The sequence below is a fragment of the Podarcis raffonei genome, chromosome 8, assembly GCF_027172205.1.
Source record: "Podarcis raffonei isolate rPodRaf1 chromosome 8, rPodRaf1.pri, whole genome shotgun sequence".
Taxonomy (NCBI): domain Eukaryota; kingdom Metazoa; phylum Chordata; class Lepidosauria; order Squamata; family Lacertidae; genus Podarcis; species Podarcis raffonei.
The window spans coordinates 18,846,193-18,915,763 of NC_070609.1; the positions used below are offsets into that span (position 1 = coordinate 18,846,193).

Sequence of the window (69,571 nt, forward strand, 5' to 3'; positions counted from 1 at the left end):
GCTAACAAGCACCTGGTCTGGGGCCTCTGATCTTTATAATACGGATAAACACCCACCTTTTTTTTCTGTCCTCCATCTAAACAAGCACAAGGTGTTATGAAAGCATGAGGATGCTTTAGCTGAGATTTCTGCATTGCAAGGCGTTGGACTAGAAGACCCTTGGGTCACTTCCAACTCTAAGTTCATGGACACATTCTAGCCAGGCAAGAACACTCAAGGAGAGGGTGCACAACAGGGCTGGTGAGGGGTGAGGCTTGGAGAGAGTTCCAAGGGAGGGAGAGAGAGAGAGAGAGAGAGAGAGAGAGAGCGCGCGCTAAAGGGCTGAATTTGGCCCCTTGTGTCTGAGGTTTCCCACCTGTGCTTTGGGACTTCCCCTCCCTTCATGGCACTCTGCTTCTCATTCCATGTCTCTTCTTTCCTGAGCAGGCTTTGACTGCCCTGCCAATAGCCACTACGAGCTCTGTGGGCCTCCCTGCCAGGACGTCTGCTTCAGTGCTTGGATTAAGCCCCACTGCCTTCCTATGTGCATTGAAGGGTGTTTCTGTGACAGAGGGTACCTGCGCAGCGGAGACAGATGCATCCCAGAAGAGCAGTGTGGCTGTGTGCACAAAGGGCTGCATTATAAGGTGAGGGTCCACACCCCTGCTTTCCAGTGTATGTAGCCACAACAGGCTTTTTCTCTCCCTGCTGCCCTTAATCCTCAAATGGCTCCCATTTACCTACAGTGCTCTGGAGTGATGCTTAGATCTGGGATATTGTAGTAAATTAAAATGGCAGTTGCCTGGTACTGATTGGAGGAGAACTGGTGCTTCATTAGTCCACTGGGAGGACACCAGCATAAACAAGGAAGCCCACCAGAGGGCATTCTGCTGAGCGCCCCCTCAACCATGGAGCAGGCCCTGTGCTCCTCACTGAGTAGACACAGCTTGACAGTGGCCATATTTTGTTAAGTACAAGTGTTTAATTGATACTGAAATTGAGAATGCCTGTGTGTGTTGCTGAAAAGTTTCAACGCACGGGAAATTCCATTGGAGTTTACTAAGTTCTCTGGGCTCTTTAATGGGTTGATAATTAAGTTTTGTTGTTCTCTCTAGCTAACATGGGAGTGTTTAACTTTAGATCACATGGGAGGCTATTGAATTGCAAATCTGCCATCTTGGAAGGGTGATGGCTCTAGTCCTTTGTTTCCAGGCTTAGTGGGAATAGAAATGTGTGAAAGAGTCTCCTGAAGGGAAAGAAAACAGCTCCAGGCAAAATAGAGGCTTTAGGAAAGAGAATGACCTGTGCTTCTAGGTCTGTTTGGAATTAGCTTTTATTTCTAGGATGCTGAACCTGTGCTAGACAGCACAAGATACAGTGGTATCTTAGTTCTCAAATGTTATGTACTGAGTTGAATAGGATCCAAACTGCAGCAGTCTGATTGGTCCTAGAACAATAGGATCCAAAATGCAGCAGTCTGATTGGTCCTAGAACAATAGGATTCAGAATGCAGCAGTCTGATTGGTCCTAGAACAATGCAGCAGTATGATTGGTCGGCAGGAGCCACCCAATCCAGCTCCAGATAGAAGTGAATCCACAACCTGATTGGCCTACAGGAGAATTCCGGAATTAGCCAATCACGTGCAGCCCATTGTGTAAATAATGTATATAAAGCAGATACTTTGAGGGGACTTTCATTCCCTCCTCACCACTATGAGCTGAATAAAGAGCATGAAATCACTTTGCGACTCTGAGTATGTTTCATCAAATTTAATCTGTTCTGGAAGTCCATTCCAAAACCAAAGTGTTCCAAAACCAAGGCACGCTTTCCCATAGAAAGTAATAAAAAATGGATTAATCCGTTCCAGACTTTTAAAAACAACCCCTAAAACAGCAATTTAACATGAATTTTACTATCTAACGAGACCATTGATCCATAATATGAAAGCAATAATCAATGTACTGTACTATAAAATAAATAAGATAGTATTGTAGATGATAAAAATAAAAAAATATTTTTTTTCTTACCTGCACTGATGATAGTCATTGTTGGGGGGGGGGCTTTTATCCATTTCCGCAGTCACACAATCAATCAGTAGCTAAACTGGGTTTCACACAGTCACAAAAACAAATTAACCGAAAAAACCTCAAAAACAAAAACACAAAAAATTAGCAAAAACAAAAGTGCCAAAGCTAATCCGTTCCAGAAGTCTGTTTGACTTCTGAAATGTTCAAAAACCAAGGCACAGCTTCTGAATGGTGCTGGCGCCCCAGAAACATTAGCTGACAGCCGCATTGGACATTCGGCTTCCAAAAAACGTTTGAAAACCGGAACACTTACGTCCGGGTTTTTGGTGTTGGGAACCAAGGCATTTGAGTACCAAGGTACCACTGTATCATATGGAATGACTTGGGTGTGTCTTTAATGTTTTTGTTATGTTTTGAAGAAAGTTCTGCAAGTAAAGTTTTGAATCAAACAAAAGGGTTCAATGTTTATTCTAAAAGGAATCAGGGTTGCGTTTTGTGTTTTTGTTTTTGCATCCAGTCACTTCAAGCTGTGCACCATTAATATCTGTAGCAAATCTTTTAGCTCACAACCTTCCATTATGCTTGTAGATTGGGGAGCGGTTCTGGCTCCCTGGTTGCCGTGAGAGGTGCATCTGCGACGGCCCTTCCGACTTCCGCTGTGTCCCAGCCAGCTGTAACCTCGGCCAGAAGTGTGCTGCGAAGAATGGGAAGCTAGGCTGCCATACACGGTGGGGAACCTGCACAGTCACTGGGGACCCTCACTACTTCACCTTTGATGGGGCTGTGGCGCATTTCCAGGGCACTTGCGCCTATGAGATCTCCAGGACTTGCCACCCCTCCCCTCCCTTCTTCTACCGGGTTGTTGCAGAGAACAGGCACCAGGGAAACCCGCAGGTGTCTTTTGTGAGCCGAGTGGAAGTCTGGCTGAAGAATGAAACGCTGAGCTTTCATATAATCCTAGGGAGTGGCCAAACAGCAGAGGTACGTGAAAGATTTCTGGATATGGTGCATAGGTTTTTTTGGGGGGTGGTGGAAATGCTTTTATCCTGCTTTATATTCTCCACGCGGGACGCGGGTGGCGCTGTGGGTAAAAGCCTCAGCGCCTAGGGCTTGCCGATTGAAAGGTCGGCAGTTCGAATCCCCGCGGCGGGGTGCGCTCCCATTGCTCGATCCCAGCGCCTGCCAACCTAGCAGTTCGAAAGCACCCCCAGGTGCAAGTAGATAAATAGGGACCGCTTACTGGCGGGAAGGTAAATGGTGTTTCCGTGTGCTGCGCTGGCTCGCCAGATGCAGCTTTGTCACGCTGGCCACGTGACCCGGAAGTGTCTCCGGACAGCGCTGGCCCCCGGCCTCTTAAGTGAGATGGGCGCACAACCCCAGAGTCTGTCAAGACTGGCCCGTACGGGCAGGGGTACCTTTACCTTTTACCTTATATTCTCCACAGGCTCTCAAAACTGCTTACAGAAAATGCAATAAAAATGATGTCAGAGTTTGGTATCGGGAACAGCAATTGCCCAATGGTGACAGAATTACTTAGGTGGCATTTCCTGCCCATCTCACCCTTGTTGGTTTTCCACCACCTCCTTAAGGCTACTTTATGCTGGCACCATTTTATTTATCTGCTTAGTCAGATTTGGTATTTTATTTAGTGCCCCGCTTGAATTTCGTTTTAGCTGCCTTTGCAATTGCATTTTTTGTCGGTTTTTTTTAATTAAAAAATTCACATTGTTACGGGTTAGTTTTCCTTTTAGACACACTCCTATCATCAGCTCCCTTAGGCATTTATCAGATGGAGAGCTGGGAAAGAAGCTTGCTTCAATAAATCACAATTACAATGAGGTCCTGGGAAACAATTTCAGTGAAATTACACTGGATGACGAAATCTGTACTCTGTTGTGAAATGATCACAGGTGGCCACAAACCTTTCTCTAACACATCTGATATGCTTACTGCTTCAATTACAGGTCAACCAAGAAAGAGTGCAACTACCCCACAGCCTGGGAGCCCTGGGTGCTATTTCCAAGGTCAAAAACATTGTGACAATAAAAACAGTAGCCGGTGTGGAGATCCAATACAACGGCCGCCACACACTCTTTATCCATGCAGGACCAGAACACCAGGGGAAACTCTGTGGAATGTGTGGGAATTTCAACGGCATCCGTAGAGACGATAAAGTCCTGCCTGATGGAAGCAGAGCCCAGAATGACTTGCAGTTTGGGAATGCCTGGAAAACAGATAAAAGCCCAATGGGGTAAGAGGGGTCAATATTGCAATGTTTAACACTTTGTTGGTCTTTTTGTGGCATCATCTTTACAGTCCTATGAATGCTGGTGCCTTGGTGCGAGGGGAGCAATGTACAGAATATCTCTTCCCATCAATTTTCTCTCTCTCTGCTCAGCCAGGGGCGGTGTGGCATAAGGCACAGGCAATAAGAGTGTTCAGCTGAGCTGCACTGAGCACGTCCTCAGCATTCAGCTCAAGCCACCAAATGGTTCAGTACAGCCAGCGTTTCTCAAGTCAGTTTCAAAGCAAGCTAACTTCAAATCACATGTAGCAGAGATGGCTTATTTAGCTAGAGTCTGTTTTAAACCATGACCTCTGAACAAGATTAGTAGGAAATAAAATGAGTGCTAACAAAGCTTTTCTCTTGGTCACACTGAAGTAAAGATGTCTGAGAATTCCAGTGGAAATGGAAACATAAGTGGAAATGGCCAGTGTTTGCTTAGTTGTCCAAAGTGCAAAATGAAAAAATGAAAATCTACCTGGCGAATATATGGTGGTAGTAGTAGTAGTAGTAGTAGTAGTAGTAGTAGTAGTAATAATAATAATAATAATAATAATAATAATAATAATAATAATAATTTATTTATACTCCACTCTGGGCGGCTTCCAACAAAGATTAAAAATAAATTAAAACTGCTGCTTTAAGTCAAGTAATACGTAATTGATTACATCACCCCTATTTGCATTGTATTCCCTTTGCACTGAAATGAACAGAACAACATAATTTATGTTGGGGCAAGAGAGAGAGAGAGAGAGAGAGAGAGAGAGAGAGAGAGAGAGAGAGAGAGAGATTCCTGGTTGTCAAGATCCAAGTTTGGGGCAAGTACTTTTTGGGGAGAAGACTCCAGCAGGGATTTAAAATCACAAAATATCCAGCAAAATAAAACATAGAAAATGTGCATTTTAAAATTCCCTTCAAAGTTTTCCACTTCCTCCAGCATAGGAAAGGACCATGGTTTGGTAAGTTAAAAATGGCTTACAGTACTTACAAACTCTCCAAAGGTCAGATTCATGTGCTTTTGTATACAGCATTCAGAAAAAGTTTCATAGGCAGTAAAACTTAGCTTAGTTCCAAAATGGTGAAAGTTCCTAAATTATAGGAAACTCAAGAGCGGCTAGTGTGAGCCATGTGGCTGAGCTGGAGCAACTAACTCAAACCTCTTCACACACTGAGCTGGATTACCAGTTTCCTCCCAAAGGGAAGTGACATGGCTAAGCCTGGAAGGACAGCTTCCTCTATAGTGTTAAACCCTTCGTGCATTAATTAAACTTAACCAGCCTCATAGAACCAACATGCTTGTCCCACAATGCCAATGTAATTTACATGCAAGCCCAAGGTTTGCCCAGGCTCTTTCCTTTTCATGCCCAACTCTGGCCGATGACCTCAGAAAGGCGTCTGCTGGGACTAAGACCTCCTGTCTTTACTTTTCAGGTGCTTGGATGACACTGCAGCACTAGAGCCATGCAAAGATCCCCAGGAATATGAAGAGGTCTGTGGGGCCCTGGTTAACCAATCAGGACCATTTGCTGAGTGCCACTGGCATGTGGACCCTTCTCCTTTTTATTTGTCCTGCTTATATGACTTGTGCCACTATGGGGTGGCTAATGGCATGTTGTGTGTGGCCCTCAGCGCTTACGAGGAACTGTGTCTTCTTCATGGGGTCCACGTCAGTGGCTGGAGAGCAGCTGCCCGGTGTCGTGAGTTCCAATTTCATCAGTTGTCTGTCCATCTTGGGGGCAACTGGGGTTAAAGGGGCTTCCAGATTCTCACTCTTTTCGTGTGGGATTCAGTTACAAACTGGCAAATTCAGGTTGTGAAATTATAGCAGATCGGGAGGTCTTATCCACTTTCCAAATGTTCAGACTTTTTGCAACAAGAAAAGTGACGGGAAAATACACTGGAAAGTCTGGGGTAATACTAGCTTTGATGCAACTTCATCTAACCTATCTGATCTCCCTTCAAACAAAACAAGACCAATACTTCTTAGAGAGGTTTTTTGGAAGTACCCTAAGTCTATTAACTAGAAAGGGATGGAAAACCAACCTTTGTGACTACACAGGGTAATTAAATGTAGGTAAAAAACAATCCTCGGAAAGTCTGCTGTGCTGGTGCGAGGCTCATAATTTCTTCAGTTAGTGCTGCCGCTGACAGACTTCCCCTACTTTCTGTGTCCCTGAACTTTCAGACTTCCTCAGAGCAGGGGTTGACTAACCATTGTCAGATGGAGGGCTGCATTCTAATCCTTGGGCCCTATTGAGATTTCCCCTACAGCCAAACTGGCTTTCACTTCCACCCCAGAGGCTGGAATGTTTATCAGCATTCTGTGACTTGCCTTGCCTTTCTCCCTCAGCAATCACAAAAGATAATGAACATCATGATATTTAAATCACTGGCCAGAGGTGTGTGTGTGTAACTCTCTGTGTGTGGTATCTTTAAAAACTGCAAACATTTGAAATGTTCCTCTCTGTAGCTTGCGTATTTTCAACACCCCCATCCCCCTGCTTCTTCAATACACACAAGCTCACAGGAATAGAGGGGGTTCCTCAGGATGTGGAACCATCAGGAGAAGACTTTGGAGCAAAGGTAGAAGGCCCCATTCAGCAATATAAGCAAGTCCCGCCCCCCCCCACATCCACCCAGGTCTGGCTTACCACTTTGTGAAGCAAGGAAAGTAATGCATACTATGATCCCAAAAGACCCCTCTGTGTGAAGTTCAGAGTCTGCAATTACCTAAGACCACCACTGATTCCTGCAGCTAAACCTGTTCCTCTTTCTCTAGCCGCAACGGACCCCTGCCTTGACTTGGCATGCGGAGACAATGAATGGTGCGGCGATAAGAACGGGAAATGGGGCTGCTTCTGCCACAGAGATTATAGCCCTGCCAAACGGGCTTCTTATGGTAAACAAGGACCATAGCTTTTCCCTTTTTGTCTTTGCATTTGCCTTTGAAACATGGACTCGCTTCGTGTTACATAATGTCGGTATTCACACATTCCCCCGGTGCCGTGCCGTCAAACCGAGGGCCGCATGTGTGGGTCCCGACCATCCCAGAGCGGCCCTCGTCTTGCCACACGCTGGGGGGCTCCAGCTCCAGCAACAATATCGTCAGCTGTCACCTGCAACAACCCAGCTGTCAGAAACAGGGCCAGGCTGCCAAATTCCTTTTCTCCCTCCAGATTACCGGTTGACATGCGGTGGCAGCAACAGTGCCGTGTCTCTCTCCCGCTGCCTGCTCTTCGCCGATGGATTCTCCGCTGAGGAACTGCATTTGGCAGATCCCACCTGCGCTGGCACGCTTGTCGGAGACAGGCTTCTCTTCTACTTTGATACTGTGCAGAAGACCTGTGGGACCACAATGGAGGTGGGGAGAATTATCCAGCATAAAGCCTCCCCTCTCCCCACCCCGCTCATGAAGAAACACTTGACAGATATCCCAACGTGCAGCTGCTGCTCCAGTAAAAAAAAGCCTCTCTGCTGAAATAGGTAGCAGCAAGGTTATGCAAAATATCTCTGCCTGACTGAGATGCTAGAAAGCTGCTTGCCATCAGAATAGACGAGATGAGCAAATAATATAAGCAGAAGTCAGTTTCCTATGTCTGTACCAGGGATGTCCAACCAGTAGATCGTGATCTACTGGTAGATCCCTGACTGAACCTGGTAGATCGCGGGATCCTTATTGTGTACAAAAAGTTACCGGGGGGGGGGAGCTAAAAAAAACCTGTGCAATCCTTTCCCCAAAAATTTTAACAACTCTGGGCACTTCACTCCTAAAAAAAGCTCAGCAACTCTGGGCAATACACCCACCCCACACACGCTCCTCCTCCCTCCAATCACAATGCGTAGATCACTGCCAGTTTTTTTATATACTGGGAGTAGATCACAGTCTCTTTGGAGACTGTCTATACCATCTCCTGCTATCTGATCCTTTTAACCAGAGATGTTATGACCCTAGTACTTTCTGCATGTACCAATGAGCTATGACCCCACCTCAAATAGACCTCCTAAAAAGCAAGATTCTGGTGGGTAGCACTGTGGTCTAAACTACTGAGCCTAGGACTTGCCAATCAGAAGGTCGGCGGTTCGAATCCCCCCGACAGGGTGAGCTGCCGTTGCTCAGTCCCAGCTCCTGCCAACCCAGCAGCTCGAAAGCACGTCAAAGTGCAAGTAGATAAATGGCGGGAAGGTAAATGGTGTTTCCGTGTGCTGCTCTGGTTTCACCAGAAGCTGTTTAGTCATGCTGGCCACATGACCCGGAAAAACTGTCTGTGGACAAAAGTCAGCTCCCTCGGCCAGTAAAGCGAGATGAGCGCCACAACCCCAGAGTCGTTCGCGACTGGACTTAACTGTCAGGGGTCCTTTGCCTGTACCTTTAGCCTCTGATACCTAACTGGCTTACACTAAGGGAGATGTCGGTATTATTTCCAGACTCCTGGAGACTGGGAGGAGGGACACTGCCAAAGCAAGAAAGGAAAATCTGCCCTCTGTGTCCGCTTACGTTGCAGTGGGCCTCACAAAGTTCTTTCCTTGCATTATTTCCAGATCAACACAACCCATGCCATCTACTTCAACACGGTGGAGGGCCGTGTGGAGAACACCTACGGAGGGGTGATCAGCAGGGATCGCTTTCTCTTCCTGCGCTTCTCCTGCGCCTACCCGCTGAACATCAACCTTTCAATGGCATCTGCCATCCATCCCATCCAGGAGTGAGTTCGGCCGGAAGGACAGGACAGAGAAGCCAAACGCCCCACAAATATTCACATCCTCGTAATATTTGCATCTTTCCAGTGTTGGCTCCAGCAGCACCTGGTCCCCTGCAGAGAGCGGTCTTTGTATCCTCTCGCTGTGCTCCTTTCCATCTTTCCTTGCATGCATCTTTCAATTGTGGAAGACTTTCTGTGTCTCTTCCACTCACATGGCTTCAAATAGTCCAGGCCTTTTACCTAGGTTCACCATATTGGCTCCAAAGTTCTTTGTTCCTTTGCTCTTATTCGCTTCAAATTTAGGTACCTTTGCATTCCTCTATCATAAGAATCTACTTTCTGGACCAGACTGAAGGCCTCCCAATTCAGTACTCTTGACTCCAACAAAGGCCAAGCAGAGTTTTCCCACCCTCAAAACATTGCTCTTGTGTCCTTCCAACGTCCTGCTTTTCAAATTATCCTTCTTCCTCACTCTTCATCTCCCATCAGTCCTCTTCCTGAGCCCAAGAAAGTGCAGTGCTGCCCTGTTGCTTGCTCCAAAACAAAAGCATTGTAACTCTCTTGTGTTTTACCCCTTTGATAGCATCATTAACACCACTCTCACCTCCGGCCAAGGGAGCTACCAGACCACCATGACTTTGTACCAAGACCCTCAGTACAGCCGGCCCTTCACCCAGAGCCCTATCCTACTCACTGTCAATCACAGGGCCTATGTGGGCATCAGCATTTCGGGGGCAGACGCCACCCGCTTTGTACTGACCTTGTCGTCGTGCTGGGCCACACCGGACAAAGACGCCTCCTCCAGCATTCGGTGGGATATCATCACCAACCAGTAAGCTGCTTGCCTCTTCCTGTTTGCGTGGTCTGCTCGAAAGGGAACAGGGCTTACTAACTGAAGGAGACAGGCAGGGAGAAGAGAGAATTCATAGCACTGGAGAACAGGGGTTGAGAATCGGGAGGACACTTGGGTTTGGCTGTTGATGCCTTTTAGACATTGACCATGGACTGAGGGCCAGGACACCTGGCATGAAAGGGCAGCTAGAGAAGAAAGCCACAGCATTCAAGCTGAATATGTATGAAGAAGGGGAGAAGTAGAGGGACTGCAGTGTAGTGAGAGAAGAACCTAACTTGCATATTCTCTTAACTGAGGATCAAACTAGAAATGATGCACAGGTACATAGTTTATTACGGTCAAAGACCAGCTCACATAACACAATAAAAACAGTGTTCATAAAGATAAAATATACAATCGGAGCAGATTGCAGCAATAGCTCATGAGTTAAAATTAAGATATATACATACACCCGTACAACTGAGATTTGGGCCACCATAAAAAATTGACCCTGAGGTGCCCCAAAGGGCAACTTCAGCATTTCCCTAGTAAGCTATTTTATTCTAGAGGATGATCTGTGCCTACAAATCTGGGCGCAGAATCTGGCTACCAGCCAGGTCGTCTTATGATCTTTGCCTAAGAGGAGAGAATTAAGTTTAGACTTGTCTGAAAGATCGGCGAGCCTCTTCAGCGAAGGATCAATGGTGTCTCAACATAAAAAGGACATCTAAAAAATATATGTTCGAGGCTTCCTATTTCTCCTAATGGGCAGGCGCAAAGTCACTGTGTATAGAAATGTTGTTATTCATATATTTAGTCCCTGCATGTATGTTTTTCTTAAAACAAAACATATAAGTAGTTGATATAGAGACCTCAAACTGGGTGGATAACATGCTGGGCAGGGAGAGGGGAGTCTTAAACTCTTGTCCCCACTATAATCCTGATCAGAAACTGAGCCCTCCACACTTACACACCCGATGTCTTCAATGCAGAGAGTTCCCTTCCCACTGCAAAGGTGAGCTGCAGTTCCAATTCAGACCACAGGGTTGAAGACTCTCTCCTCCCTGTCCATGTCGTGGTCTTGATCCCTTTCTGGCTCCCGCGTATAAAATTTATGGGGAAGGAACACAGCCCAAGTGATGAAAGGGATGGAAATGCTCCTTATTAAGGCCTGGGTCTCAGAAACTGTGGTGCAACATCTGCAGCGCCCCTCTGCCCATCATTCCTTGATGTTGCAGAGATCAAGTATGAAACACCTCTACGTGAACCAGCCTAATGTGATTTCTTATCCGATGATTAGTCGACACTCAGCGCCTCCTAGCTGAATGTCAGGATTGTCTTAATGGAAGATCGTTGTGATGACCCTGGATGGACATGAAAGTCTTGTGAAGGGTCTTTCGCACCTGCGGGTTCAGTCAAACGAGTGATAAACTTGCACAGGTGAACAAGCCCTTGGTCTCACCAGGCCCCTGCAACTCTCAATCCTCTGCCCTATGCCACCTTCTCATTGCAGGTGTCCAAACCCTCGAGATGGCACTGTGGTAGTTGAAAAGGATGCCGTGTCCCTCACTGGCCATTTCTCCTTCAGTGTCTTTGCCTTCATCCCAGATTTGGAGGAGGTGTACCTGCACTGTCGTATCCGCCTCTGCAGCTTCCTTACCGCCAGGTGTACCGTGGTGAGTTAGGAAAAGGAGGAACCGCAAACAAGGCTGGCTCCAGGTTTGAGGGGGGCATAGTGGGCCCCTCCCATGCCAATGGGTTGCCCTGGTGTTGTGGACTTACCTGGTGGCAGAAGCAGAGTTCTTCCACTCCTATAGAACCATTTAAGTTTCCCACAATGCCCCCACTATAGTGTCATTCTGGGGTATTGTGGGAGATCAAAATGGTGGTCAGTTTCTCATAGTTCCCTGGGAAATATCAGGGGCATTTAAATGGCAGCTCAGCGACTCCAGTGCTCAGACTGGAGTGCCAGTTAAAGGAGTACCTAGGGCAGGCATCAGCAGTGGTTACCTGTTGGGAGTCTGGGGCCTTGGCAACTGCCCAAGGATGTTGCATGCTGACACAGGGTCAAGGTTTCTGAGTCAGATCAGGCCAAGGCAATAGCTCTGAGAGCTGGTGGTAGCCCTCATAGCCTCATCTGGAGAGAGATTAAGATCAGAGAGGTGGAAAATTACCCAGGCGATCTTGACTTGTGTTAAAATCTAGATATGATCCTGATATACCTGCATCAACCTGGACAGAAAACAGACTGGCAATGGGCTGGGAAATTAGCCTGACTGTCATCTTGGTACCCACGGGAGTGCTGAGACTACAGAGCTAACCTATGCAGAATCCTCTAGACAAAACAATAAGGTCCCATTTCCTCCCCTTCTTTCAGAATTGTGACAAGCCAGGCCCTGCGATTGCTGGAAGGAAGCCTCCATCGGGCATTGTCTCAGCTGGCCCTTTCTTGAGATATGATGATTCTCTTGATCAAGGCAAGACACTTTCCTCTTGGCACAAAGGCTCAGGCACCTGGGCCCTGTCTGGCATTGCCTGTTCTCACAAACAACGCTAAAAGAATCTTTCAGTCTCTCCCATGACTGTGGGGCAGGGCGGGGGTGCTGCTGTTTTCTTACCCAAGTGGTAAATTAGATTAATTCAGCAAGGAACATGAGGAACAGAAAGTTTGATTTAATACATTGAATTAATAATAATAATTCTGGGGTGTTTGTGTGCCAAAGAAATGCAGCTTGTTGATTTTAAATAACCCAGCAGGTGTGTAATTTCCATTTCCTGCAAGCAGACATAGCATTAACAATGTTAGAAGGATGCTGGAATGAAGTTATGTGGTTTTAGCAGTAATGTTACAGAGGAGTATGTAAAAACGGATTGTTAACAGGTGAGAATGTAAAGTTACAATATATTAAGATAAATTATTAAGATAAAAACAAAGATGGAAAGGATTTGCTGAATTAACTAACTGAACTAGAACACGAAAAATGGAGGCGTGAGGAGGTCAAGGAAACAAGCAAATGAAATATAAGATATGGAAAAATTGATCTGTTTTTAATTGTTTTTATTTTTCTGTATTTTCTATTTTTTTGTTTTATTTTCTTTTATTTTTGTAATTTTTTGAAACTTCAATAAATATTATTTTTTTAAAAAACAAGCAGACATAGCATTAACAATGTGCATCAGTGGCAGGAGTTCATCTTACATCTTAGGATAGCGTTCAAACAGTGAAAATCCAGACAGAAAATTTGTTGAGCTTTTTTTGTTTAGTTTTGCTCAAAGTTTTGCATTTTTTTTCCAAAATCACTTTTTTTGAGGCATTTTTAAGGAAAATTGCAAAAATGGCACTGCCCTACATCCAGATTTCCCCAAACATATTGCCAATTTCCGCCCGGACACTGCTACCGACTGCAGTACATCTGGAAAATTCTGGATGTATCACAACCCTATCTTAGGAGAGCGCAGCATTGTGGCTTGAACCAAAAAGAAAATTTGCAAATATTTCAGCTTTGCCATTTTGTCATTCAAACTGTGAATGCAAAACTTTAAAATCCGAGCCTTTGATATAGGTTGGCTTCAGTTGTAAAGACACAGAAATTTGGGAAACTACCGTATTTTTCGCCCTATAGGACGCACTTTTTCCCCTCCAAAAATGAAGGGGAAATGTGTGTGCATCCTATGGGGCGAATGTAGGCTTTCGCTGAAGCCTGGAGAGTGAGAGGGGGCGGTGCACACCGACCCCTCTGGCTCTCCAGGCTTCGCGGACCTCTCCGCAAGCAGCGGGAGTGCTCCCACTGCTTGCGGAGAGTTGCCTGCATGCTGAAGCCTGCGCGCGCTGAGCTCAGCGTGTCCAGGCTTCGCGGACCTCTCCGCAAGCAGCGGGAGCCAGCGCTGGGCTCCCACGGCTTGCAGAGAGCTGCCTGTTTGGGGGCTGGGGTCGGGGGAAGCTCGGGCCTCCCCCGCCCCAGCCCCGTGCCTGGGGGGAAAATAATTTTTCCCCTTTATTTCCCCCCCAAAAAACTAGGTGCGCCTTATGGGACGGTGCGTCCTATAGGGCGAAAAATACGGTAGTTAGTTTTAACTGTGGTTAATTAAGAAGCCTAGGTGTTAAAGTGCTGTTAAAACAAATCACAGCTGCATTTGTCAAACACTCCTGTCAAAATGTACGCCTAGGTGGATCCGAAACACTTTGTGCCTTCTGAAGCACTTTCTAAGTGTGATGCAGCAGTATTCCCCTGCGAGGCTTGTCTCAAATGATCTGCCAGTAACTGGACAGGGAAGCTGATTGATAACCATCTCTTCCTCTCTGCAGGGCTCCGGCTGGCTGCCAAAAGCTGCACTGCACCCTCCTTCACCATTCTGCCTGTGCTGCTCAGTGCCATCATTTCCTGCAACATTTTCTGCTAACGCCTTTCATCCCAGACAGGGTTCTTGTTGGGAATATGGCTCACGGAGAGATGGAGATGGATCTTGAAATTCACCATCCCCGCGGGATTTCTGCTGCTGCACATGCTGACACCCTCCCAATTTCTGCTGTGAAGGCAGAGCCCATTAGTGGAGATAGAAGCTTGCTATTGTTTACATCAGGGGTGGGGAACCTCAGGCCCCTGGGACTCTAACCAAGCCACACACCCTCTTCCTCGGCCAAACATTTCACCAGCCCTGCTTCACATATTCCTTAAGTGTTTGTTTTTTGTTGCTCTGCCTCTGGGTTTGCCCTCCACTGGCTTGTGTCCTGCAGAAGACTGCCCAGAAGGGAATGCAGCCCTGAAAAATGTCCCCCACCCCTGGTTTACACAATCTGTTTGAGGCCAAACTTGATGCAGTACCATTCAAGCAATTAGCAACCATGCTGCTGATTATATATATATATATATATATATATATATATATATATATATATATGCAGGTATTGGTGGGAGGTGTTTTTTGGAATCTGGGTAGCCTACTAATTTAAATAACAGCCCTGATCCAGATTGGGATTACAGTGGAGAGCAGAATGATAAAGCCCCTGTACCCCTACTTGCCAGAGTCATGATCTGCATCACTCTGCCTACCTCTGGTTTGTTTTTGTTTTTTTACCCTAAAAATAAAACAAACAATTGCTACTTGTGCAAATGGTGTCCTCTCTAGTTTGGCCCTTATCTGAAGACGACAGTGAGCAAATCCAAGTGCCTCTGCTCTTTCAAAGGGTTTTCTTGCTTTGTTTTAATGTGTAACACTACAAATGAATTGAGCTGCCAACTGGCTAGGGGGGAAAACTCACCTGGATTGCTCCAGTGCGTCTGGATTTTTTAACTGCTGAAGCAAAACATGCTCACCTACTAATTGCTGCAGGTGAAACATTTAAACAAGCAACGGTGCACCCTTTACAGCCCTAGCTGAAATCCTGAAAGTCATTTTCACAACTGACAGATCAGTGTGGGGATAGAGTTTAATTTTGCTTTTGCATTTCCCTGCATCGGTAATTCAAATGCTGATCCTGCAGTGGTCAGATATGCACAATGGATTTAAAAGCGCCTCTCTGCCATTCTGTCCCTTATTGGCAATTCACTGGCATGGTGACTCATTCTAAAATTAGGCTTTAATCCTGTGTGTACACTTGCTTTCTGGCAGCCACAGCCATGGAGCTCTGCTTCCTCACACCTGTCTCATCAGCAGCTCCGGGGCTTATTTGGGCTTCTCCAACACACGTTAAAGTTACCCTTCTCTGCTGTACATCATCTGGCAATGTATATGACTGTACAGACATGCCTGCCATCCTCATCATATTTATCCTGGGACTAGTGGTCCCTTCCACTTTGTGGTGTTGGGAAGCAAAAGACAGGCGACTCAAATCTAGTTTCAGAGCTTTGCATCACCCTCTGAATCTTTTCCAACATCCTCTTGCTGATTCCCTCCATCCTTCCCTTTGAGTTTAGTATCATCCTGCTTCTCATCTGTGCAGGGTTATGCATCACTGAACCTTTGCTGCAAGGCGCTGATACAATCCTGACCAGATTTTATTTTTTATTATGTGTTTTTGTGTTCTCATTTTGCATTTGTATGTTGCGAGCTGCCCTGCCATCTTTGGATGAAGGGCGGTATACAAATGTCATTAATAATAATAATAATAATAATAATAATTTGGCTCTACGAAAGCCCCTGGGTTGTTTGGTTTTTTTTGTTAACGTTTCCCAGAAGGTCCCCCCCCCAAAAAAGAACAATTCTAAATCTCTTTTACAAAGTGTTGTAGCCCTTCCGCAAACCTCTCCTTAAGCACTTGATCAGCATCCTAATGCTCAGTTCTTTCCAGTTCTTCTATTGGCCTTAAAGTTTCTTGAAGCTGTTGATGCCATCTTGCCCTTTGTCTCAGGTGGCAACATGTGTTGGGGTTTATTTGTGGGGATATTTCCCTAAAACAGTGGTTTTCAACCAATGTGCCATGGAACCCTGAGGTGCCTTGAATGATGTTTGGGGTGCTGTGGGCAACACTGGCCTCTGTCCCTCTTCTTTCCCTCCCTCCTCTGATGCCTTCTCACGTTTCTGCCTCCCAGAGGCTTGCACAGTTGTTTGTTGCAGCATCCCTGGCTACAAACTCCCCCGGCGAATGGTGCCTCTGGGGCTGGCCAGGGGATGCTCGTTGCCAGGAGCTGAGGTGGCCTTGGAGTAAGCAAGCAAGTGGGCGAGGAAGCCCCACCAGCCAGTCTGCCAGCCCTTACTGTTGGAAATGGACAGACAAGTCCCAGGTCCTTGTGGGGCAGTGTCAGGAAGCACCTCTCTTTGGGGGGAGGGGGGCAGCTCAGAGACCAGGGGCGGCAGCAGCAGCTGCCCAGAGGACTCCCAAGGAGAGGGGAGCAGAGGGGAGGGTGTTTGAACACCCACAAGGCAGGGTATTTGAAAAAGGGTGAGAGGCAGGAAAGGGGTGACATAACTGGGCTCCTGAGCAGGGCCGGATTTAGGTTTGATGGGGCCCTAAGCTACTGAAGGTAATGAGGCCATTTATATGTAGGCACCCTATATATAGAAATGAGCAAACCAGTGATATTTTAGGGAGCAGGCTAGCAGGCAGGGTCCATTATATACATCATAAAGGTAAAGGTACCCCTGCCTGTACGGGCCAGTCTTGACAGACTCTGGGGTTGTGCGCCCATCTCACTCAAGAGGCCGGGGGCCAGCGCTGTCCGCAGACACTTCCGGGTCACGTGGCCAGCGTGACAAAGCTGCATCTGGCGAGCCAGCGCATCACACGGAACGCCGTTTACCTTCCCGCTGGTAAGCGGTCCCTATTTATCTACTTGCACCCAAGGGTGCTTTCGAACTGCTAGGTTGGCAGGCGCTGGGACCAGACGACGGGAGCGCACCCCGCCGCGGGGATTCGAACCACCGACCTTTTGATCGGCAAGCCCTAGGCGCTGAGGCTTTTACCCACAGCACCACCCGTGTCCATATACATCATAGGAGCCTGCATAACACAAAACATTGTTGCTGTATGTAGGTTTTGTTTTGTTTGTTTTTTATCTTATATTTTGGAAATGTACATCCAGGTTTAGTTTTTTTCCTTTAGTTTTTTGGGGGCCCCCAAGAGAGTGGGGCCCTAAGCTACAGCTTCTTTAGCTTATAGGTAAATCCAGGACTGCTCCTGAGCCCCACGGGGGTGCCGCAGAAAGAATGCAGTTGGTCCAGCGAGCCGTGGACGCAGAAAGGTTGAAAACATCTGCCTTAAAATTTAGGGGGAAGTTTTCTTTCTCTCTGCCCCCTCGCCGGCTCTCAAATAGTACAGTCTATTCCACCACCACGTTCTGGGCAGATTCTTTTGAGGGCGACCAGTTCCAAAGGCGGAAAGGTTTTTTTTTTTTATCTCCCGCACAGTCCTTGGGCAGGGGGAGCACGTGCCGCTCTGTCATCAGGCGCAGGCACCCTGTCTCCCCCACACCAAGAAGGCTGTTTTCCGAGATCCGACGGTGGCGCGGCGCCTCCGCTGCCCACTAGAGGGCGTCCCTCCGCCGCTTGGCTCCCGAACCGGGCTGGCCGGCGCGTTGCGTAACTGTGCCTTGGGCCGCTTCCCAGCAAAGCGGAGCCGGAGAGGATCGGCGACGGGAAGATGGAGACGCTGTGGGCGAGCGAGCCGAGATTCCTCTCCTGGGAAGGGAAGGCGGAGAGGGCGCCTCTGCCTTGATTTATGGCGCCATCCAAGGCAGAAAGGCGGCCTTGCAGCGCGAAAGGCGGGTCCTGCGCTCTCCCCCCTTAGCGCACATTTCCCCCCCCCCCCCGCTGACCCAAGCGCTGTGCCTTTGAGACAGGCAGGAATCCGGCAGGTGCAGCGACCAGATGAGTTTGGGAGTCCCAGGACTGGGGAGACTCGCGCTGTGGGCTTCCCAGGGCTCCTGACTGGCACATTATGGGAAACAGAAGGTTGGACTCTGTGGACATTTGTCCTAGTCCAGGAGAGCGCTTCTTGTCTTCTTATGAGGCTTATAAACAGGGGCTGCCAAACATGGCACTCAGCTTTGATGATGACTTGCTGGTTATGATGATCACTTATATAGTGCCTCAAATCACTTATATAGTGCCTCAAATTGACTTAACTGCTGCCCGGAGATTAAAATAAATATAAAGCGGTATAGAAATGACATGAATAATTATTTTTCTGCTCAGCTGTAAGAGGCAGTGGTATATCATCATCAGCGCAGGGCCCTTTGGAGCAGAAGTTCAGGGCCCAGGCGCAACCACCAGTGTGCCAGAGCTGGAGGAAGTGAGTTAATACACGTTACCAGAAGGGCTTTTCAAATTGCAGAGCTGTCTCAGGCAAAGCAGTGCCTGGAGGAATTTATCCTGAGCAGCTTCTAAAGGTGACACAGCCCCTCTTTGGGTCTAGCGCTGGCAAATGTCCTGCAATCTCAAATTCACAATCTGCACTTCTAGGGTCTGCTAGCATCCCTCTGTTATGCCCAACAAAATCCCTCCTATCTCTGCATCAGGTTCATCTATGGGCGTGGGCACGGGGCAGCCCCCCTCCCAATCAAGTAAGTAAATAAAAATACTTAAGTAGAAATTGTAGAAAGATTTAGACAGATTTTTCTAAGCACCTGGGGTCAAAAGAAAGTAATTTAAAACAACTGTTGTTGAGACATTTCATTCTGAACCTGCTAAACAAGAGTCCAACAGAGATTGATAACAGGTGGGTGTTCTTCCCACCCTCCAGACAAATCCTGGCTACAACCATGGGTTCATCTATCTCCCCTTTCTACGCCTTGTGATGGAGTTCCTTTGCATATGTGGGTGAGTCTTGCTTTAGTTTTCATGGAATGATGTCCATGAAACCTCAGCCGACACTTTGGTAACAGAAATCGCCTGGCACCAAAGATTTCTGCATGCACTTTCTGTGCCTCTGGGCTTTCCAGAAATACTTTGCATGAACAACCCCCGAGATTTGCTCTCAGACAGCAGCAGAGTTACTGCGGGAGAACACAACACCCTGCTTCAGCTGCTGGAATTGAACGCTGAAGAACACAGAGCACCGCTTCCTGCTAGCACAATGGTTGGATTCAAAGGGGCTCCCCCAGACTGGTGTTTCTCCAATGTTATTGCATGATTGCCATCTGAAAGGACAGTCTTCTTGCAACAAAAGTGGGACGAAAATTTACTTGGGAACATTAGTAGTATAGAAAGCTAAGAGGATTTCAGTGGGAAGTTACTACAAGACAGGCACTGATTGGAAATGAAGCAGTACGCCCACCCCCAGAATCTTTTGCAGTATTGAAAGTGGGTTTGTGTATAAATGACCCCGCTACCATTTTATTGAGCACAAATCACCATGAATGCACAATGAAAAGGACAATTGGAGAGGCTCTGAAACGATAAAAAAAACCTCCAGAGAATATTGTGGGTGCAAAAGAGGATAGGACTCCAGTGTTTTCACTAGCTGTGTGTACAAGAGGGGAATTGAGGTGGACACCACTTCTGCACCAATAGCAACTTTCCTCTTTCACATCCAGTCACCCTAACATCTGGAGGGATTCTGCAACCTATGCCAAGCACATAACAAAGAGGCTCAACCTCTCTGTGGGGGCCCAGCCTTCTCCCACTAGAGGTCTTGGAACATTGTGAGAGGGGTTCAAAACAGGCAAGGGCTGCCCCGAGTTTGTGCTAGATATTCTGTGCCTGCCCTGAGCACAGGTAGCAAATTTCACAGTGCATGCCAGAGACCTCCAGCCTAGCCAAGGGAGTGGTGAAAACACTGATTTGTCACAGGGAGAAGCCCTGTCAATTTCAAAATAGACCCAGGCTCTTCTATGTGGTTTTAAGTTGTGGAATACAAAACCCAAAAACGGTTCAGCCTATCACCATGGTTTCCTTGTAGGAATAAACACTTGAGTGCTGCTTCCTTTCAGATGGACACAAGCCACCTTGAACATCTCTTGTCTACCCAGCAGAAATCAACCTGGGAGGCCCCTGCCAGTGTGAACGCAGATGAAAGGAGAGGAAACAGCTATTTAGGGCACAAAACCTTTATATCCATGGTTTTTAACCAAAGAAAAGATGGGGCAAGTCAAAGGTTGGCGGCACAGCCTGTTGGCACACATTTTTAGCTGTGCTGTGAAAATACTGCCGTAACCTTTAAAAAGATGAAAGAGGGCTGTGTTTCAGGCTCCCAGCTGTAGCTCGGTGGCAGAGGATCTGCTGTGTGTGCAGAAGGCCTCAGGTTCAAACCCCGCCATCTCCAGACAGGGCTGGGAGTTGAAAACTCGAGAGCCACTGCCAGTCAAATGTGGACGAAAGAGGGACCAATGGTCTGACTCGGTTATAAAAGGCATGTTCCTCTGCTCCTCGGAGCAGAATTGCAAAGGGGCAGGGGAGGCCTCCTGCTTCCTGGAGCATGCCACCCTGCTGAACTCTCGCTGACATCTGTGCAAAAGGCCCTGCAGGAACTGGCACACAGCCAAGGGGGAGCATCACAGGCCATTGCTCTGGCTCAACCGCATGCAGCTGCGCTGGCTCAGGAAAACACCAGTTGAATCACCCCATTCTCCAAGGCTGGAGATGCAAAGCCACCCCTACCCTTCCGAGGGGCTGTGTGTGACTCAGGGACAACATTGGGCAACGCCACGGCCCCTTGCTTTCCTCCAAACTGGCGTTCCTCCTGCCCTCTCCCCCCGATCTGAAGAAGACTCCTCTCCCCACCCTGGAACACAGAACACCCTCTTCCTTTTCCCTCCATCCTTCTCAAAAGCCACCCAGACAACACGGCTCTCATTAGGCACGGTGGCTGCATCTTCCAGTCAGAGCACACCCAAGGAGGGATTGACGGGGAGGGGGAGCAGTCCTAAGGCTCCGTGCCACCCCCACCCTGTCTTTTCTGGGGGGGGGGTTGTCGCTGGCTCCTAGTGCCTCATCTGGAGCCGGAACAAAAGGCCAAGCCCCCTTGCCCTCCCTCCGGGGCTGCCGTTCTCACATCCGAGTCAATGGAGCGCTTGTTCTCCATCGAACTCCCTAACAATGTCCCGTCTGTGCCCAGAGCAGCCGAGAAAGGGGCCTGGGGTTGTTCTCAGAAGTGCCGGGGTCACTGGTGAATTTCAAGTCAGCGGAAATGACAGAGCGAAGGGAAGCTCTCGGGGGGCAGCAGGCAGGCAGGCACCCTCCCGGAGGCCACTGTGGACCCCACCACCCTCCCCAGGTCATCATGCTCTGCCACTGGCCTGCGGCCAAACCCCAAAAGGTGAAGGAGCAAAGGCATCTTGGGAAGCTGATCTGAGCCTATGCCCAAAGGCATCTTTAAGAGCTGCACCTAAGAGAGAACATATGCTATGAACCACCCTGAGATAATAAAATAAATTCCTCTAGGTTTAGGACCATAGGAAACTGCCTTATGCCAAGTTAGATCACTGGTCCACCTAATTCAGTGCTGCAGACACGGACTGGCAGCAGCTCTCCAGGGTCGCTTTTCCCAGCCCGACCTGGAGATGCTGGGGATCGAACCTGGGACTTCCTGCCTGCAAGGCAGATGCTCTGCCAATGAGCTACAACCCACAGCTTGGTTTGGAAAACCACTGGCATAGAACCAGGGTGGCCACTGAATGCCTCATTAAGGCGGGGGCGAAAGAGGACACCGCTGTGAATGGAAACCGAACGTGCTGATCTATATTTGTGGATGCAAATTTAGAATAACCACTGTGATTCAAATAGAAATACAAAACATCTTGCCAAGGTGCAGAAGACTGTGGCCAGGTGATATGTTAGCTGTCCAGGCGCTGTGCTAACTCTCAGGGGTGACTTCAAGATCTGTCTTGCTCTCCCTCCTTGGGCTCTTTGATCTTCTGGCCAGATTTGGACTGGACAGCCCTTCAAAGGAGAGGCTCGTCATTGCTGCCTTGTCTTACACCAGCCTGATCGGCATGAATACAGCTGCCACTGCCCTTGTGGCCCCATGTTGACTCTAGGTTCAGATCCCACTGCTGCAAGAGATGTGTCAAAGAGCCCTCAAAAGGTACCATTTCAGCATTTACAAAGATAAAAAGAGGTTGCGTTAGCCAGAAATGGCAGGGCTCACTGGGTTTTGCTTCCTCCAGAAGATTTATGACAGTTTGGAATGTATTTACAAGTACATAGGTACAGCATAGGCACACAGCTTTGATGCTCCTAAAGGTAAACGTAAAGGGACCCCTGACCATTAGGTCCAGTCGCGGACGACTGGGGTTGCGGCGCTCATGTTGCTTTATTGGCCGAGGGAGCCGGCGTACAGCTTCTGGGTCACATGGCCAGCATGACTAAGCCACTTCTGGTGAACCACAGCAGCGCACAGAAACGCTGTTTACCTTTCCGCCGGAGAGGTACCTCTTTATCTACTTGCACTTTGTGCTTTCAAACTGCTAGGTTGGCAGAATGCTCCTAGGGGGCAGCAAATTCACTCCCTCGCCATATCAGATAGGCAGAGAGGACCATGCACACCGCAAGATGCTTTCAGCCTATCAGTGAGAGCTCTGCCTTCTCTCTTAAAACTGGAGTTTCTCTCACATGGAAAAACACGCCTCCTGCTCTGAAGATAATCACACCTCCACCATCCATTTAAAACACATGTCTTTGCCAAAAGAATCATGGGAACTGTAGTTCAGTAAGAATATTGAGGGTTGCAGCTCTGTGAGGGGCAAACTACAGTTCCCAGGATTCTTTGGAGGAAGCCATGGGCTTTGGTTGTGTGGTGTGTACCTTTAGTCTTTTTCCCCAGGACCGGATGCCTCTCCCATTCAAAGCACTCAGGAAAGGACTCAAAACACCTGAGAAGGATGCCCTTCACAAGCATTTTGCTTATTTAGAATGTTTATACCCTGCCTTCTCTCCTGTGGACTTACCAAGCAGTAAACTGCAGTGGCAATAAAACACACACACACCAGCAATAGAAGGAACAAACAGTGATAAAGAGACAGCAGTAAAAAAAAATAGTTTAACAGCAGCTGCAGCGAAAAGCACCTTCACACATCGTAAAAAGCTAGTGTGAGTCAGAAAGTAAAGAACCAGAGTTGGGATGGGGAATCCTGTGTGGTGGTCCAAGCGATGTTGTTGGACTTTTCATCAGCCCCAGCCAGCCTGGCCAATGGCCAGGGATTGACTGGAAGCTGCAGCTCGGCAATATTCAAAGGGGTGGAGGTAGGGCAGTGGGACTGGTTCCACTGCACTGGGCACTGCAGATGCACTACCAGTGCAGGTGGAGCTGTGGTCTAAACCACTGAGCCTCTTGGGCTTGCCAATCAGAAGGTCAGTGGTTCGAATCCCCGTGACGGGGTGAGCTCCCGTTGCTCCATCCCAGCTTCTACCAACCTAGCAGTTCGAAAGCACGCCAGTGCAAGTAGATAAATAGGTACTGCTGGGGCGGGAGGGTAAACGGTGTTTCTGTGTGCTCTGGCACTCGTCATGGTCCTCCGTGAGCCAGTAGCAGTTTAGTCATGTTGGCCACATGACCCAGAAAGCTGTCTGTGGACAAACGCCAGCTCCCACGGCCTGAAAAGCGATACGAGTGCCTCACCCCATAGCCACCTTTGACTGGACTTAACCGTCCAAGGGTCTCTTACCCTATTACCTTACCTTATTACCAGAAGCACATCCAGATCGATGACCAAAGGATCATAACTCTGAGATACCAATGAGATTGTTAAAGAAAAGGAGCAATTATAATTTTCTGGCCGATGCTTTGAGAAATAGTGCCATCCCATTCAGATGGGAACTTCCTGAAGGCATTTCATTTACGTACAAAGGGAAGAAACAAAGGTTTTGAGACCTTTCAGAAGCAGAGCAGATAAGTTCAGAGGAAATACAGGAAAGAGCTGGGGGGGGGGACTATCACATGGGCAGAACTATCCAGAAGAAACTATCTAGAACTATCCAGAAGAAAGGGAGCAGGAAGAGCAAGGACAGAAGGAACAAGACTCTTAAACATAGAAAACAGATTAAATTCAAATAAAAAATTAAGGTGGATTTTTAAAAATTGAGCTGGGATGTATATGGACTAAATAAAGTTACGAGAAACGAAACAAGACGTGTCACTGAAACAAAATTTGGATGCAAGATGTTTGCAGAAAACACATTTCGAAACAACATAGAAGAGTATTGATAAACAAAAGGTTGCAACTATGAAGTAGGGAAGGGAAGGGAAGCAAAGAAGCGAGAGGGGTGTGCCAAATTTTGGACTTGCACCACTGAAAGTTGAGACCAAAGTCTGCCCCTGCCACAGGTTTCCTACCCAGATTGTTCTTAACTATTGGTTGACTATTTGATTAGCTATTGCTGTGCACACCCTGGTCTCCAAGTGGTGAGAGGCTCCAGGGGTTCCAGCTTTCCTTGGAACAAAGGTTACTGGAGACTATGGTGTCTTTAGGATACAATGGTACCTTGGCTCTCAAACTTAATCCGTTCCGGAAGTACGTTCCAAAACCAAAGCGTTCCAAAACCAAGGTGCAGTTTCCCATAAAAAGTAATGCAAAATGGATTAATCCGTTCCAGACTTTTAAAAACAACCCCTTTTAAAAACGTGAATTTTACTATCTAACGAGACCATTGATCCATAAAATGAAAGCAGTAAACAATGTACTGCAGTCACACAATCCATCAATCAGTAGGTGAATTGGGTTCCACAGAGTCACAAAAAGAAAACAAAAAGAGCTGCAAAAACAAAAATGCAAAATACAGTGGTACCTCGGGTTACAAACGCTTCAGGTTACAGACTCCGCTAACCCAGAAATAGTACCTCGGGTTAAGAACTTTACCTCAGGATGAGAACAGAAATCGCACACCAGTGGCGCGGCAGCAGCGGGAGGCCCCATTAGCTAAAGCGTTACCTCAGGTTAAGAACAGTTTCAGGTTAAGAACGGACCTCCGGAATGAATTAAGTTCTTAACCAGAGCTGCCACTGTAAATAGCAAAGACAGACCTCAGTGTAACACTCAAAACAGAAGGATGGCACTCAAATCAGAAGCGTAACACTCAAAACGGAGAGCATTCGGCTTCCAAAAAAAGTTCGCAAACCGGAACACTTACTTCTGGGTTTGCAGTGCTTGGGTTCCAAGTTGTTTGAGTACCAAGGCATTTGAGAGCCAAGGTACCACTGTATTTGGTTTTATTTTCGCAGGTTGGACTGGTGAGAACCAGCAGCACCATCCCCATGCAGTTTATGGGGGGTGATGGATCAGCAAGTAAGAACAAATCCAGAGGAAGGAGGCACGGTAGCCCCAAAGGTATGCATTATTAGCCAGTTTCTTTCCAGGACTCAGCAAGGGGGCGGGGGGACAGGAGCCCGCCTGCCTCCATGCCATTCTAATTGGCAAGTAAAGCTGATGTTCCCTGCAGGTCCTGGCAGCTGTGCCCAGGCCAAACACTTAAGATGCTCTCCGCAGGAATGCACAGCCCTAGCTCCACTGCCAAGGGGTTCATTTGTATGTACATCAGGTACAGTGTGTTCTGGGCTTGGCTTCCCCACCTCTGCTGTTTATATGCTGATCTATACACACAATACAGAGGTGAAGGAAGGTGATCTGAGAAGCAGCCACCGCCCTGGAGGGACAGGCTGTTCTGAGACCATCAATCCTTACAGCGTTCGCTGTTTCTGAGATGAGATCCAGGTCCAGCTGCAACTGTCTCTACCCCCTTCACTGATCATGTCTTTCTTTAAAGAAAGGTTTCCCAAACTTGGGTCTCCAGCTGTCTTTGGACTACAACTAATAATAATAATAATAATAATAATAATAATAATAATAATAATTTATTATTTATACCCCGCCCATCTGGCTGGGCCTCCCCAGCCACTCTGGGCGGCTTCCATAAAAACCAAAAAATACAGTACTCCCATCATCCCTAGCTAGCAGGACCAGCGGTCAAGGATGATGGAAACTGTAGTCCAAACTTAGCTGGATAACCAAGTTTGGGAAACACTTCTTTAAGGCAGGGGTGCAGGGAACCTTTTATCTGTCCGGGGCCACGTTCCTGCAAAGGGCAAAGCCCCAGGAGCCCATACACAGGTGGTGGGTGTGGCCAGGACCCAAAAGTGGGTGGGGCAACAGAGGAGATGCTTGCCTTGGTGTGAAGGGTTCTATTCAAGCCATGTAACATTGGGAGCTTGCTGCACACCTCTCTCCCCACCTGGGCAATTAAGAGGTGTTTTATCACAGTTCAAAGAACACATTTCAGCCAGGCAGAAGCACTCGAGGAGAAGGGGGAGCACAACCAGTGAGGGGTGCAGCACAGGAAGGGGTATACCCTGGAGAGAGCCCTGAGGGATGTAGAAATAGACTGTGTGTGTGCATTTGGCCCATGGGCTTGAAGTTCCTGCCACTGTTTTTAAAGCACTTTGCAAGGCTCTACACACACTTACAGGAATCAGAAATAAAAGCTTCTCCACATCCCCAGCTCTTTACTGTATATTCGCCCCCTTTTTCATATATAACTTTGTGTCTTCCTGTAAAACTGGCCTTAAAAGCTTCTTTGACTTTGGTGCAATTTATCCCAGCATCCTCATGATAACAGCCTGAAAGCCCCTGGGAGTGCATCCCAGCTGTCCTTTGGAAAGGCTGGAGTTCCCTCTCCAAAGATGAAGAATGAGAGAGCAAGAGAGCGCTCCGATACCGGGGAGGAAAGTCTGATACCAGCAACCCCTTTCCCCTCTGCTATCCGTGGTCCTGGCCCATCTTTGGTAAGGCCAAAACAGGTGAGCAGACAACTGGTCAAGAACTTGGAGAAGAAGAGATTGCATCTCAGCCACCTGACATGGCCCTGAGCTGGGCCAAGATTGAGGTCAGCTATGGTTTAAATACCTCTCTTTGATTTCCCCCCATATTGTTCTCAATGAGAGGGGAGATCCATTTGTGATTTCCCCCACCAAAGCCTGGAAATAGACAGAATGATGGAAGTGTTTTTCTCTCTCATTACCTCCACCCCCCTGGCGAGAGCCCAGCAGGCTGTGATCTCAAGGTGGTTCACAAGATAAAAATACTGGATAGAAAAATACAGGATGAAGAGCGCGGTATAAAAATAAAATAACAGTCAACTCCCAGAGGTTCCCTGTGGCTGGCAGTACCACCAGAGGTTACTTTTTCCAGACCTACCGATCCCCAGAGGTGGATCTGTATGTTGGTACTTGGTAGGTCATCCATAAGCTGCGCTCAGCTTTTTCCTGGTCTGGCCTTTCTGCAGCCTATCATTTCACCAGAGTGTTTACAGAAGCAACAAAATCAACCAAGGGACACAAATTGCAGCCTTATCTGGTTGAATTACAATGTTACATCTACCCGTACTTCAAAAAGATCTTCCCCTTTGCCTGTGCTGGGCCCAGGGGTAACCTGTGAAATGCAGTCCAGTCCAGAATCCAAAGGTTCCGCTAGGAGTCAGTCCGACAGGGCCAAGGCAGACACGAGGCAGGAAAGCAGGCAAGGACAGGGGCAGGATTTAGCATACAGCAATGTTGCTCCCACAACCTTGGCGGGGTCCGACAGCCTTTTATCTTTGTTAGGGTATCGGCCAGTCCTGATCCCCCAGTAATTCACCTCCCTGTTTCGCCCGAAGGCGAGCACTCCTCCTGTGAGTACTCAGGTCTCTCCTTCTCTCAGACCTTAGTCTCTGCAGCTCAGGAGACATCAGTGGGTTACTAGACCCAGGGGCCACCTCAGCCTCCCCTGACCAAACTGGTAGTGGAACAGCTGTAAACGATGTAAATGGCCCAGCTGAAGGCAACGAGGTAATCCCCGCATCTGGACCAGGGCAGGCTCAGGCCCCTGACTCGGCCCAGCTGGTGTTTGTTGCAGGGGAACCTGTGCAGACTGGGACTCTTCCAGATCAGGCCCCAGACTTGGTTCAGGGGATGCCTGAGGCAAAGGATCCGGTGTAGAGAGAGTCTCCTCTGGTTCCGAGTCCGAGTGTGAGTCCCAGGCCATCACAGTGCCAATGAGTACACTCATTGGCCTGGTAGGATCCCCCCTTCCTCCCAGTCCACATCTGTGTCTCTGTGTTTGAGAGAGCCGCCAACATCCAAACTAGCAAGGCAGCCTCAAGCTGCTACAGGTGAATGCATTTGTCTACTGACTTTTGTTGCAAAGCAGCAGAGACTGCGGAGGCCATTCTGGTTCTAGTCTCATTGTTTCAGTGCTTTGTTTAGTTTTTTGATAGGATTGCCTGAGCTGCCCACTGACCCCTCACATCCCACGCAACTGGCGGCTCTGCTAAGGAAGAAACAATGGAGCTGAAAATAATAAGCATTGATGCATCAGCCTTAGCTTTGCTCAGTCCAATTGTTTACCTCTATGTTTACCTCTGACTCAGGAAAGCGGGGGAGGGGACACTGGGAATCTTATGGTCTAGAAGCCTAATTCTGTGCATGTGCTTGTTGGAGCTTTCTCCCACTGGTTTCTGAACGTTTCCAGTTTTTCCATGTCACACTTCTGTCTGTTTCTTCTTTTCTATCCAGACATACAAGTCTACCCTATATAGGCAGCAGCAGCAGATAGCTGGAAGATAATCTATATCCCATGTGTCTTACCTCATTCTCTGCTGTTGACCTGAAAGTCACCTTTTCTTCAGCAAAGGAACTTCAGAAGTTTGATTCTATTTGTTTAGGCCTGAATGGAGACAATGGTTTCCTCTCCCACATCAGGGGCTTTAGTTAACCAAGCAAAGCTTAAGAAGGCTGTTGTCATTGCTTATTACTGGTGCTGTAAATGGTTACTTAAATGGCAGGCATTTAAATTTTGCTTAGGGTTGCCACAGACTGGGTGATTCCCAGTGCCAGCCAGGTATGTGTTGATTTTATAGCTGCAAAATGCTAGCTGTGTTTATTGTCAGTAATATAGAAGGTGTGGCAGGATTAGATAATATCCAAGTGAGCTTTTTGCAAGGCTTATTCGCATTGGCTCACTGTTAAGATTTAGTTGCATTATCACAGATGACGCTTTGTGTTTCATTGCCATCTGACCTCACTGTTTTCACTTCCTTCCCTCTGCACCCAGGAGGCCTCTGTGTGTTTACAACACTTTATGCATCTGATAAAGGGGATTATAGTCCGTGAACGTGTATGACATAATAGACCACTTTGCCCTTAAGGCTTCACAACACGCCTTGTTGGTTTTGTTGCAACAGACTAATATGGATACTTCAACTTCCAGAGGAGCTTTCATGCAAAACCACCTGCTTTGATCTAGCAAATTCAGTTCTTGGAAAGCTTCATTACCTCTGTGATTGTATCAGTGCGAAGGTGACGCCGACCTGCACAAAGCCGGAATAGGAAGATCAGATTTCTGCATGAGAGGGTTTTTGGCTGTGCCTGTTTTCCCTCGTGAAGCTGGGAAAGATCGGTGCTATTTAGGGAACTGTTCCACGCTGCGTTTCAAGCCATCTGTGCTTATTCCTACGTCTCTGGTTATTTGGGGGATATTAAATGCAACAAGAATGAATGCTCTTAAGTACAGCCCCATCTGCACTATGTATTTATAGCAGAATCATACCACTTTAAACAGACATGGATTTGCCCCCCAAAGAATCTTGGTTTCTTAATGGTGCTGAGAGCTGTTAGGAGACCCCTGTTCTCCTCACAAAGCTACAATTCCCAGAGTTCCCTGGGAAGAGGGATTGGCTGTTTAAACCACTCTGGAAACTGTAGATCTGTGAAGGGAATGGGGGTCTCCTAACAAATCTCACCACCCTTAACAAACTACAGTTCCCAGGATTCTTTGGTGTCTGTCCCACTGTGTAATAGGGGAATTGCTGCAGCCCTTGGCAAATTTGCTCAGTGGCAAAAGATCTGTCACACAGGCATGTAGCTGGCCCTGGGGAAACAAGGGGAAAGAGGTGGAGGTGAGGGGCTGCGAAAAAGAGGGGGGAAGGGGCGCCCTGCCCCCCCCGGCTCTGTCCTGTCCACTGCTGGCATCCCCAGCCCTACAGATGACTCTTTAATGGACCTCTTCTTTAGAAAAATCTGCCTTTGGAGGCACCAGTTTTTGCAGGCCTCACCTTGTTTAACCCAAGGTCTAACTATTACCTGAGGCTACGTACTGCTCCAGCTCCGACCGCTTTTTGCAACAGGACAGGGATTGCACAATGCTCCTGCCTCCTCGAACCATCTCCAGCATCTTGCTTCAAGTCCTTTCTGGCCCAGTCTGGATCTCTGAGGGGGCGGAGCAGCCTCCCCGGAAATCGAGGAGCAACAGGACGTGTCAGGGCCCTGTTCCTACGAGGAAACTTTTGGTGATTTGCATGAGCCAAGAATGCTTGATAAGGCCACTGGAGGGTTTTGCCCTTCTACAATGCCCACGGCACAGACAGCTGCCAAGCCTCTTGACGAGGCTGTTTTAAAGACCCTCTTCCTAGGAAGCTGCCTAATACTAGGTCAGGCTATTTGGCCACCCAGGCTGGTTCTGTCCACCCTGACTGGCAGCAGCAGCTTTCCAGGGTTTCACCTGCTGTCAGATTCTTCTAACTGGAAATGTTGTGCATTGAACCTGGGAGCTTCTGCATGCAAAAAAGAGACTCTATTCCAGGCTCAGAATCTGCACTTCACATGCTGGGGCATTTGCAGGGGTTGGTATATCCTGGCAAGGCCTACTAGGGCTGATGCCCTGGCTATCCTGCCTGCTGTGACATTCTGCATGCAAAGCAGGGAGTGCAGAATCTGCAAATCCTTTACTGGTCCACCAGGAGAACCTAGATCTACCTCCTGCCCTCTCCTCCCTTAGCAATGTAGCAAGTAAAAGCAGTGCTTGGCAGATTTAGAGGTGTGACGTGTTCCCAGGGGTTCTTGCACCCACACCTTGCAGTGTGGGCTACTTTCACCACTCTAACGCACAGATTCACAAACATTAATACGTCTGGGCTCACTGCTTGAATTGTGGAGTGACAGGTACGTGGAGGTGTTAATCAAATATTACACAACCCTGCTGCCTCCAGCCTTCTAAAAACAGCAGCCAAGACTGCTGCCTGCTCTCTGCAATCTGAGCACTATCTGAGGTGTACTGCTGTAACGCTAAGCAATGTTCACTTAAAAGATGTGCCTTGGGAAACAATTGCAGTTCCTCCCAATAAAGTCGTTTCAGCTGGAAGAGGTTGATTTGGGGATCTAAACTGCATTGGATTCCTGGTGTTCAACACCGGACCACCCCCCTCAACTAATGCAGCAATTTCCCCTGATAGGCCACCAATGCCTTTGATGATTGCAGCAGCAGGCAGAAAACCAGCAGATGTAGCTTTCTCCATCACTCCCAACGCTAGGCAGAAAGTGACGCTACTCAACACGGAGAGTCTATCTAGTGAAAATGGCTGAGAAGACTGAGCTGTGAACCAGGGAGCTCCAAATTCAAATCTTACCTTTGCTGAGATAATGAATAGCTGGGATGGGGAACTTGGTGGACTACAACTCCCATCAAACCCTGCTCATTGGCCACGCTGACTAGGGCTGATGGACACTGAAGCCCAATAATTGTTGTTAGGGCAAAAGGTGGTCAGAAGACCTACCAGCAAAAGAGAAAGGAGTACGTCAGGCAGCTGTGAACACCTGTGTGGCAGGCGGAAATCCAACAGATGCAGCTGTCTCCGTCATTATTCAAAACAGCATACTTGTGGGGAAGTGGAGGAAGAGCTGCAGCCCTGCAGGTGGAGTTGGGACACTAAACCACCTCAAGCCAGCGTTGCCCACTGGCCAGGGGTGATGTCCTAGCTAGCAGGCCACAGGTTCCTCACCCCTGCGAGATACACAGACGCTGCTATGAAAGGCACGGTTGTCTCAAGCCAGAGGAGGACCCCTATTTGAGGGGGTGAGTTGTGAAGGGAAACCGAGCGGCCCTGCCTCGTTTCCTACAAGGGAAAGGAAGGATCGAGGCGCCTCTCCGAGCTGGCAGGAGGCTGGAAGCTCCGGGTTGTCTGTTCCCTTGCAGAGGAAAGGCGAGGGGGCCAAGGCGGCCCTTCCCTTCCCCGCGGCAGCCAAACCTGTTCCTCCTCCTCCTCCTCCTCCTCACCTGCCTTGGGTGTGGTCTGCGCTCAGGTCTGTTTAGTCAGGGAAAGGAGGGCCCCTCCCCGCCTCGGCTTTTTCCGGGTCGGGTTGGCTCGCCTGCAGTTGGCCTTTCTGCAGACGGGGTGAGTAGAGGGGCCCTTTGGAAAGAAGGGGGGGGAGCAGGATCGGGACCCGGCCTCCTGGCGGAGGGGAAGGTTTCGTTGCCCACGGTGGGGCTCTCTTGCAACCCCCGGCTTGGGCGCGGCTGCCCCAGGCTTGCACTTTGCTCTCTTTTTCTCCAAGGTAGAGAAAAAGAGCATCGTGCGCTCCTTGCGTGTGCGCGCGGCTGTTTCTGAGCAGAGCTGGCAAGCTGAAAGTTCTCCCCTGAAATTAGGGCCGCCTGGGAATTGTTCGGCGAAAAGAGCAGTTCATCTGACCAGGTCCTGGCAGCTCTGTAAGACCCGAATAAGCGTGTTCTTTGTATCTCTCTCTCTCTGCAAAAAAAGAAAAAAGCAAGCAAGCGGGGAGCGGTTCTCCTAGAGCTGCTTTAACTCACGAAGCAAAACAAAAACATCAATCATGATGCGCATTAAAAGTATGGTAGCTTTCTGTGCTTCATCATAGTTTCCCTTTTCTAGAGACCAGCTGCTCCATGCTGGCCCTTATTTCAGATGGGCTTATACAAAAATAGTGTATTTAGGCCTACATGGTATCTCTAAGGGGGTAAAACCCCAGCATTGCCCTGGATTTTGGATGAGCACAATTCTATCCCTTTATGGGAGGCTGAGGGACTGGTTCCAGTCCGTGCCACCCCTAGCCGCCTTGTGGGTAATGTGTTGCCTTTGTTGTGCAGACATTTTATTTTATTTTATTTGCCCGATCCATTTGACATAGGTTGGCACATGTGTGGCTGCTCCTTAGTTATGGTAGGAAAGGGGCATAATTTTGGAGCGGCCGCTGTGAGCAAAGCTGGGATGTGTCCTTCCCATTGGAACTGATTTTGATCTGGAAGCAACAACTGGTGTGGTTTTGAATCACTTGTGTGGGATCCAAGCCTCTTCCTAGAGGGAAGCAGTTCCGTGTGGAAGCTGTTATAAATGTGGGGACAAAAAGAGGCAGAAGTAATGAGCAGCTTGAACTTCAGAGCTGAAGTGAAGACCCCACTGGGCTGCCAGGGCAATGGCATGGAAGGGGGGTTTCTCCATCTCTACATCTCAGTGGTGCAAATAGACCCCCTCTATGCCTGTTGTTGGCTGCCACTTAAAATGGCTGCATTCTACTTGATGCTGGAAATGTTAGTCAGGCTGGACTCCTTGACTGCAACAGGTTGCTTGGGAAATGTGCCTCCGTTCTCAGATGGTGGGCCATTGTGATGTGCTCCTCTTTGGAATGTGGCTGCCTGTGTGTCAGAAAGCACCTATTGGTTAGTGTCTGTGACCTCACTGACAATGAGAAGCCTGCTGGGGACTTTAGACTCAGCTGGCAAAGACGGATTCAGAAAGGAGCTGGAATTGAAAGGCAAACTGTCCCCTTCTTCTTCTCACATGGAATATGCATCTGCAGTTCAGATTTGAACCAGTCCTGAAAATTAATTATATACAGCTCCACAAAACAACTCCAGAATACCGTGAGTGACAAAAAAAATCCATGTTTTCATAGAAACACAAGGGCTTTGCCTTATAGATATGCACAGGTATACACACACACACACACACAGAGTGTGTGTGTCTGGCAGAGGATCTTCAGACTTTGCTTTGAGACTTTGGTCCCATTTACACAGTACTTCAGTGTGTTTTGTGAGTCCCCAATTCATGCAAGATTCCTGCACTGCACGTACACCAGTTGAATCTAATTCCTTTGTCGCAATGCAAATAATTGCTTCACTGCTGCTGATAGCTGAAAGAGCAAGACTAGTCAGTTCCCCAGGAGCTGGGGGGTAGGTTTCAGGAACTAATGGTAGCAATTATATAGCTGCCACTCTAGGTGCAGCCATGCAGTCTCTAGACAGGCACTGTTTCTTGCAGGTAATGGCAGCAGTGTTTCTCAGAGGGTAGCAGGGACAAGACTTCTCAGTTTAGGTCTCAAAATAACCCTTCACTAGGCATGCTTGCAGGACTAGTCACCTTCTGCCTGGATATGTTAGCAAAGAAAATGTGCTTGCATGCCCATTCTTGAAATACTCAAGCATTCCATATGCAAAATGGAATTATGCAAAACCGTGAATTGCAAAATTAGGAAGGAACTTCCTTTTGACATTTAAACAGCCATTTAAATTACTGAAGAGGCTTAATCCCTAAGCTACAGTAAGGTAACACTTTTATCAACCCTCCCCCCAAATGTCACAAAGTTGTGTGCAAGCTTTTGAGACTTGCGGGCTCATTGTTAAAACAAAACAAGGCTGGGGATAGCAACAGAGCATGATAAGTTAAGGACTGCAACCCTCACTGGCTTCACCCATTGGAGAGAGGGTGATGGGAGTTGTAGTTCAGCAACATCTGGAGGGCCACAGGGTCCCCATCCCTGATTTGAGGCCCGCAGTTTGCAGCGATTTAAGCATCCCTGTGTTTTATAGGTTTTCTAGACTTTGACATTGTTGGTTTGTATTGCTTTCGTTTTGGCTGTCACTGCTTTTTGTGGTCCTTAGGAGAATGGATGCTTTTGGAAATAGGGTTTCTGGAATAAGGGGCAATCACTCATTTCTGTGGTCTGAAACAACGGATGGTCTCTTGAAATAGAAAGGTGCCTGTAGATTCACTGGTGTTGTTGAAGAGCTGTTCCTAATTCTGCTTATTATTTTTAAAGGCATCATCTTTGGGATGACGGGTTCTGCCCAGGATGGGGAATTGGGGTGTTTTCATGCACGCTGTTGACTCGCATTTTGAAGACGGGGTTTGGGGTTTTCTGCTTCAGAGCTCTGTGTGTCTCGCGACATGCTTTTGGTCTTTCATTCAGTCCTGGTGCAACTTCATTTCAAATACAGTGGTACCTCAGGTTAAGTACTTAATTCTTTCCGGAGGTCCGTACTTAACCTGAAACTGTTCTTAACCTGAAGCACCACTTTAGCTAATGGGGCCTCCTGCTGCTGCGCTGCCGGAGGCTGATTTCTGTTCTCATCCTGAAGCAAAGTTCTTAACTTGAAGCACTATTCTGGGTTAGCGGAGTCTGTAACCTGAAGCGTCTGTAACCTGAAGTACCACTGTAAAGACTGTTGCACCTTCAGAGGCAATAAGAACTGCTTCTGTGGTTGATGCAGCAGTTCTCTGTGTGCAGCTAGTTGTTATCTTGGCCCCTGTAAAGCGGAGACCTTTTTACATCCCCAAGCTTTTAAAATCTTTTGTAAGCTTTAAGCAGTTTTGCACTCTGTTACTGTTTTTTATGGTGTGTTTATTTACTTTTATTATTGGATTTTAAGTTACCACTTCTTGCAAACTGCAAACTTTGTTGTAGGGCGGCCTATGTAAATACTATAAATGTAGCTCAGGGCCAGAACACATCCCTTGCATGAGAAAGGTCCCAGGTTCAATCCTTGGAATCTCTTTTTGCAGGACTGCAAAAGACTTTTATGAACTCTGGAGCGCTGTTGTCAGTCATTGTCGACCAGCCTTTCCTAAGCAGCTGCAACCTTGTGTTCTCTGGATGTTGTTGGACTACAGCTCCCATGAGCTCCAGCCAGCATGGCTTAATGGATGATGGGAGTTGTAGTCCAAAACGTTGGAGGGCACCAGGATGAGGAATGCTGGTTTTAAATTACCCAAACTGCACCAACGCTCATTAATTTGTCTCATCCCTTTTAAAAGTATTCTACTGACCATTGCAATGTTCTGTGGCAGTGAATTCTGTTGCAGTACTAACAATGAACTTTTTGGCAAACCCCACACCTTTTAAAACCATGCTTCTGATTGAATCCTGAGCCTTTAAAAAATGTGCTTAATTTTGGGGCTAGAAGTCCCATAATGAGCCCTGGCTCTGAACGGAGCAGATTCCTTGAACTTGCCGAAACTTGTTTGCTTTTCATAATGCTGTCATAATGAGTTAGTGACTGGAGATTTCCAAGGAAGACATTGTTCTGTAACTTGCCAATCAGATTATTGCCTTGGCACCCAATGAATTTGGACGCAGGAGGTGCAGCTACATCCAGCATTCCTTGCAATATTGCTCTCCGTCCTGAGCTGTCCATTAATAAACCATTTGTTTCTGAGATTTGTTTCCTGCATCACATTTGTGACGGCTCTAATCTGTTTCCCACTGGCACAAGGTAGGTACCGAGTAGTTAGTGCTTATATGTTCTAAGGCAGGGGTAGTCAACCTAGTGCTCTCCAATTTCTGCTGGACTGAACTCCCATCAGTCCCAGCCAACATGGCCAGGGCTAATGGGACTCGTAGTTCAACAGTATCTGGAGGGCAGTGCGTTGGTTACCGCTGTTCAGTGGCTTCTGAATCTGTAGAATTTATGTGAAAGGCCATTAACTACTCTTTGTAGCCATTCCACAATAAGCACATAGCTCCTTCTGCCTCTGTGGTCTGGGTAAAGTGTTTTCCCAGTCCAGCTCCAACATTCTCCCCAGAGTTGCTTTTCAACTCAGTTTCTCAGGTTCCTGGGAGCTTTCTTGGGCCATATTGATGCATGGATCTCTTCAGGTGCACTTATCTTCAACATTTGACCCTTCCTCAGTGAAGCTACTCTTCAGGAGGCACCAGCTGGGGGACTCCCAAGGGAGGTCCCTGAGGAAGGAGGCTCAGAGCCCAGGGATTGGTGGTAGGACACTGAGGAGAGGTCAGAGGAGGATGATGGGGAGGAGGTGCTGGATGCTGAAGGGACAACAAGTTTTAGCGAGCAGGAGGAACCTGTGACAGGGAGCAGGCTGAAGCAGATGAGAATCCCTGGAGTCTCCATCTCCTGCTGTGATAAGCTCCTCCACCCACTGGTCTCCAAGAAATAATAAGCAGGATAATGAGGACACTGGAAGAGAGAAATGAGGTGTGCAGACACAGTTTGAGACTGCTTGGGAAACTCCTCCAGGAGCCTTGGAAGGGACGGAAGACAGGGACCTTCAAACTCCTTTATAGAAGCAAGACCTACTGGGAAGTGTTGCCGAGTTCTGTGCCATTTCTTGAATCAAGAGTTAACTTCACTGCCAACAGAGAGCCTTGCGCCTTTTGTGCTGACTGCATCTGACTCCAGCCCTGACCCTGCTGGGAGTAGCTTGTACCTCTTGATGGAGTAGATTCAGGGTCTCCAGCTGTTTTTGGACTACAGTTCCCATCATCCCTGACCACTGGTCCTGGTTGCTAGAGATGATCAGCGTTATAGTCCAAAATCAGTTGGAGACCGAAGTTTGGGAAACTCTGGAGTAGAGGAGTGTGGGCGGGGGGAGCAGCAGGCCAGAGGTCTTCCAGACCTCTCTATTCAGCCCTTGATCTCCCCAGCCCATGTTCCTTTGGACCACCCCCCTCACTGTCATTATGCCCCTTACAGCAGAGACAGGTCTAGCGGAGTGCAACCAATTTGGTTGCACCAGGCACAGGAATTCTAGGGTGCTGCAACTATGATGTCCAATGGAAGTTGAGAGATGGAGGGGCTGCTGGCTTTTGTTGTCACACAGGGCTCCACTGAAATTTGAGATGCTAAGGTCTGCCACAGCTTATGGGGAAACTCTTTTCTCATTCCCATTACAGTGGTACCTCAGGTTAAGTACTTCATTCGTTCCGGAGGTCCGTTCTTAACCTGAAACTGTTCTTAACCTGAAGCACCACTTTAGCTAATGGGGCCTCCTGCTGCCGCTGCACCGCTGGAGCACAATTTCTGTTCTCATCCTGAAGCAAAGTTCTTAACCTGAAGCACTATTTCTGGATTAGCAGAATCTGTAACCCGAAGCATATGTAACCTGAGGTACCACTGTATTTATAAATGCAAGTTTAGATATTTGTGCTTGGTGACACTTTTCTGCTGCCATCCATTCCCTTAGAATCTTTTAAAGACACTTCGTAGCCTAGATGTGAGATTGAAACCAACACTGGAGTCAGAATGACTAAGGTGATTTATCAGGGGGATGTTATGTACATAAGGGGACACTGGTATTTATTTTGGTGGTCTTCAGCGTGCTTGGCGACAGTTTCCAAAGGGCTCGAGAGATGCTGTTACTCACCCAGCTTCCAGGTGGCTTTTTGCCTTCGGTTCCCTAAACATTCACTCCAGCCAAAGTTACTCACAACCCTGTTCTGCTACTGGGGATTAGGGCGGGGCAATATATCAATATATTGCCCAAAACCAGTTTGAAGTTCACATCGTGATATTTGTTTTGGAATTTTTGACCTGGCAATATATCACTATTCATGGGGGTTGTTTGTGTGTGCTATGCAAAAATCATGATGTGGGAAAAGCCACGAAGCCAGCCAATGTCTCTGCAAAGCACCATCCTTATTTCGGTATCATGATATAGTCATCATGGAAACTCCTGCAGCCAATCGGAAGCTGCAGAAGCCCCTTCGGATGTTCGGCTCCCAAAAGAATGTTTGAAATCCGGAACGCTCACTTCCGGTTTTTGATCGTTTGGGAGCCAGAACGTTCGACTTCTAAGGTGTTCAGGAGCCGAGGTATGACTGTATTGCGATGTTTAGCTGATGATATATCATGATGTTGAAAACCAGATATTGCCCAGCCCTACTGAGGACAATCTTCCTCTGACCCCAAAGCCCTTCCGGTTGTGCTTCTGCCTACATGGACACAGTTTAGCTGTTTCTTAAAGCCCAGTTGCGTAATCTTCTGGTCAGACCTTTTCTCAAGGCTCCCTCTCAGCCTAACACAGCCACCAGCTCCCTTCTTCTGTTCTTCACCAGCAACAGCTTAATATTAAGGCCTCAGCTATCCACTTCTCCCTCAGCTTTCCCACCCCTCGTCAGCTTTAGCAGTTGGTGTTCTTTTTCCCAACTGACAGTTAACTTGCCCATTGTTCACTGACTAGAACCTCCAGCCAATCAGAGCCTGTTATTTCTCAGACCAACCAGAATGAGTTTACCTGATCCAGGTGACTCACTGTCTCTCTCCCTCCTAATAGAAGCTGTTGCCAGAGAGGTACTACTAACAGTAACATAGCAGCCCAAGGCCTCAAACATTTGGTACTTGCACTCTGACATCAACAAGTAGAGGCAGCACCTTTTTGACTTCTGCAAAACGCTGGATTTGGGCTTTGCTGAAAGCGTTTGCTATGAAGAGGCTGGAACTAATTTTATTAGTGCTCTGTCTCGGCATAACGCAGTTGACTTCAGTTCACGGTTTCCAAAAGAATTTGTAAATATTTCTCAGTAAAGTGCCATCCCTTATGTATTTGCTTTACTCTGCTCTCCCTGCCACACGCTGTGAGTGACAGCGTAAATGCCACTAAGGACTAGCAACCATCTGATTAAGTGATTCTAATCCTGTAACCATCACCCTGTTCTCCCAACGTACACCTGCTTTTCACAGTTCTGTCTCTTTAAGACAATATCCTTCTTCCTGTCCCTAAGCTTCTGGTGCTGTAGCTTGCTTGACTGCCCTGTTGATCCATAAACAACAGAGTAACTTGTAACTGGAAAACACTTTATATTTACTTATCTCTATCTCTAGCATCGGGTTTTTTGGCCCCTCTGGGCACCCTGGAGGGCTAAAGCAATGCTAAGAATGTATGTTCGGTTTGGAATGTTCTGTCCTAATTTTGTTTTCTGATTGGCTTGGGTAACCCTGTAGAGTTCTGAATGCCACTCAAGTACAGACCGGTTTTGCTTGTTGCGCTTCACTCTCTTTCAGTTTTGTCTTGAACACGTTGTGTTGTTTTTTTAAGTAGAGATGGTTTTTAGAAGACATCTGAAGGCAGCCCTGTTTAGGGAAGCTTTTAATGTTTGACAAATTATTGTATTTAATATTTTGTTGGAAGCCTCCCAGAGTGGCTGGGGAAGCGGGGTATAAATAATAAATTATTATTATTATTTGGTGTAAAATACACTGTCCCCCCCCATCTCTTTGCGACTGGTTGGCAGCTGCTCTCTAGAGTCTTGCGCAAGAAGATTTCCCTATTACCTACTGCCTGGTCTTGAATGCAAAGCATACACTATATCGCTGAGCTAAATAAGGTTGTGTTGCTGGCCAACCCAGCAATGGAATCTGCTAAGAATTTGGGAGTGGGCACATTATCACAGAGGATAGGGCTTTTCCATCTTCACTGTCAGGGGTGTAGTGAGGATTTTGGTTGGTGGGGCAAAAAGTTGGCTGAGCTTTTTTTGGGGGGGAGGGAGATTGCCCCCTAAAGCTTCTGCTGAGGTAGGGCAGAGCCTCAGTTAATTGAGTACTTTAATGCTTTTCAATTTTTTTGTAAATCGGGGGGAGGCAATGGCCCCCTGTCCCGCCCCCTCGGCTACACTCATGGTCAGTTGTGTTCAAGTGAAGCTTTCAAGCTTTTCTTAGGCATCAGTTTTGCCATTGTTTAGGGAAGTTTTTAATGTTTGAGGTTGTATCGTGTTTTTAATATTCTGTTGGGAGCCGCCCAGAGTGGCTGGGGAAACCCAGCCAGATGGGCGGGGTATTATTATCATTAATAATAATAATAATAATAATAATAATAATAAATAAATAAATATTGTGAGAACAAGATGCCTTTGGCCTTCTTACATTCTTAAAGGTAGGGAGAGGGCTGAGAGATGTTCGCAGGAAAGCTTAATCCATTTGCCGCCTCAGCCTCTGGGAGAAGTGGGGCACGAATGGAACAAATGTTCTTGTGAATGGCATATATATATATATACAGTTCCATTCTGGTCCCAAGGGTATGGCCTGAAGACATGTGAGTACATGTACGCTGCCTTGGTTTGGGGGGGAGAAGGCAATGGGGGGGGAGGCAGGGTATAAATACTGGAAAAACTAGAAAACTAAATGAATTCTCTCCATCTTCTTTCCTCACAAAGCTCTGCTTATCCCTACACACCAATATGAAACCCACCACTATGGAGATCCTGCTGCTTCTCTTGGCTGGTAAAGTTCTCAGAATTGTCCTCTCATCTTCTGCTCACTTCCCCTCCCCAGCCCCGTGAAGCTGGCACTGAAGCCGGTGCCTGTATCTTAATGCTATTCAGGGCCAAAGAGAGCTGTGGGTGGAATGCCCTTCCGCAACCTAACCATGTTAGGCTTCTGCACTGCAAAGGGCAGCTGTGAGTAGGGAACTGAAAGCTGGGGAGCTGTAGTTATGCTATCAAATTACAATAACTCTTTTCGTTTTCTTCTGTAGCATTCCCTGTCCTGGGGGCCAATGATCCTACTGGTGAGTAGCTGTTGGTATCTCCTGTTTGTTTTTGGGGGTTTTGTATATATTACTCTAGATGTGGCACAGGGGCTCCTTAACAAGGACGGAGAACCTGTGGTGTTTCAAATGTCAGACTTCCAACAACAGTTGGCATGGCCAATGTTCAGAATGGCTCAGGAACACAATACCTCGCGGACCATTTCTCTCCATGTTATGTACTGAAGTTCTCACCCTGGGCCAGCAGGGGGATACTGTAGATAGTTATGCAAATAAGGGATCGAAAGTGACGTTCAGTGATTGGATAGTTTTAGATAATTGTTACAGTTACGTTGTAGTGGAGCTCTATATAAGCAGGCTGACTGAACCCTTCAGTTCAGTTCTGTTCTGGCCTGTGAATAAACAAGAGCTGTTTGAAGAATCGCTGTGTCGTCTGATATGTTCACCCACAACTTAACACTCCATATGAACCAACCCGGACCCTGAGATCTTTGTGTTCAAAGAACAGTCAGCAACACACCTGGGTTCTTATAAGAGGGCTGTTTTGAGGTGTGAATCCTAAGGCTAGGATGTTCTAACGTCTTTCTTCCTCTCTCTTCAGATCCAAACAGCCCCTTTTATTACGGTAAGTTTGAGTCATTCTTGGCAGCACCGTATAATCCATCCTGAATCTTCTGGCCAAGAGCAATTGTACATAAACAGATGGTGTGCTTGTTTATAGTAGGAAGGACTTGCCATGTTTCATCTGTCTTGTGTGCAAGAGTGCTAATCGTACATTGGAACACATCCACACCAGCTCCTTGAAACCCTTAGTCCTATTCTGTACTCACCCACTGCAACTCCTGATCACAACTACGAGTTCTTCTAAATATTTCCCACTGAGTAGTTCCTTAAGACGACTCCTCCATAACTCCCTGCCTAATAAAAATCACCAGAACATCCCTGATTGGTGGATATTGAGTGGGTGGGAAAGAGGTTTATAGATTAGTGGGAGAGAATGGAGTGAAGATGCAAGTATCCTAGACAAGACCAAACCTCTCCTCTTTCCTCCTGCAGACTGGTACTCGCTGCGTGTTGGCGGTTTGATCGTTGCTGGTGTACTCTGTTTTCTGGGAATTGTTATCCTGCTGAGTAAGTGAATACAGAAATTCGTGGGGTGGGAGGGAGGAAGAGTTGGTTTAGAGGCTATTGGCAATTGCTTATACAGTTTGGCTTCGCACTCCCTTAGGTGCTAAATCTGTGTCTGGGCTATACACCACTGCAGTGCAGAGATGTGTGAGCACCACCAATTATCCTTCCATGCAGAAAACTGGCACATTCTATAGAAAGCTAGGCTTAGAACATTTCTGTCATAATAGGTCTGTTCTGTGTGGAGGAGCATGCAATCCTAGGTGCCTTTACCCTGCAGTATTTTATTCATTTGCAAAAAAAAAATTACACTGCCCTTCATGCAAAACTCAAGGCAGATCACAACAGCAATGAATTATTATTTAATTATTATTCATTGAGGAGGAGTTCTGGGTGGCAGCATGAAGCGCTTTAGCTGCAGACACCCGATTGATTGATTGATTGATGTTCATTCACATATATTTTCAGTGCTGCTGTTCAGACAGAATGGTTTCCACTGTCATTCTGCACCCATAGTAACAGCAACAGTAAAATCATTTTAGAAAATGAAATACGTATGCTGCTTCAATTTGGGCTCGGCTTTAGAGAGAACCTTATCACTCACTGTCCAAGTACCCCTGCCGCTGCAGCATGATTTTTTTTTACAGATAATACCCAACTAAGTTAAAATCTGAGTAGACCCATTGAAATGAATGTACCCAAGTTAACCGTGTCCTTTAATTTCAGTGTGTCAGCTATGAGCATGACTAACAATGGATACAACTCAATACGTCTATTATTTTTGTATTTACTTACTGAGAATGGCTTGGGTCCAATATTCGCTGCCTGCTATCACAAGGGCGAGTTCCAACATTGAGCAACAGAGGGATCCAGTGCCATGGATTGTGCAATCTATAGTGCAATGATGTTACCAGCAACCTGCTGTTGCATTTTCTTGTGCAGCATACCGTAGTTTTTGCTCTATAGGACTCACTTTTTCCCCTCCAAAAATTAAGGGGAAATGTGTGTGCATCCTATGGAGCGAATGCAGGCTCCTTGGCTTCAGCGATAGCAACGCGAAGCCTCTGAAACACAGAGGGAGCGCTCCCTCCGCTCTCCGGAGGCTTCGCGTTGCTTTCGCTGAAGCCTGAAGGGGCTCCATTTCTCCTGCCGCTTCGCTGAAGGGGCGCTGAGCAGAGAGGGGGAGAATTTTTTTTTTCTTGTTCTCCCCCTCTAAAACAAGGTGCGTCTTATGGTCGGGTGCGTCCTATAGAGCGAAAAGTACAGTAGTTGCTCTGGCATAAAGCATTTCTGTAGTGGAACAAGTACTGTGTACCTTTTAAGTGACTTTAACTGAGCACTACACTGGATACAACCCATCATCCTCTGGCAGAGTGATTTTTGCTCTTCAAACAGAGCAGCAAATAGTTACTTAATTTATTATTGTTGTATTTTTTACTACCAGGAGAAGCAGTTGTGGAATAACTTGATCAGCCTTGCCTACTGGCAACCTTAACTTGGAAAGGAGGGGGCACTGTTTTGGGAAGGGGAGCACAACATGTCCCACTTTGAGCCAGCTCCATCACACAGAGATACCATATATCAGATCAACCATTGGCCTCTGTAGCCTATGGCAGCTTTCTATAACTGGGAGCCCTGGTCTACAGCTCCCCCCTTCGCCCTGCTGGCTGTGGCTGATGGAAGTTGTAGTCGAAAACATCCAAAAGGCAGCCAATTGGGGAAGGCTAGCCTAGAGTCTCTGTGGCTGCAGCTCTCCAAATATCTCAGGCCGCGTTCTTCCCTGCCCACCCCTGCTCCCTGAGATGCCAGAGGGCCGAGGCAGGTCTCACTTCCCCGTGCAAACCTTATGCAAGACACCTGCATTTTGTCAGCCGCTGCTGGTGGCTAATTTGCCAAATCCTTATGCTGTTTTTCATTCTCTCTTCCCAGGTGGAAAGTGCAAATGCAAACCTAAGAGGAAAAACAGGTATGATGAAATCTCTCCCATAGGTCGTAGGGTGGCAGGAGGGAGATGGCAGGCACTGTGGGTGGCAAATTAATAGGTGGCAAATTTGAAGGGGTATGATTCTGGAGACAGTAAAATCCTGTTCCCGCAATCTTAAAACTGGAAGGAGGAATGTTGATGATGGTCTGTGGCTTCAACCTTATTAACTTGTCCTCTTCCTTTGTAGCGTCCACACCATGCAAAAGCTCCCGCTTGCAGGTAATTGCTCCTTTGGGGATGGAGAAGCGATGGGGGGGGGTCCTACTGAAAATGCCTTATTCACCCCTGCTGGGGACTGCAAAGATTAGCATTTCTTGAAGCGGATCATGGGTGGAATGCGAAGCTGCTGCAACTTCAGCCTGGAAGCCTGAGTAGCCTCCATCGCATGCACCAGGCCAATGGAGAACAGGGGTCCCAAATGAAATTTCTAAGCAGGAATAGATTTTGCAGCAGAAAAGAGAACTGTGCAAACGCTTGCAGCATCTGGGCATGAAATACCACATGGCCATTACCTCCAGAACTGTCATGCAAAGAATCCCAATCCCTGTGTTGCTGGTTTTAAAAAGTGCTGTGTCCTGCCCCTTGTTGGAATCCACCCTGCGAGAAGGGTATTGTGAGGGAGATGATGGGGTGCATTTAACTATTTTGCCCTCTGGTGGCAGCTGCGGAGTGCTTGGCTGCAGCGTTACCTGAGCAGGAGGCTTTTTTTGGCTTGCTAAAGATGCTATCAGATCTTTGGCCTGAAGCAAAACCCGAGGTACATTTGCAACGGCTGTGGAAATAATTACCCGCCCATCACCATACGGTTCCAGAGCGGGTCACAACAATGTAGAATACTACAGTGGTACCTTGGTTCTCAAACTTAATCAGTTCCAGAAATCCGTTCCAAAAGCAAAGCATTCCAAAACCAAGGCGCATAGAAAGTAATGCAAAAAGGATTAATCTGTTCCAGACTTTTAAAAGCAACCCCTAAAACAGCAATTTAACATGAATTTTCCTACCTAATGAGAACATTGATCCATAAAATGAAAGCAATAAACAATGTACTACAGTCACACAATCATTCAATCAATAAGTAGCTGAACTGGGTTCCACGCAGTTACAAAAAAAAGAGCCGCAAAACAGAAACGCAAAATAAATAGCAAAAACAGACAGACCTCAGCGTAACACTCAAATCGGAAGCATAACACTCAAAATGGAGCACTTTCAGCTGCTGAAAAAAGTTCACAAACCAGAACACTTACTTCCAGGTCTGCAGTATTTGGGTTCTAAGTTGTTTGAGTACCAAGGCATTTGAGAACCAAGGTACCACTGTACATTAAAAACACTCTGAAAAAAGTTACAGTCTGAGCTAGAGGAGATCCCAAAATATATGTATCTCGTGCCAAAGGCAAGGGTGAAGAGATGCCTTCAGCCTACAACGAAGGCTGGATAATGAAGGTGCCAGGCACTCTTCTGTGGGGAGGGAATTCCACAACTTAGGGGCTGCCCTGGAGAGTGCCTTCTCATAAGACACACACAAAATTCTAAGGGCCATGGAATGACCAAGCGGGTCCCCTCTGCTGATCTTAACACCTGAGAGGGTCTGTAGGGAAGGAGGGCGTCTTTTGGATATTTAGGGGCCTAAGTTGTTTGGGGCTTCAAACACTACAATGAGCACCGTGAATTGGGCATAGAAGTGAACTGGTAACCAGTTACAAGGGTTGTATTCACCCACCCACAGCTAAAATGAAATTTGGAGGTTCTTCCTGAGGCAAAACATTGAAGAACTTTTGAGGGAAGTGTGTTAATAACACCAGTAAAAATGGTGCATGTGTGTGTTCGTGTACACACTTTGTTCAGCACAGGTTTTTGGCAAAGGAAGGTAGACAGTTCTGAATTCTGTTTTGGCAAGAGAAGGTATCTTAAATATGCTCTCTATCTCTCTCTCCTGTAGGAGAAACCAGTGAATGCTGAGTGAAGATAATGACTGCTCCCACTAACATACCAGCCATACCTGACTCCTCTCTCAATTGATATAACACACTGGATCTTTGAATGTTTTTTTGGGCTCTCACACCTGTATTAGGTTTTGTTTTGTTGGTTTTTTAAAAAAAGAAACATATAATAAAATGCTGGTGTTTTTCCTGAAATGGATGGTCTTGGGCTCTGCGTAGATAATTCTGATTTAAGGCAGCAATGAGGGTCCTCTCTCTCTGTCTCTGGCCCTTGGGACAATTCTCAGGCTCCTCCAAGGCCACCCCCCCCGGCCTTTCCTCACATCCACCTTGTGTGCTTTTGCCTGGCTGGAATATGTCCTTGAACTTGAACAATGCCTCTTGCCAGCCTGGAGGGAGGACAAAAAGAAGTGTATGAAGTCTACTGTACAAAAAAGTTGTGTCCATGTTTATCCTTGGTCCCATGTGACATGTGATCCTTGGAAGGCTGCCCAAATGGGGATATGGTGGCCCTCAGGTTGAATTAAGGCCCAGTCACAAGGCGGCATGTCCAGAGACCAGAAGCACACCACTGAAGTTTAGCTGTTGTCACTACACCATGAGAGAGGGGAAGCCCAGTCTTCAAAAGGTGGTGCCTTTGCCTGTAGAAATTCCCACCGATTTAGTCAGCGTGTGAGGATGTTGCATGTAGGACATGAGACTGGAGGGAGGGAGGCTTGTGTCTTGCAGGAAGCATGGGCCATTTCCAGGAGAGTCATATCCCATGTTCTAAGACAGGAGTGGGGAACCTATGGGCCTTCAGCTGTTGTTGGGACTCACAATTCCTGTACAGATTCAGACCATTGGTCCAGCTAGGCTGGCAGTGTCTATGCTCTGTTAGCGGCTGTCCAGGGTTTCAGACACAGTCTTTCTCCCAGTCCTACCTAGAGATGACAGTGATTGAACCTGTGACCTTCAACATGCAAAGCAGATGCTCAGCCACAGCCCTTCCCTAAGTTGGAAGGATCACATCTGTAGGGCCTCACCCTGTTTTAGTGTCTTCCAAGCTGCACGGAGCCTGGAAGCTGAAATCATTTCTGAGTTACACAATTCACAATTTTGCAGATTTGTAGTTCATCACCCAAGGCACCATGTCTCTTAGTGGCAGCCCAATGGCACCTCTGGAATTTACTTCCTTGCGATCTCCACTAGACTTGCTGTCTGTGGACACTTTTGTTCTAAACACTTTTGTTTCTTAATTGCAAGGCATTACTTGAACAATTTTCTGCTGGCTGAATGTTTACAGCTGATGCGCTTCCAAATGTTGCTTACTGCAATGTACTCTGGCTTAATTGCTTTGAGCTGTAAGCCGCTTTGGGAGGGTTTTGTCCTAAAAGGCAAGATATAGCTATCCAGAAATGAAGTGAATAATAATAAAGCATGTTGTACAGAGCAAACTCTCCTTTATATTGCTGCCTGTATGCATGCGAGGCTACGAGAAAGATCCCAGCAGAAGGAAAAGCAATGCTAACATCACAGGATGCAGACTTCATATTTTTGTATAGTAGATCTCTGCTGCTTTCCTCTTCATTTGACAATTTATAGCTGCGTCTCTGCGGTTCTTAAATCCTTGAATACGAAGGTTTGGGAAGCAGGTGTATTCCTGCAAAGAATTAAATCCAGAGGCACTAGGAAGATGGCCTCAAATGGATCTTGCAGAAGTAAAAGAAGTGGTGCTGTCAGCAACTTTGGCATGCCTTGTGGATGGATTCTCTGTCCAGTTTGGTCAAGGTGTGTGTAGCCTTGGCTTGATGAAACTGCAGATTTGTGAAGCTGGGAATTACGTAACCGAGATTACAATTTTTATCTTTGTCGACCTTGAGGTATCAACTGCTCCTTGAACTTTAATCACAATAATAAACGCAAGCGTCTGCTGGAAATGTCTTCCTCTATCAGAATTGGTTCTAGCTTTGTACATCCTCCAGCCAACATGGCGACTTCCGGATGTTGCTGAACTGCAACTCCCATCAGCCCCAGGGAGCCTATCCATAGCCAGGAATTATGTGAGTCATAGTCCGCAGCATGGGGAGGGCCAAAGGTTTCTCATGCCTGCTGTATCCATTTAGCCACTGCCAGTGGCTAGGGATCATGATTGGACAGTGTTTTTGTGCTCACATCCTGCTGGAAACCAATGCATTTTGCTGGCCACTTTGGGAACACAATATTGGGATTAGGTGGGCCTTTGGCCTGGTCCTGCAGGGCTCTCATGTTCTTGAACTTGCAGGAAGTTTCCTGGAAAATGCAACGGTGGCAACACAGCAGTGCACTCTCTTCAGAGTAACTTCTCCCCTGCTCCCCCCATGGAGCCTAGGTAAAGGGTAAAGGGACCCCTTACCATTAGGTCCAGTCATGACTGACTCTGGGGTTGTGGTGCTCATCTCGCTTTATTGGCCGAGGGAGCCGACGTACAGCTTCCGGGTCATGTGGCCAGCATGACTAAGTCGCTTCGGGTAAACCAGAGCAGCACACCGAAAAGCCGTTTACCTTCCCGCCAGAGCGGTACCTATTTATCTGCTTGCATTTTGACGTGATTTCCATCTGCTAGGTTGGCAGGAGCAGGGACCGAGCAATGGGAGCTCACCCGCCGACCTTCTGATCAGCAAGTCCTAGGCTCTGTGGTTTAACCCACAGCGCCATCCACGTCCCTGACCCCATGGAGTCTAGCATGCAACAAACCTGGCAGCACAGTATGGTTGTGCCTGGGCACACCCTCCCCTCCTTGATATGATTATTGGCACAAACCACCTGTTGTTGCAGTTGGGAAGAAGGCGCACAGCAATCAATACTACTCATGAGCCCACGAACAATATACTATTTTTATTATTATTTACATTGGTCGCATGTTGTGGGACCCCCACGTCATGAATGGGAGACAGAAGAAGAAGGCGGTCTGCCTCTGTCGGAGAAACAGCCTCTGCCCAGGTGATGCCAGCTCAATATCCTCATGATTCCAGTAAGAGCATGTACTCCTTGCAGCCCAGTGCTGCCCACTACTGGAAGAAGGTCGATGGATTTGAACAACATGCTGGTTATTTACAGGTAAAAGGATAAATGCTGTACTTAAGATGCATGGCAGATCTCCCTGGAGCCTTTCTCAGTTCTGTAGTCTCCTTTGCTCAGCCATCCTATCAGTGAGTCCAGCCTACCCTGTGCCCCCTTGGTTTTCTTTCCCTGACCCACATCAAAAGGAGCAGGGGTACCTCATGTGCTTGAAAGCTAAGCTTGTGCTTTAGTTGTGCTTTAAGAACCAGACACTCTATAGTGCCTAAAAATATTCAAAAAACCATAAGACTGAAAACGGCCATTAAAAACACATTTGTTGCAACCCAGCGGTCAATAATTGCAGGTGTCTCATTGAATGCCATTGACACTTGCTTCCATAGAACCATACATGGAATTCTGCAATTTTGTCTCAATGGAAACCTAGAATGGGACTTTGCCGCTTCCGATTAAATGTCACGGATTTCAATGACATAGTGCAATCCTAGACCCAGGTGTAGGTCCCATTGAGTTCCACGGGTCATGCTCCCAGATAAGTGAGTATAGGGTTGCAGCTTACCTTTTGCTGGATTGCACAAATTTTATTTAGAAAACAACAACCATGCATTTGAAAAGGAGGGGAAATAATTTGTAGTAAAAACAACAAGCGAGCAGAGAAAATAAGCAAGGGGTTTGCACTGAACCCTTTTTAAAAAAGACAATAAAAGTTGACTTCGGGAGGGAAACCACAAGCCTTCATCCACGTTAGTGAGGAGGAACGGTATTTAAATAGAGAGCATCCATGCTTTAAGCGGGGGGGGGGGGAAATGACCAGGAACAAAATTCGGATTGATTTTAAGCAAGGTTTGCCTCTCCAAATCTGCACGCCCCCATCTGTGAAGATGCTCAGTTTAGCCCCACTGCAAAGCATTGTGGGCTTTTGGTCCTGCAATCTCCAACATCCTTTGTTCTAGCAGTTGTTTTTTGTTTAAAGCATTCTGTGGACTGTTCCTGTTGCCATTATTTTCACGTGCTAGTGAATTGTGGCTGTTCAGTTTGCCTGCCTTCCACCCACTGGCTAGCTGTTACCCAGTCCTCTCCACCCTTCTCTGCCGCTGGAGAATTGCACTCTCAGCAGCGTCTTGCTTCCCGTCCTGCCTTCCTAGTAGTTGCCTCTGGCACTGCACTTCCTCCAGGGGCTGGCTCCTCTCCTGCCCTTCCTCTCCCCATGGTGGCTGCCTCTTATCCTTGACACCCCCAACCCCACCACCGCCAGGCTCAGGCACTCTGATCGTTGATGACATGCCGGTAGATATGCGTTTGGCCCTTGAAGCTGGAGGCGATGAGGAAGTCCTGGTTGTCGATGCTGAGGTGGGCGAAGGAGCGCGGGGCCTGGGTGCTCAGCTCCTGAAAGTGCTGGAAGAGCCCTGTGACGGGGTCGTAGAGGTACACTTTGCTGAAGGAGTAGTCGTTGCCTAGGAAGGCGTAGCGGTAACCAGCAATGCTCAGCGGCTGGAAGACCATGGAGCCGCGGGAAGGCATCTGCTGGACATCTCGGAACATGGAGCCATCCCAGTGCATCACCTGCGGGTGGCAGAGAGGAACGTGAGCTCAGGTGCCCTTGGAAAGATGGAGACTCCAGCAAAGTGCAACACAGGGTTGGATATGCTCGAACTCGGCCCAGAATACCTCAAGGAGCATCTCCACCCCCATTGTTCAGCCCGGACACTGAGGTCCAGTTCCAAGGGCCTTCTGGCGGTTCCCTCCCTGCGAGAAGTGAGGTTACAGGGAACCAGGCAGAGGGCCTTCTCAGTAGTGGCCCCCACCCTGTGGAACGCCCTCCCATCAGATGTCAAGGAAATAAACAACTATCTGACTTTTAGAAGACATCTGAAGGCAGCCCTGTTTAGGGAAGCTTTTAATGTTTGATGTTTTATTCTATTTTTAATATTTTGTTGGGAGCTGCGCAGAGTGGCTGGGGAAACCCAGCCAGATTAGTGGAGTATAAATAAAACAACAACAACAACATTAATGATATAATATTATCATATCCTACTTCTAATTGAGCCAAGAACTGGGTGATTGATATACTTAAAAAGACCTGTGACCAGGACAGGATAACAAATTCATTCATTTCTTACCAGTCACTAGAATTTGGGCAGTCCCATGTAGGGAACTGATGGGTTTGGGGCTGATAAGCCATGGTTTATTGGGTCAAGGGTAGGCCTTGTGCCAGGGTAGCTCCTTATTCCCTCACATAAACAACCACTCTTTGTCCTTTTCTGTATAAAGCACAACAGGTGCTTGAAGATGCTGCCATATCATAGTCTCCATTCTAAACACACTCAGTTTCTTCAACACAGGACCATCTTCACTGCCCTCCTCTGAACCGCAACCAATTTGTCTGCTACTTTCTTAATGTGCAGCACCCAGAAATGGGCACTTTACACCAGATGAGGTCTGGTTAATGTGGAATAAGTGGCATTTCTTTGCCGTGGCTTGGAAACTGTGGTTCTACTAATGCAGCCTAATGTGTCTGAAAGCAGACTTCAGGAGCACTCCATATCTACTTCCCTGCTCAGGGCTTCCTTTACCTCTAGGCTGCCAGGTTCAACACCCACCACACCTCAACGTTCAGAAACAGGCGGTGCTGTAAATGAGAGTGGACTAAGGGCAGTTTCAACACCTTTTCACAGAGCATAAGCACATTCCCCCACTGCAGGGTTGAAGAAACCCTGGCCCTCTAGACCAGTGTTACCCAAACTTGGGTCTCCAGCTGTTTTAGGACCACAATTCCCATCATCCCTGACCATGGGCCCTGTTAGCTAGGGATGATGGGAGTTGTAGTCCAACAACAGCTTGGGAGATCCAAGGTTGGGAAACCCTACTCTAGGCATTGTTCAACTACAACCACCATTGCCCACGCTTGCTGGGGCTGATGGGAACTGTAGCTGTAGCAACATCTGGAAGGCCAAAGATTCCCCACACCTGTCCTACTGAGAAGCAAATTGGGACTTAGTGACAATTCCATGAGCCTCACCTTGGAGTCACCAAGGAATCGGGTCAGGCAAACGTAGACATCCTCCTTGACTTTGAAGTGCTTGACGGCATAGACATCGTCCATGTCAGGGATGTCCGTGCGGCGGACAAACTGCTGCTTATTCCACTGGTAGACGACAGGGCGCTGAGAGCTGCTGGCCAAGATGAGGTGGGGTTTGCCAGCAATCTCCAGGAACTCGGCATCTGTGTCGCGATACCAGGGGTGCAGAGACTGATGCGAGTAGAAGCCATGCCCGTTCCAGCGATACAGCGTAGTGGAGCCGGCCTTGGAGCTGTCGGCCATGATGAAATACCAGTCTCCCTCCACGCGGAAGACCTCAATGTCGTTGGGCTTGCGGATGCGGGAGCCGTCGATGGCCTGCATGTGTACGAAGCCCCCCGCCGCCGCTTCATGCCGCTTGTAGATGTGCGAGCCTCCGAACAGCTGAGCCACTACCACAAAGAGGTGGCCGTCGATCACCAGGGGTTTGCAGACCACTGTGGATGAGCCTAGGAAGTGGAGACGGTGTGGAGAGAACGAATGGTGACCTGCTCCTTTGCGTGATGTTAGAGAGGCTACAGTTGAAAGAAACAGCAGCTATGGAGAAGGCCCAATGGAACACAGACAAAATGGCGGACGGGTGGGCAAGTGTTCAGTGTGTTCAGTGTCATACTACAGAGACATGGCTTCCATAAGAAGGGAAACATGAATGATCTTTAGGGCTGGACGATATCTGTTTTTCAACATCGCAATATATTGCCAGCTAAACATCATGATATATCTATCATCTATCTATCTATCTATCTATCTATCATCTATCTATCTATCTATCATCTATCTATCTATCTATCTATCTATCTATCTATCTATCTATCTATCTATCTATCATCTATCATCTATCATCATCTATCATCATCTATCATCATCTATCATCTATCTATCTATCTATCTATCTATCTATCTATCTATCATCTATCATCTATCTATATCTATCTATCACGATGTCTGAAATAAGGATGGAGCTATGTAAAGGCATTGGACTGGCTTCACGGTTTCCCCCCGCATTGCGATTTTTGCATGGTGCGCACACACAAACATCACAATTCGCGATATATTGCCAGGTCAAAAAGTATGACACCTGTATCACAATACGGACCTCAAACTGGATGATATATTGATATAACGCCCAGTCCTAAAGATCTTATCGGTTTCTTAGAGGATAAAAACACAAGTGAACCATAGAACACAAGTAGGGAACGTACATTCCCCCAGAGGCTGCTGAGCTGCAACTCCCACCATGTCTGACCATTGGCCATGCAGGCAGGGGCTTATGGGAACTGGAGTCCAACAGTGTCTGGGTGTGTGTGTAGGGGTTCGCCATCCCTGGCCTCACACCTCAAACCCCAGCCAGCCTATTTAACACTAGCAGCTACATTAGAGGAGGTCCTTCCCTCGCTGCACCTGGGACACAATGAGCCTTTCTACAAACATTAACTCTCAAGCTTTCTCCCACACTCATGTATTGTTGCTGACCTTGTCCATTAATAAGGATCATAGAAAACCGCTTTTACTTTCTGACCATCTAGCCCAGTATTGTCTGCAATGATTGACAGCAGCTCTCCAGGGATTCAGGCAAGGGAACCTTCCCAGTCCTACCTGGAGGTGCTGGGGATTGAACCAGGGACCTCTGGCATGTCAAGCCAACACCCTACCACTGGGCTAAAGCTCTTCTGCCTCCCAGGATGTAAGACAGGGTCTCTAATAGAGTCAGGAGAGGAAGTGGGTGCATAGCTCACCGTTAATGCTGGCATAGGTGCGGAATTTCCCGGCCACATGGTCCCACTCCAAGAAACTGCAGCGGCCAGTGAAGGGCTGGGCAATGACCAAGTTCTGTTCCTTGTTGTTCATGAAGGTTTCCACTGAGAGCGACTGCTCAGGTAGCGTGTCAAAGAGAACAAGGTCTGCAGGAAAGAGGGTGGAGGTTAGAACTAGAACAGGAAAGGACCTCCTCCGCTTCTGTTTGCTTCAACTGTCCTAAGTGGGGAAAACTCAGTTGGCTGAAACACTAATAATCAATAAGGGCATGTTCCCCAGGCTTGCCTTAAACACCCACCCACATCACAGACTCTTTGTATTTATTTACAGTACTGCTTTTAAACCCTCAGGCACACATTTCTTTATCTGCCTCTCAGAACTCTCTCTAATCAACTTTTAAAGCCATCTAGAGCCATGGCCACCACATCTCATGGTGGCAAATCCCACCAGGTCACAAAAGTGTTTCCTTTGGTCTGCCCTGCACTGATGCCCCAAAAATGCAATTGGACAATCCCAACTTCTGGTGCAGGGTTTCTCAAACATGGGTCTCCAGCTGTTTTTGGACTACAACTCCCATCATCCCAAGCTAACAGGACCAGTGACCTGGAATGATGAGAACTGTAATCCAAAAACAGCTGTTCTAGTGATTTGAAAGGAGAAAAGCTTCTCTATCCTCTTTCCCCCTACACCATGCATAATCTTGATCATGTTTGTCACCCATGACAGCCATGAAGAACCTAAGAACCATAAAAGGAGTCATCCTAGATCAGACCGAAAGGCTTATCTCAGGGGTGAGGAACATGTGACTCTCCAGATGATCCTGGACTACAAATTCCATCATCCCTAACTGCTGGCCATCCTGGCTGGGCTGATGGGAGTTGGAGTCCACCAACGTCATGAGGTTCAAACCCCTCAAGTATTCGAGTCCAGTGTCCCAAACAGATGACATTAAGAATCCCACAAACAGGGCCTAGAATGCAAGGTGAAGCTTGACAACAACAACGACGACATTTATACCCCACCGATCTGGCTGGGCAGCTTCCAGCAAAATATAAAATATAAAGTAAAAACATAATAAAATGTCAGACATTAAAAACTTCCGGATACAGGGCTGCCTTCAGATGTCTTCTAAAAGATGTGTAGTTCTTCATCTCCTTGACATCTGATGGGCAGGCAACCTGACTCCTCAATCAGTAAACACCTGCTATATGTGAAAACCATTGGTGCCAACTCCCTGGGGCCCTGGGTGCCCTAGCACCCATAAAATTCCCCATGAAGGTGCCAGGCACCCACAAATTTCAGTGCCAGGGCCATGCACGATCAATGGCCCCAGGTACCCACGGTTGTGGAGCCAAGCTGGCACTCCTGGTGAAAACAATGACAGGAGAGTGGCAGAAGAGAACAGACTGGAGGGGCTGGAATAAGAGGACAGGGAATCCCAAAAGAACTGTAGCAGGTGGGGGTTCTTGTTTATTTTGCATGTTTATATACTGCTTTGCATCAGACAAGACCCAAAAGTGGTTTACAAAATCAGTGGCGGAGAAAGCTGATTGGGCACCTGGGGTGGTGCACGTGCCCTGTGCCCAGGGGCGGAGCCAGCTGGGGCAGGACACTCCGGAGTCTGCCTGCTTCCTCCCACGCAGCTGCCCTACAGCTGAGGGGAAGGCGGCGAGCGAACCGTTTGGGGCAGCGCAGAGCCTGCGGGCGCCCGAGCCACCGCGTCACTCCCAGGAGAGGTGCATGGCTCCGGTACGCTGCAGGCCCTGCGGTGAGTGCCGCCCAGCATTTTGTCACCCCCCTCAGTGGTGACACCTTGGCTGGCCCACCCCCACCACGCCCCCTTCCTCCACCTCTGTACAAAATGTCTGCGGCCGTCCTTGAGTGAAGGTGTTGGTGGGGATCCTCTTCCAGATGGGGGAAGCACAGGGGAGAAAGCGATGACCTACCTGTAGTGATGCAGTTGAAGCCTGCAGGGCGGAGGTCGCTGATTTTGGTGCGGTTCAGCTCCGGCGGTGACCGGCACTCCATGGGCTCCACCTGGGCATTGGTCTCGCCCAGCCACTCCACCAGCCATTTGAGTTTGCAGTCGCAGTGGAAAGCATTTCCCCGCAAGTCCCTGCCGGGAGAGAAGCCAGTTTGGGACCAGCACTAGGCTGCGGGCAGCTGAAATGTGGACCTAGGGCCAGCCAGTGTTATCATTATTAGATTAGATTCCTGCATTGCTGGGGGTTGGACTAGATGACCCTCAGGGTCCCTTCCAATTCTACAATTCTATGGAGTTTCAGTTCAAAAGCTTCTGAAGGGCACCATGTTGGCTGTCCCTGCCCTCTTCCCTTGCCCAGCCCCAGCCTTGCTTCCTCCCCTCTTACACAAAAAAAGTCAGCTTTTGCATCCTTTTGTAATTAGGTTAGGATGGTGAACATAGCTTGGGGTGGCACTGTTTTGAAAACTGTCGCTGCTTCAGCAACTGTGCCCACAATTAGCCGAGCAAATTAATCTCCACCCACGCAGAGCTTGTGACATTCGGTCCTCCCCTTTGGCTTTCCTTTGCAAGAGACTCCAGTGCGCTTTTGACTTCACTCCTTGCCACCAGCGGAGAGGTAACTGAATTACTATGGGCACTTAGAATCCAAGAATTGTAGAGTTAGAAGGGATTCCACCCCCTGCAATGCAGAAATCTCCACTGAAGCATCTGTGACAGATGGCCATCCAACCTCTGCTTAAAAACCTCCAAGGAAGCAGACTCCACAACCTCCAAAGGGAGACCATTCCACTATCAAACAGCTCTTACTGTCAGAAAGTTCTTCCTAATGCTTAGCCAGAATCTCCTTTCTTGTATTTTGAAGCCACTGTTCCGAGTGCCACCTCCAGAGCAGGAGAAAACAAGCTTGTTCCATCTTCCATATGACAGCCCTTGATGTATTTGAAGATACCTATCGTATTTCCTCTTATCCAGACTAAACATACCCAGCTCCTTCAACCATTCCTCATAAGGCTTGGTTTCCAGACTCTTGATCTTCTTGGTCACCCTCCTCTGCATACATTCCAGCTTGTCAATATCCTTTTTAAATTGTGGCGCCCAGAACTGGACACAGTACTCCAGGTGTGGCAGAATATGACTTCCCTATACTTCTGATGATGAAGCCTAAAATAGCATTAGGGGTTTTGTTTTTTGCTGCTGCATCACACTGTCGACTCATGTTAAGCTGTTAGACAACGTTAGCTATTTCAAGAGCATTCCTTCTGACTTGTTTGTGAGGAGGTTAGATGAACTTGTGCCAAAGCAAATATCGTCCTGTGCTTTCTCATGCATTCCCCCCTCACTTTTATTATGGCAAGACGTCTGATCTTTTGAGGGAAGGGGGTTAATAGCGCAAGACCACCCAACCAACTCTAATGGTGGCCACCTGAATTTGCCCGGAAGCGACTGAATCCCACCCAAAATTAGAGACTGCCTGGAAGTGTCCTACATCCCCCATGTACTCCACACCCACAACCCTCCCCCTCCCTTAGCCCCACACTCACACTGAAGTCAAAGCATCTAAGCCCTGGAACAGGTTCCTTGGTAAGGTCTGCAGGTTATTGTTAGCCAAATTCCTGTGGGCAAGAAGAAGAAGAGTTTGGATTTGATATCCCGCTTTATCACTACCCAAAGGAGTCTCAAAGCGGCTAACAACCTCCTTTCCCTTCCTCCCCCACAACAAACACTCCGTGAGGTGAGTGAGGCTGAGAGACTTCAGAGAAGTGTAACTAGCCCAAGGTCACCCAGCAGCTGCATGTGGAGGAGCGGGGAATTGAATCCGGTTCACCAGATTACGAGTCCACTGCTCTTAACCACTACACCACACTGGCAGGGAAAGCACTTAGAAGGAAGGCAACACACACATCCTCAGTTTGCAGGGCTGGGGAAGGAGAACATTGTGGTGGAAGTGAAGGAAACACAGTTTAAATAAAGGGGATGTGTATTAGGAACCAAGAGGGTCTGCAAAAGATGTTTTGCTACTGGTCAGGAATGATGGGAGTTGGATTTGGGGATGCTGGGAGCAGTGAGGGATGATGAGAATGGTCCAGCGATGCTGGAAGCTGGAATCCAACATCATATGGAAATCTGGTGTTTGGGGAAAATGCAAGGAAGTGTAAAGTGGAGAGAAGGAGAGGACAAGTATGGAGATGTGGGGCGGCTGGATGTTGGGAAGTGAGATTGTTTGGGTCTGTGTTAAGGGCTAGACTGGGATTAGGAGTGGGTCAAAAAAAAATCACTCACAGGTAGAGGAGGTTCTTGAGACCTCGGAAGGCATTCTTAGAGATTGCTTCAAGCCTGTTTTGCTCAATGAACCTACAAGTGGAAAGAACAATTAAGTCACAAATCAGGAAGACAGCAGTGGAGGGACAACTAAAGGGGAAACAAAGTAGTCAGCCTCAGAAGTTTAATGGTGATATTCATAGCTTCAAGGGATGGAGCAGCGACGGGGGCAAAGGGGGTTAGAAGCCTGAAATGGCAAGTCTTTTCTATAAAACCTGTATGTGTTGGATCCAGGCACAGCGGCTCATACCTTCCTATCTCACCTCTCTCACACTCTGAATTCCTCTCTTGCTTCTGGCTTAGTGGCAAACCACAGTTTAGTGGCCTGAACCAGACCAATCCATGGTTGGTGTAAGCCACAGTTTTCCTACAAACCACAGTTTTGGACAGGGTTTGAATTCCTGTTTTGTTGAATTCATGGTTTGCCCAGACCACAAGTTGCCCAGTTCAGATGTAACAGCAAACTGTGGACTGCTGCTACATCAGAAGGAAACCAGAGAGTGTGAGGAGCAGGGTGGAAGGTGTAGCAAATGTGCGAGCACAGAGGCTCATTTACACGGTTCTTGGTACCACATCTGTTTGGTGTCACATCTGAACTAGCTGAAAGAGGTTGCAAACCTATCTTTCACTATTTATTATTATTATTATTATTATTATTATTATTATTATTATTATTATTATTATTTTATTAAGTTTCTATACCATCCTTCATCCGAAGATCACAGGGCATTTTACAATATAAAAGCACATAAATACATACCATAACAACAAACAAAACCAATCTCCCCCCAGTTTAAAAGTTCATGTAGCTTGTTTAATTAGCCTATTATTATTTATGTAAATGTGCATAATTTGTATTAATTTATTAAATCATACCATTATGCACATTTAAAACAGCATGTTTCCTTTCAAAAAATTCACCTATGTGGTCTATGGAAGTGTACTTAAACTTAAGCGAAGATTAAGTAAAAAAATTAAATCCTTAGGAGATTAAGTAAAAAAATTAAAGCCTAGGAGACTAAGGAGATCTTTAATAAGTTGGCTGTCCTCTTTTAATATGGATTCACCTCCTAAAGTGACTCAACCTTGCCCCAAATATCCACCCCAACCCCTTACCCTCCTGGGTCATTTATGCCTCACCCCACCCCACCCCCAACGTGCATGGCTACCCCCAACCCTCCCCTGACGCCCCCCCTTGCACACTCACAAGTACTCCAGGTGTATGAGTCCCACAAAGGCGTCGTCCCCGATCAGTTCCAGGGAGTTGTAAGTGATCAAGCTAGGGGTTGGGGGATTGGGGGAAGAAGCAGGCAGGTCAGACACTGGGACATACGACAGGGACGGTAACCAAGTCTGGGATGGATGACAGGGAGCAGGGCTTGCATCAAATCACTGCATCTTGCATCAAGGTGCCCTCTAGGTTTGGGAGGGCATGGTAACAAGGCTTACTGTCGCTACCATCCAAAAGAGTTAAAGCACACTCACAATCTGGTGTTCCTATGGTGGGCGAAAGAGGACTCAGTGGGGAGCTATCTCACTAGTACTGAGACCTTGGTCTACCCGCAGCTGGAAGGTCAACAGGAAGGAAAGGGCCCTGCCAATCACCCCTTAGCTGTAATGGAGAGATCTAGTGGGGTGCCCAGAGTATTATGCCAGAGCATCCTGCACCAGCTCCCCCCCCCCGCTCTTGTCATTAGCTAGAGCTCAGCACATGGGCATAGCCAGGATTTTTGTTGGGCGGGCAGGACTTTTGTTGGGGGGGGCAGGACCACCGTGATTGGTCAGTTAGTTAAGTATTTCTATTGTTTTACTTGATTGGGGGGGGGGAGCTTCCCCTCCTGCACTGCCTGGCTACGCCCATGGCTTGGCAGGGTTTGGCCCCCAAATCAGTTCTTCAACCGAAGGGATCAAGGTTGGACTATGTGACAGAATGAGAGAGAAAACAGTGACTTGGAGCATGCACAGAATATGCATTTCTTTGTAGAACATGTGTGGGCCATTTCTATCCACACACCTGCAATTAGGGGACCTCCAGATCAAAGGGTCTGGATTCATACGGGTACCTCTCTCTCTCTCTCACTCTCTCATTTAGCACTGCCATCATGCCAATGAGAAGCTTCCTCCATGCTGCACCAGCGCAGATTGGAATGAAGGCCTCTACTCACGATTTCCATCCCACTTGGCTCTGCTTGTGGTGCGTGAGATTCTCTCACCCACCCCTTAAGCAGCAGTAGGGCACAAGCAAGTATCCGTGAAAATGTACAAATACAATTGCACAGATGTGAGAAAGACATGCTCACGGGGGGCACACACAGACACACCGACGGGCACCATCCCATGTAGCGCAAAATCAAGTGTCGGCACTAACCCACAAGCCCGATCTCGTGAAACGCTACAAGTTCCCTCCTGAAATCCACACTCATAGGAGCATCTGCAAACAGTCACTGATAAGGCAGATCAATTTCAGGGCTGCTATTGTTGATTAATGGTTCAAGTTTAAGCCAATTAACTGATGGATGAGTTGATGAAATCTGCATTAATTTGCAGAAAGATAATCTTTGTTCCAAAGAAAAGCATTTTTTAAGACAATGCACACATTTGTTGCAACCATAGCTGTCATCTTTTCCCTTTTCTTGTGAGGAATCCTATTCAGAATAAGGGAATTTCCCTTAATAAAAGGGGAAAGTTGACAGCTATGGTTGCAACAGACATTGTTTTTGGAGAGGCATTCTGCCTGATGTCTCTTACACTGGAAGAAATGCCTCTTTTGCGAAGTTACTTGTATAAAAATAAAAATGTGTATAACAAATTTCCTGAGCACCTTTTACTCCCTTCCAATGACCTTTCTAACTGACAAATTGACTAAACCAGCCTTCCACACCTGTTGTCCTCCAGATGTTGTTGGACTCTAACTCCCATCAGCCCCCAACCACCATGGCCAATGGTCAGGGATGATGGGAGTTGGAGCCCAAAACATTTGCAGGCCACCAGGTTGGGCTAGAGAAGACAGCTAGGTGGATAGATTCACATACTTCTGGGGAACTTTTGGCCCACCAGATGTGGCTGAACTATGGGCAACTAGGGGGTTGCGGTGCTCATCTTGCTTTCAGGCTGAGGGAGCTGGCATTTGTCCACAGACAGCTTTCCAGGTCATGTGACCAGCATGACTAAACCGCTTCTGGCTCAACTGAACACTGTGGTGGAAACCAGAGAGCATTTGCCTTCCCGCTACAGCAGTACCTATTTATCTACTTGCACTGGTATACTTTCGAACTGCTAGGTTGGCAGGAGCTGGGACAGAGCAACAGGAGCTCACCCCATCTAGGGGATTCAAACCACCAAGCTTCTGATCAGCAAGCTCAAGAGGCTCAGTGGTTTGGACCAGTGCTCCCCAACCTTTTTATCGCCGCAGACTGGTAAATGTTTGAAAATTTTTCCATGGCCCGCTTCCTCCTCGGCCAATGGCGTGAGGTTTGCCTTTCGGCCAATCAGGAAGCGGGAGGACTGCTCCCTGATTGGCCAGGAGGAGCATCAGTGTAACAATAGCGAACTTTCATTTGCTATTGTCACACAATGGGCGGGCTTGGGAGGGCGCAATGCTCTGCGCCTCGGCCACCCGCCACAGTGAAATGATTTGAAGTTCCTCGGGCGGCCCAGTGCCGATTGATCCATGGACCGGCACCGGTCTGCGGCCCGGGGGTTGGGGAACACTGGTTTATACCACAGTGCCAACTCCCATCAGACACAGCAAGCATGGTCAGGGATGGTGGCAGCTGTAGCTCAGTCACATCTGGAGGGCTAAAGGTTCCCCACACCTGCTCTGTGCATATCCACTCGAAAAAAGCAAGAGGCAGCAAAAGAGTACAAATTGACCTAAGGAGATTCACCGTCACTGGGCGACACACAGGCTGAAAGGGAGGTTTACGGGAACAGGTTCTCATGTGGCTCACACGCATGGAGAAAACAAAAGGCATGCCAGGCATTGTCTATCCACACACACCACTCACAACCGAGGTGTCAGGAATCCTTACAGCAGCTGGAGAGATGGCACCTGTTGAAAGCTGCCAGCTAAGATCTCGGTGAATCCTGAGCGAATTAGAGACCTGCAGAGAGAGGAAGGAGCGAGAGGGGGAGGAAAGAGAAAGGAGGGGGTGGTAGAAAGTGGATGATGTGAGGAAAGATGTCAGCTGCAGGCAGCCTGGCAGCACCAGCAAGCCCCGTGAAGGATGGCACAGTCAGCCCCAAACTGAGCCTGCCCAGACTTGACGGAGCTCAAACCCCAAAGCATCCTGACCACAGAACTCTAAAAAAACTAGCCTTTCAAAGCCCAAACGTTGTTGTCTTCCCACCACCCCCATAAAAAACCCCTTCATTGCTTCACAGAGAGAGCAGAGCTGACATCCGTCTCTGTTTTTTTCATGCAGCAGCTAGAGTGGTTGTGTGTTTCTGTGGAATGCGTCTAAGCTTTCCTGGAGTACACATTGCTTTTCAACCTATGGTTCCTCTACTCACTTCCAAGGGTCTCCAGGGAGCTGCATGCCTGCATCTCTGCAACAGCAGAGCAATCCCTGAGAGATCTGCAGATGTTTTCACCTGCAAGTTATCTCTCCAGTCTATGAGGGGCGGGCTCTTGAGGCACACCTAGGATAGACACTTGTCCTGACCCTTGGATGCCACCGCTGGAGGTAGAAGCTGGGCAGTGTAGCAGCCACTAAAGGTGTTGCTCTAGGGAACAGGCAAGGGATCTATGGCCCCGGAGGGCACATTCTTGGGCTCGCCAATCCAGTACAATTTGGGAAGGAGATGATTCTTCTCCCCCGCAAGGTTCAAAGCGCTGGGTCCCCGAAACCTTCCAGATTCCCCACAGCTAACCGCCAAGGATCCACCATCACTGCACCATTAGCCATGTGGGGAGGGGAGAAGCAGGGCATCCACCTTTACGTGCTGCCAAAAATCATTTCGCAATTAGAAATGAATAAATATGCTAAACGATGCCAAGCAGGAACACCGACATCCAGCCAGAACTATTGGCGGGGAGGGAAATGGAGGGGGGTGGGAGAGCACACCCCAAGGGCTGGTTGCTGATTCTCACAGGCAATAATCCTCCCCACGGTGGCAGCCCCATGTCCAGGGTTCCGATGTGGGGAGGAGAGGACAGTTAAAAAAGAGCCATTCACCTTTCTTTTTGGGAGAGTCCCTCACCCATCCTTAAGGGGCTGTTTTTCGAAGGCTGGTGGGGCAGGGGAGCCGGGTGAAATTGAGAGGGTGGGGGAGTCAAGGGGGTCTGTAGATAGCACCCCCTCCCCTAAATTATTCAAGTCCTGGCCCCAAACTTTTAGGAGATGAATCCCCTAGCCCCTCCTTAATGAACCGGAGCCACCCCGAATCAAGTGTAAACCTAAGCAAATTATCTCTTTCTATCTATATCTAGCTAGCTATCCATCCATCTATCTCCTTTTTAACCCCCTGCTGCCCACCTTCTCCAAGCAAGGGGTGCTGGAGAATATGCATGTATTCGGCCTGCGTGTAAGGGAAAGGGAAGCGGGGTTCCTGCGTGGAGTGGGGGGCGACATTCCCCGAGCCCCTCCACCGCCTCCAATCCCCCCACCCGCACCCCGGAGAGAAGCTCGCTTACAGGGAGAAGAGGTTCTGGGGCAGGTCTCGTGGGATCTCCTTGACCCTCTCGCAGATGGCCGTGTCCTTGAAGCAGGTGCAGCCCCCCGGGCACTTGCGCTTGGGGTACTTTCGGCCGCCGCTGCCCGGCCCGGCCAGGAGCAGCAGCAGCAGCAGCGGGGCGCCGGCGCCGCCGAGCCCCAGGCGCCAGCCCATCCTCCAGCCTCGCAGGGGCCCCAGGCGAGCAGCCCGGCCGGCGGGGCGCCTTCCCGGCGGCAGAGGCTCTGCTTTCCCCGCTCGCGCAAAGCGACCGGTCGCGTCCGCGTGGGCCCTAATCCCGAGGCGGCAGCGCCTTGCTCCGCGCTCCCGCCGTCATGGTCTCGCCGGCCTCCGCGGTGGCGTGCAAGGCGCCCTCTCCGCAGCCTGCGGCTGGATCCGGCAATGGGTCCCTTTTCGACTCCCTTTCGGCCGCGCAGAGGCTCCCGTGTTACCGCCGCCTGCGGATCTTGCAATCCGCTATGCCTGCTGCTGCTGCTCGATTGCTGTGATCGCTAAAGATCTGTGTATGCATATATAGATAGATAATCAATCGACTTCTCCACCTAGGAGGGAAACGAAATAGAATCAGCTAATCGATTTGGGGCTGATAGGAAAGATCTAACCCCAAAAAGCCATTTCTCTAACGTTCATGCACCCGTTTCCCTCTCCGCTCCTTCCTCCCTTTCTCTCTGCTCTGCTCTTGTCTCCGCAGATACATCACCGCCGCGTGTACACACGCGCGCACACACACACACACAAACCAGAGAGAGAGCGAGAGAAAGCTGCCAACCAATAGGAATGCAAGCTCCCGGCTGGCACAGCTACCAACCTACACTGGGGAGGCAAATGAAATTGGAGGGAAAGGAGGAGATGGGGAATCATTGTTGTCACCCAGCACATCAAAACTCTGGAAATTGCTCCCGCAGGAGGTAGTGATGGCCGCTAGCGCAAATGAGGATTGGACTAATTCATGGTGGATAATGGCCATCGCGACTGCGTGTCATCTCCACTTCCCACAGGCATATGGCTGGCCACTGTCAGAATAGGATGGTGGAGAAGCTGGGCCTTAGGCCTCATCCAAGCAGGGCCCTTCTAACGCTCTTCTGCAATGGGCAAGAGGGCCCCCAATTCAGGGTTGGCCCAAGTTGTTTTGCCGTCTGAGGCAAAGGACAACATAGGGGCCTCTCTTGTGTTGAGAAGTTGACTAGCCTGGCTGCTGAATCTTCAGCACTGGTGTCAGGATAGCGTCCTCCACACAGCATCTGAAGACAGCAGCTCAGTGCAGGGCAAGCCATGTAGCATATACAGTGGAGGGTGGTCCTAGAGCTTAAGATGAACAACCAGGGAACTGCTGTTGCTCCCCAATATTTGCCACCTGAGGGCATTCTCCTCACTTTGCCTAATGGTAGGGCTGGCCCTCTGAATACATATTACCACCTAAAGCAGGTTGTGTGTGTGTGTGTGTGTGAGAGAGAGAGAGAGAGAGAGAGAGAGAGAGAGAAAGAAAGAAAGAAAGAAAGAAAGAAAGAAAGAAAGAAAGAAAGAGCATTAAGTCCCCAGAGTGTAAAATTATCTAACTGCACAGCTGGTGTTGCCTTCACAAAAATCATATGGGTGACACTCATCTTCCTGTGTGTGAGATTAGATCTCAGAACAAGAGTTCCATGTTCATTCTATTAATCACATGTCTGTATCTCACAGTCCCTACCGGAAGTGCAGATTAGCACACACACACACACGGCTAGCAACTGACCTTATCCCACCAAACCAATGGGGATTTGAACCCAGGTCTCCCCAGGCAGCTGCCTGGGATCCATAAAAACTCACCTCTGCCTTTGCTTCCCACTCTAGAAAAGATGGCTGAGTCTACCATGTACCTTGGAGTGATGCTACAACAAGGGCATTATGGGAAATTAAATGAAGGTTCCAAGACCCAGATCCCTGATGCTCCTGCTTCCACCTGGATAATCTATAGGGGACCAGCTGGCATATGAACAGCCACACCAAATGGTACTTTATCAAGGGTCTCCTCCAATCTGCCCTGTCTCCTCCAAGGGTCTCCTCCAATCTGCCCTGTTCTCAGGTCAAGTCCAACACTCCATGGGTACACTGCTTTAAAAAAAGAAGAAGAAGCTCGATATAGTCTTTAACAATTCTGAAAGCAATCATAGTATTTGGAAGGATAGCTGACCATCTAGATCAGGCATAGGCAAACTCGGCCCTCCAGATGTTTTGGGACTACAATTCCCATCATCCCTGACCACTGGTCCTGTTAGCTAGGGATCATGGGAGTTGTAGTCCCAAAACATCTGGAGGGCCAGGTTTACCTATGCCTGATCTAGAGTCTGCTTAACTTTTTTGAATGAGCAGAGAGCCCACCACCTTTCAAGCTCCATAGTCAAAGACCTGGTGCCATCAGGAAGTTATTTCTAATGTTTAGCAGAAATGTTCTAGTGTGTTCTAGGTAGGGATGGGTGTGAATATATCAATTTTGGATTCTCTGTCTTTTTTTTTGTTTCAGTCTTCAGGTCACCACATTTCTGCATCAGTTTGCATTTTGAAAATCCTCATGATAATTTCTCGGTATTTTAGTGCAAATTTCTCCTAATGTATGCATTTTTGAAAGCAGTTTGTGTGTGTTCGATTTTCATAGGTGCCAACTCCTAGGGGCCAAGGTCCCTTTGCCCCCCCTCAATAAAATATTTGAGCCCCCCCCCAAGTTGATGGGCATTGCCATTCAAATGATGGGTATTCACAGCATCTTGTGATTCATTATTTGGGATGGGGTTCACTTGGGCTCCCCAATATTTTATTCAAGTTGGCACCCCTGGCTATTTTCACGATTATATACAGTTTTATGCACCTTTCTCCTATTGTATGCATTTTTGTATACAAAGAAGTGCAGATATTAAACAATGGCTGTGTTTGGGTTTGCATATTGTTTTGGAAAGTGCAAATTAGGTAGGCTTGCACTAAAATTCAAACTGAACCAAATTCCACCTCCTATCCCTAGTTCTTAGTGATTCAAATAGGGGTAGCAATAGGATACACAGTTAATGTATACAGAAATGGTGCCTCCAGTGTGATGAAAACATACATAAAACAGTTACGTATAGAAAAACAGTTAAAACAACACAAAACAATATGCATGTATGTACTGTATGTATGTATATTTAAAACAACCACACATACATACATAAATTAAATTCAAATAACTTACGACCATTCATTTCACTGAGTAGAACTCAAGTTGGATACAACCCTAAACTGAACTTGGGACTTCCTCTGAGCTATGCCCACTTCATGAACTAATGCCAACTAATGGAAGAAGCCTCCTGGGAGTTTATTGGAAACCTGGTGGAATAGAGAGAAATAGCAGGGTATTGTTATAGCTGAATATAGACTCTACTGAAATGTCCAAGTGCATTGAGGGTGGCTTAGCTCTATATGTCAAAGAGGGCATAGGGTTTGATGATCTAGAAAATATATGAGGAATAAACACCTTTGCTTTGGCAGTTAGCTCAGCTGGTTAGAGTGTGGTGCTGATAGTGCAATAAGATTGCCTTCCATAAACACGGTTTTAACAATGAGTCCGTAAGTGACTGCGGAGGCCAATTCTAGATCCACACGTCCTTCCACAGTGGGGACACAGGTTTCCTGGTGGGAGTTGATTACGGTGTGGATTTGCCAAGCATGCCTTCCTCTCAGCACATTTCTCCCTTGCGTCCTGAGTTCAAGCGTCTTCAAAGCCCATTGCACCTTTGGTAAAGGCTGTTCTCCAATTGGAGTGCTCACAGGCAAGTGTTTCTCAATTGTTGGTGTTTATACTACATTGAGGGACGCGGGTGGCGCTGTGGGTAAAAGCCTCAGTGCCTAGGGCTTGCCGATCGAAAGGTCGGCGGTTCGAATCCCCGCGGCGGGGTGCGCTCCCGTCGTTCGGTCCCAGCGCCTGCCAACCTAGCAGTTCGAAAGCACCCCTGGGTGCAAGTAGATAAATAGGGACCGCTTACAAGCGGGAAGGTAAACGGCGTTTCCGTGTGCGGCTCTGGCTCGCTGGCCACGTGACCCGGAAGTGTCTCCGGACAGCGCTGGCCCCCGGCCTCTTGAATGAGATGGGCGCACAACCCTAGAGTCTGGCAAGACTGGCCCGTACGGGCAGGGGTACCTTTACCTTTACCTTTTATACTACATTGATCGTATTGTTCTATAATCACTGTGGGAACTACAGAATCACAGGAAAGGGAAAGAAACTATGCAAAGCACAGAAGCGTCACTTCTTCTTTTTTTTACCCCTGTCTGATCAGCCCAACCTCTTCAGGCTTCTGAAATTTTGCCAGGCATGAGGACTAGAAACCTGCACTCTTCTCAAGATTGAGCCAAAGCAAGTGTCACCCCTTCACTTCCCAGTACATTTCCCCATCACATTCATTACAGCAAAAAGGCCAATATTTTGGGAAGAAGCGGCTTTGTTGTGCAAGACTTCCCAAGCAACTGTTATTGCATAACCTGAATTAGCTGGTATCTGATTGAATCCAACCCGAAAACAGTGACAGTCTGGAAGCCCCCCGGATGATTTTTCCTGGTGCAGGGAGGCCCTCTGCTGGTGCTACTTTCTCATTGAGGAAGATCTTTGTGTCAGTTCCGCAGAACAGAACTCACTGCAAGATCTGTGAATAACCATCATCCTGGAAGCAGCACACAAGTCTAGGTTCTCTTGTAGCTTCCAGCCATTGGAAAGGACCACAGCTCAGGGTGAAGCACATGTTTGGGTGGCTTGATCCTTAGCAGATAACCCTCAGAGTCCATTCCAACTCTATACGTCTATGATTATCTCTGTTGTTGGCCAGCGTGAAACAATACTGGGATTGCCAAATAGACTGACCTGGTCTAAGGCAACTTCCTACAGTGGTACATCGGGTTAAGTACTTAATTCGTTCCAGAGGTCCGTTCTTAACCTGAAACTGTTCTTAACCTGAAGCACCACTTTAGCTAATGGGGCCTCCTGCTGCTGCCGCGCCGCTGGAGCACAATTTCTGTTCTCATCCTGAAGCAAAGTTCTTAACCCAAAGCACTATTTCTGGGTTAGCGGAGTCTGTAACCTGAAGCGTCTGTAACCTGAAGCGTATGTAACCTGAGGTACCACTGTATTTTAATATGCCTAGCTCATTTTTTTTTAAAATTG

At 47.8% G+C, this 69,571-nt stretch overlaps 4 protein-coding genes across 6 annotated transcripts; 3 read left to right on the forward strand and 1 right to left on the reverse strand.

Annotated features, from left to right (window-relative positions):
* The first annotated feature begins 2,384 nt into the window (after positions 1-2,384).
* Positions 2,385-9,052, forward strand: LOC128419232 (alpha-tectorin-like). Its single transcript, XM_053399660.1, has 7 exons — positions 2,385-2,393; positions 2,596-2,988; positions 3,972-4,258; positions 5,723-5,988; positions 7,071-7,190; positions 7,468-7,652; positions 8,831-9,052. The coding sequence occupies exons 1-7, from the start codon at positions 2,385-2,387 to the stop codon at positions 8,996-8,998; spliced, it is 1,428 nt and encodes a 475-aa protein (XP_053255635.1). The 3' UTR covers positions 8,999-9,052.
* On the forward strand, positions 9,051-12,412 carry LOC128418568 (pancreatic secretory granule membrane major glycoprotein GP2-like). The gene is made up of 3 exons (XM_053398364.1): positions 9,051-9,823; positions 11,337-11,499; positions 12,201-12,412. Exons 1-3 carry the CDS (start codon positions 9,624-9,626, stop codon positions 12,378-12,380), a joined length of 543 nt encoding a protein of 180 aa, XP_053254339.1. The 5' UTR covers positions 9,051-9,623; the 3' UTR covers positions 12,381-12,412.
* Positions 12,413-32,118: 19,706 nt separating this feature from the next.
* On the forward strand, positions 32,119-46,756 carry LOC128418569 (FXYD domain-containing ion transport regulator 3-like). The gene is made up of 8 exons (XM_053398365.1): positions 32,119-32,300; positions 41,181-41,247; positions 41,501-41,533; positions 42,114-42,137; positions 42,569-42,643; positions 44,570-44,606; positions 44,812-44,843; positions 46,561-46,756. Exons 2-8 carry the CDS (start codon positions 41,205-41,207, stop codon positions 46,578-46,580), a joined length of 264 nt encoding a protein of 87 aa, XP_053254340.1. The 5' UTR covers positions 32,119-32,300; positions 41,181-41,204; the 3' UTR covers positions 46,581-46,756.
* A 2,646-nt stretch (positions 46,757-49,402) lies between these two features.
* LOC128418561 (leucine-rich glioma-inactivated protein 1-like) lies at positions 49,403-65,139 on the reverse strand. Of its 3 annotated transcripts, none has more exons than XM_053398341.1 (9): positions 64,373-65,139; positions 62,769-62,840; positions 59,945-60,016; positions 58,699-58,770; positions 57,960-58,031; positions 56,381-56,550; positions 54,416-54,580; positions 52,620-53,128; positions 49,403-51,163 (listed from the first exon to the last, which is right to left on the reverse strand). In XM_053398341.1, the coding sequence occupies exons 1-9, from the start codon at positions 64,564-64,566 to the stop codon at positions 50,858-50,860; spliced, it is 1,632 nt and encodes a 543-aa protein (XP_053254316.1). In that variant the 5' UTR covers positions 64,567-65,139; the 3' UTR covers positions 49,403-50,857. The 3 variants fall into 3 exon arrangements, with proteins under 3 accessions (XP_053254316.1, XP_053254315.1, XP_053254317.1); XM_053398340.1 differs by having other exon boundaries at positions 52,620-53,194; positions 64,373-65,138; XM_053398342.1 differs by lacking the exon at positions 59,945-60,016 and having other exon boundaries at positions 52,620-53,194.
* Between the last annotated feature and the right edge of the window lie 4,432 nt (positions 65,140-69,571).

Coding starts and splice junctions, on each gene's coding strand:
- LOC128419232 (XM_053399660.1), top strand. Junction 4,259..5,722: donor ACAGATAAAAGCCCAATGGG/GTAAGAGGGGTC, acceptor TTTACTTTTCAG/GTGCTTGGATGACACTGCAG. Junction 7,191..7,467: donor TGCCAAACGGGCTTCTTATG/GTAAACAAGGAC, acceptor TTCTCCCTCCAG/ATTACCGGTTGACATGCGGT.
- LOC128418568 (XM_053398364.1), top strand. CDS start 9,624: ATGACTTTGTACCAAGACCCTCAGTACAGCCGGCCCTTCACCCAGAGC. Junction 9,824..11,336: donor TGGGATATCATCACCAACCA/GTAAGCTGCTTG, acceptor TTCTCATTGCAG/GTGTCCAAACCCTCGAGATG. Junction 11,500..12,200: donor TTACCGCCAGGTGTACCGTG/GTGAGTTAGGAA, acceptor CCCTTCTTTCAG/AATTGTGACAAGCCAGGCCC.
- LOC128418569 (XM_053398365.1), top strand. CDS start 41,205: ATGAAACCCACCACTATGGAGATCCTGCTGCTTCTCTTGGCTG. Junction 42,138..42,568: donor AAACAGCCCCTTTTATTACG/GTAAGTTTGAGT, acceptor TTCCTCCTGCAG/ACTGGTACTCGCTGCGTGTT. Junction 44,607..44,811: donor AAACCTAAGAGGAAAAACAG/GTATGATGAAAT, acceptor CTTCCTTTGTAG/CGTCCACACCATGCAAAAGC.
- LOC128418561 (XM_053398340.1), bottom strand. CDS start 64,566: ATGGGCTGGCGCCTGGGGCTCGGCGGCGCCGGCGCCCCGCTGCTGCTG. Junction 58,032..58,698: donor CTCAAGAACCTCCTCTACCT/GTGAGTGATTTT, acceptor TCTTGCCCACAG/GAATTTGGCTAACAATAACC. Junction 53,195..54,415: donor CACCTATGCCAGCATTAACG/GTGAGCTATGCA, acceptor TTTCAACTGTAG/CCTCTCTAACATCACGCAAA.